General features: G+C 35.6%; 2 protein-coding genes, 1 long non-coding RNA gene and 1 pseudogene across 5 annotated transcripts; 2 read left to right on the top strand and 2 right to left on the bottom strand.

The window, feature by feature from the left end:
• Positions 1-6,791: 6,791 nt before the first annotated feature.
• Positions 6,792-9,783, bottom strand: LOC104892612 (uncharacterized). Its single transcript, XR_008967567.1, has 3 exons — positions 8,970-9,783; positions 8,209-8,261; positions 6,792-7,070 (listed from the first exon to the last, which is right to left on the bottom strand). It is a non-coding gene; the product is annotated as an uncharacterized LOC104892612 (long non-coding RNA).
• A 1,865-nt stretch (positions 9,784-11,648) lies between these two features.
• On the top strand, positions 11,649-12,763 carry LOC125493582 (uncharacterized). The gene is made up of 4 exons (XM_048637047.1): positions 11,649-11,901; positions 11,992-12,172; positions 12,330-12,576; positions 12,734-12,763. Exons 1-4 carry the CDS (start codon positions 11,649-11,651, stop codon positions 12,761-12,763), a joined length of 711 nt encoding a protein of 236 aa, XP_048493004.1.
• Positions 12,764-55,546: 42,783 nt separating this feature from the next.
• LOC125493338 (long chain acyl-CoA synthetase 9, chloroplastic-like) lies at positions 55,547-63,159 on the top strand. 3 transcript variants are annotated; one of them, XR_007269881.2, is made up of 8 exons: positions 55,547-55,682; positions 55,844-55,961; positions 56,358-56,489; positions 56,570-56,704; positions 56,773-56,979; positions 57,580-57,641; positions 58,085-58,701; positions 63,011-63,159. XR_007269881.2 is itself a non-coding variant. In XM_048636596.2 (7 exons), the coding sequence occupies exons 1-7, from the start codon at positions 55,612-55,614 to the stop codon at positions 58,134-58,136; spliced, it is 777 nt and encodes a 258-aa protein (XP_048492553.1). In that variant the 5' UTR covers positions 55,570-55,611; the 3' UTR covers positions 58,137-61,241. The 3 variants fall into 3 exon arrangements, 2 of the variants coding, with proteins under 2 accessions (XP_048492553.1, XP_048492555.1); XM_048636596.2 differs by lacking the exon at positions 63,011-63,159 and having other exon boundaries at positions 55,570-55,682; positions 58,085-61,241; XM_048636598.2 differs by lacking the exons at positions 57,580-57,641; positions 63,011-63,159 and having other exon boundaries at positions 55,570-55,682; positions 58,085-58,105.
• Positions 63,160-65,104: 1,945 nt separating this feature from the next.
• LOC104903554 (uncharacterized) lies at positions 65,105-68,449 on the bottom strand (annotated as a pseudogene).
• Between the last annotated feature and the right edge of the window lie 3,640 nt (positions 68,450-72,089).

Below are 72,089 nucleotides of genomic sequence, written 5' to 3'. Positions count from 1 at the left end.
ATATTATTTTAAGAAGTTGAGTTGTGGAAATTGAGGGCTATTGGAAGATAGGAATTATGTTCAACTATTAAGCAATTAACGGTTACGCTTAGTAGAATGGACTTTAGAATTTCATTTAGAGTATGAGGTTAGATATATCAAGTAAATTTTATTGAGAGGATTATAATAAGAACAATTTGGGGTCTTAGATACTAACATATGGTATATTATAAGATTTGGAGTCATATTAAGACAAATGAGAAGAGCTGGAAAATTCAGAAATACACCAAGTGGAATGGAACCACATTAATCAAACCAAATGGGTCTAACAAGTCTGAATTAATACACCCTACCTTCCTCACATATACCTCACATCCTACATAAGTTTCATCACCAAAACAAACAAATTTCTTGCCCAAAACCTTTCTCTCTCCCTCTTCCAACTCGCCAGTTCTGGCGGTAAGAACCAGAGTTGGTTCTCAGCTTCATTTCTTGGATTTTTGCTTCTTAACCTATGCATGCAAAGCCTGATTATTATTCACTACATATAGGAGCATATTGGGAAGCAAAAAGATCACCATTTCGTGGCCAAGAAGTTCAAGAAAAAGAACATCTTCTTCAATCAAGGAAACAGTAAGTATAGTGAATGTTTAGGTTGAATTAAGGTACTTCCTTGAGGTATTTTTATGAAATTGGTGTGAATGTTCTTTTATGTCTTAGGATCAAAAAGAATCAAGAATCAAGTCTTGAGGAGAAGGAGAAGTCGGATTATTGCTTTTAGAAGTGAAGGTACACATAAAACAGCTCTATTTGGAAACCTAGTTTATACAAAAATTTGGTAAAATTATTGAGAACGATTTTAAGGAGGATTTTCTTGATTTTAGGCGATTAACATCTACTGAATGTTAGTATTTGATAAGGATTAATCATTGAATATTCAAAAATCAAGTGGAAAAGCATGTTCTTTCACTTCATTATAACTAGTTATGTGATTTTTGTTGTTTTTCATGAACTTTTATGTGGTTTGGAATTGAATTGTTTTGGAATGAAGTTGGTTGATGGAACAGTAGGTTAAGTGATTGTTAAGAGGTTGCATGTGTAGGTATCATGATTTTAAGAAATCCTTAATTGATAGTTGATTTTTACACTAAAAAGGTGACTAAACTACCCTAGTTTTCCATGTTTTTATGAAGTTATGTTTAGCAAATGATAAGTGGAAGTTTTTAAGGATTATCACAAAAGTTTTTATCACTAATCTACTGTATTTTAGAATTAGAACTTGTTTAATAATCTTTTCTTACTTAATGACATACCAAAGTAGAAGAATTTCACATTAAAAACTGCATTTTAGACACAAATGTACTTTAGTTTTGCGTGAGAGGTTGTTTAAATAAATTTCTTTATAAGTGAGGAGATTTCCAGTAGGTTTAAGGTTGAACTCCACTTATTAAGTTCATGTTCAATGAGATTCAAGCTAAGTACATTTTCGCTTCCGAAAAACATCCTTTTTACTTCACTTAACTTAAGTTCTTTACACAAGGGATTAGATGAGCAACTCTTGATTTTGATATGATATATTGCACCTCAAATTATCACTTAACTACTGTCATAACCATCTTCAACCATTCTTATTGAAGTAATTAACAATTTTCTTTCAATCACTGAACATTGGTGATTTGTTTCGAAATTGTGATAAATGGTTTTGAACTCTTTTTGCGTATAGAAGAGGAATGTGTGTATATGTGTAAGGACATGTCCTATTAAAGCTTGCAAGCGAGTAAAAAGTAGGAGTTTAACTCCGAATTGTGTGGAGGTTTGCACTTAGGCGCACCTCAATGTGTGAACTCTTTTTCTTACGCATAACTAGAAAACCGTTTTGACTTGGTGTGTGTGTTGAGAAGTTTGTGATGATCTTTTAAACATTAAATTGTGAATTTCATGTTGAGATGGTGTTTTTAATTAAACCATGGATTTTGCAAAGTGGATTTGGATTGTGAATACATTATATGCTCAGCCACCATGATTATCTTTGGGTTATATGTGTACCAGCGTAAGCTGATTTTTCTTTCTTCTTTTGTTCTATGAACCTGTCCTGGTGGGGCAGATTTTTTGCAGGAACTAGCAAACTAAGGTAAACTGAGGAAGAGCGAATATGAAGTCGTGTCCCAACTATCCTAGCAGATGCAAGCTTGAACATGATCACCTTTTGAGATTTACTTCTGTTTATGAATATGTTTAAACTTATGATTAAAATCTTATTTTGGGTTTGTAATAAACTAAATTAATTTTCATGTGTGATGAATGTTTGATTTAAGTGTAGCTCGTAGAGTCAATCCAGCCATATTAATGGGTTGACTCCAGCAGGTGACAGCCTCCGTAACGTTTGATTATGTTGTTGCTTCCACTATTGCTAGAAAGTATAGTTTTTAATCAATATTTAACATAAGCTAGGACGGGGGCTGTTACAGTTGTGGTTTTTAACCGCAACAATATTGGAACATATTGTTGCGGTTTTTAACCGCAGCAATAGTGGAACATATTGCTGCGGTTTTTGGGTAAAATCGCAGAAACATAAGTATTTTATATCAGAATAATACAGCATATCGCTGCGGTTGTTGCCCAAACTGCAGCAATAGGTCCTGATACATGTAAAACAAAAATTTCACATTTTTTGCATTTTGCACTAAAATTTGACAGATTAAAATAACACCACAAACCCATCCACTATCCATCAAATTTGTAGACGAACATAAAATAGAATGACATATGAATCTCATTAAATAAAAAAGCTAGTTAAATAAATGATACAAAAGATCAAAAAGTAAAATGAAAAAGCAAAAATAAAAAAACGAGAGTTACAACTAAATAACTAATTACAAAAAATATAATGAAAACAAAAAATGTATGAAAAAATAAGAAACTGAAAAATCACCCAAAACTCGAAGAACTCGCGACCTATTACGAAGGACCAACGCCAAGAACATGAGTGTTGACGAAGAGGACCGGAGCCACGAGCCAAAGAACACCTATTGCAAAGCAAGAACCGGATTTCGACGAAGGACGAACCGGATTTCGACGAAGGGATCTGGAGAGATAGAGGAGGAAGGCAGGATTTATGGTTTTTGAGTTTCAGTGGAACGAACGAACGACCGACGAAGAAGTTGGACGAACAAACAAACAGCCGATGAAGAGGTTGGACGAAAGAACAAACGAGTGACAAAGAGGTTGGATGGACGAACGAACGATCGACGAAGAGGTTGGACGAACGAACGAATGGAGGGATAGAGAAGGACGCGTCGGTGTTAACGACTGACAAAGGACCGATGATATGAGAAAATATAGGAGAGATGAGAGGTTGAGAGGAGGATAACGGTGTGTGTGTGAGGTTTAGAGGATGAGAGAATAAAAGTGAAAAAAATCGTAACTGATACACGCATCTTTTATACTTTTTTTTTTAAATATTGTTCAATGATATTGATGTTGTTCATGGCAAGAACTGCGGCAATATATTAAAATATTATTTTAATATATTGTTGCGGTTTTTGACAAAAAGTCCAGCAACATGTCTGGTCAAATAGTCAAGTTTTTTTCAAAAAATTTCATGTTGAAACCATATTGATGCGGTTTTCGACCGAAACTGCAGCAATATAGTTATTTTATATTTTTTCTTTTCTTTTTACGTAATATATTGTGGCGTCTGGGTAAAATCGCAGCAATATCACCGCAGCAATAAACAATTATTCTACTAGTGTCCTTTTTTCACTTTCCTCATCTGCCTCATTCTCTGGATTTGACGCTACTCTTTGCAGATGAACCAAAAACTCTCTCTCTTCCCGCCTTTCTCTCCTCCCACCTGTTTGTCCCTTTTCAAGGCCGGCGTCATCTCCTTGCTCTTCACAAGAGAAACCGAACAACCATTATCCATGGCAGATTTGAAGTTATGACCTTTAATATCACGACAACTACTCTAGCATTGCGGATGAGGAGCAGGATCTTAAACACAGTATTGGAGACAAAGGGGAAGCAACCAACAACATTTATTCAATAAATTAAAGACAAAGAAGATGCAACAACAATTCATATGTGAAATGCAAAAATTAATAAATAAATTAAAAAATTTTAAACTTCAGCTCAAGAATATTTTTTAATTTTTTTTTCAATTGTTTAGGGAATTCCTTGAGTGGATGGAATGATAAAGGAAAAATAATTAGGCGATCGATTATGGCGAGGGATTAGGTGTTTGACCGATCGAGTATGGTAAAGAATTATATGTTTAATCAATTGATTATGGGGAAGAATTAGGTATGAATGAATTATTCGAAGATCGTCAGTGCCGTCGTCTATAGACGGCTGAGCGATGATGGAGGAAGTAATGAGGGGTGGCTAGGTGGGGTGGGTGAGGTAATGTCGACATGTGGTAGGTCAACTGGTGTAGGTGATTGTTGATGAAGGAGGAGAGAAAAAATAAAGGACGGGCGGTGTGGGGGGAGGAGGGGGTTAGATGTGTGGTTAAGACCTTAGATGGCAGAAAGAGAGTGTGATGATTTTTCAAAAATGACATAAAATATACTAATAATTACAGTAACATGGATCCTAGGTTAAAATATACTAATAATTACAGGAACAAAAGCCAATAATCAGTAGTTGTTACAGGAGAATACAAACTTAATGAAAACACTGGAAAAGCCAATTATTAGCTAAACTTGCATTTTACTTAACTTACTCTACCTAGCCTGATATTATATAAGCTTATTGAAATGCGCAACTTGTAAGCGCTTCTCTCTTCTCTCCCCTCTCTCCTCTCTACTTTCACCTATCCTCCATTGTTGATTTTTAAAGGGGCTTCCATCGGTTTTTGCCGTTGGAAAGCCCCCACTTTTGTTTTTAGGTTTCCAATAACGATTTCTCCCTCGAAAGAAAGGGTTTTCGATCTCCTTCGTAAGAAAAGGTTTTTCGATCTCCTTCGAAAGACAAGGTTTTTCGACCTCCTTCGAAAGACAGGGTTTTTCTCCTCTTTTAGAGGGGGAATTTCTACAGGTTACAATCCGGGATACTAGATCTAATGGATTGCCGTGAAATTATTTTGTTGGTGAAGAATTATGCGGGATCACAAAGGTTATCAATTTTCGAATACGGTCAGATGAATCCGACGGAAATCATCCTCACGACTACAAGGGATCGTTAGATTGCTCTCCAACAAGGCTGTATTTTCCAGCGATATAAGCGGGAGATGTTCCACATTGCAAGATTTGTTTGACGATCGTAGTTTTTATGAAGGAAATTTTGTTTGATTCAACTTATGTATTTGTTTGATTCGATTGCTTATGTAGATGTCGTATGACTTTTTATTAATGAATTAATTTTACTATTCAAAAAAAAGGTTACAATTTAGGGTTTTAATGATGAATTTCATGTAAAGAAATACAAATGACATTATATTGCCTAAAATTGATATAAAAGTGAATAATAATATTATTATTTGTCGTATAAATTATATTAGTTTATGTACTAATGATAATGTAAATAAAGAATTGAAAACTGATAATGTAATAGGGGAAATTTTATTTCAAAATGACATAAAAGTGAGTATTAATGATATCATTCCTCTCATAATTTTATAGGATATTAGTTTGTGTAATAAATATAAGGTATTGTTGATAGTGATTGGATTAATCACTATTCAGGAGTTGTGATCAAATACCTTGAAGCTAGCGTGTCTGATCACACTCCTCTTCTATTTGATATTGGGGGATATCAAAGCCAAAGAGGTAAGGATTTTAGTTTTATGAATTTTCTTGCAGATCAGGAAGGATTTATTGAAGTGGTTCAGGAAGCCTGGAATTCTACTTCTAGTGCTTATAAAATGAAAGTATCTAGCTTAAACTGAAAGCTGTCTAGCCAGCTCTGAAAAGCTTCCATTCTAAAAGCTTTTCTAAGGCTCACTTCAAAGTGGAAGAATTAAGAAAGAAGCTGGCTACTATGCAAGCTTTGCCTGAGATGGAATATGCAGCTGACACACAACAGGAGGAAAAATTGATCCTAGATCAGCTTAGGAAGTGGTCTGGAATTGAAGAGAGCATCTTGCATCAGAAAGCCAGGATTAATTGGCTTACCTTGGGGGATTCCAATTCCAAATTTTTCTTTACTGCAGTGAAGGTGAGAAATGCAAGAAATAAGATTGCAGTGCTTCATAATAATCAAGGTGAGCTGCTGACTGATCCTTCTAAGATTCAGGAGGAAATTACAAGATTTTATAAAAATCTCCTTGGTTCAAGATCTGAGCAATTGAAGGCTATTGACCTAAGGGTTGTGAGAGAGGGCCCTAGATTGAAACCTGAAGAATCACTACTAGATTAAGAGTGTTTTCTCAACGCTTTTCCTCAATATTCTAGACGGAAAAATGCGTTGAGAAATTGATTCTCAACGCTTTGTAAAAGCGTCGAGATTTTAGGCGTGGAGAATTCTCGACGCTATCTTGCGTTGAGATTCTCAACGCAGAGACGTGTCCAGTATGACTTGTGACGCTTTTTTGTGTTGGGTTTCTCAACGCTTTTCTGCGTCTTGAAATGTGCGTGACTCTGTTTTGTGTTGGGTTTCTCAACGCTTTTTTGCGTCGCGCAAAATGCTCTAGTCACATTCTAGCGTCAAGATTATTTTACCTCCACAAATAAATTTTTAGAGCCAAAATAACTCTTAACACGAAAAAGTGTCGAGATTTTAGCCTACAAAAAACATCTAATAATAATAACCATTATTTAATTGGATATGGATCAAATATAATATATTATAAGCGATTTTCCAATAAAAAATACTTAAGTAGAAATGACCAATAATATATATATATAATAATATTAATATCTGTCTTAATTAACTAATGATTAAATACACACTAAAATATTTTGTTTGATCACAAATAAGTCAATTAAATAATGTCTACTATCAACTTCTTAAAACCTTACAAAAAAAAAAAAAACATAACAAAAGAAATATATCTTTTACAAGACCTTTTCAAATCATTAATAGCTTTACGAGTTGTACATGTACTAATTTAATGGATCCTTGGCTTCTTTTCCTTCACCATCATCTTGATCCTTGAAAAAAAACAAAGAATGACATAATAAGTAATCTTATATAATGTGATATATTATAGTGATGGTCAATTATAAAAGATGTAAAAAAGTTAGTTGATGACAAAAGAAAAGAATAGGTAACTAGTAAGCAACTTGATTTTGATAATATACTCCATGATAACAAGTTACAATAACTGAAATAGTATATATATTTTGCTCTTAATTTCTCCATATCTATCTCTACCTCTTTTTTAAGTTAATAGAAAGTGTGAAATAAAAAAGAGAGAAGAGTGATACACAAAATTATTCTGGAGGATACTATAGATAATATTAAAAGTTTCTCAGTATCAATTGACCTGTAGATACGGTGGATTCAAAAACTAGTCATGTTTATTTGCTTAAATCTTCTCCAACAACAACAACAACAACGACTTGCTCAGGGCTTTCTTGCCTGTCCGGCGTAAAGCCTTTGGGTCCAATTCTAGTCCAACAAGAAATAAAAAGATTCACTTAAAGGTTTGATGATATTCTAGTCCAACAAGGAGTGCACTGTGAAATTCAAACAGCATATCACAAAGCAATCAGCTTTCTTATGATATCGATGAATTTTGCTCAGGTAAACTTTAGCTATACAAGGGACCGATGAATTAAAGATTGCATTTAGAGGTGGTAAACAAGTAGTTCTCCTTGGGATTAGTTCAAATCAAGTGAGTTCCTATTGTATTCGATTTCATGTCTACTGACTTAACTCGAGGTGGGGTCATATATTAATATATTGTCAATCAACTTATTATGATAAGTTCATTAATAGTACTCATCAATTTTCGGATAGTTATGATTTGTATAAAATCTGAGACACGTAACATCAGGATACAGTTTAGGCTTGGGAGTTGGGACGGTCATCAGATAATCAGGCATGACTGTATGAGTGAGGTTTCGCAGGCCATATAGTGATTGGTGTATAAGGATGAGGATTCAGATCAGTTCTAAATCCTAAAGGGGTATCTTAAGTCTGGGTTCGGACAGTTCAACCTCAAATAACTGATGAGTTCTGACTTTCTGAGAGTTATGCTCGAGCTACAAGAATCTTATTCATGCACTGGTATAGCAGAGGGAACACACACTAGTGACAAGAGAACAAAAGAGGAGTGACACTCACTGTTAAACGAGCAACTTCACCGACTTGCATTCCCAGCACACCTTCATCCCATCCTAGAAAAAGATTACAGAAAACATCAATAACTAGGTTTATGTCTTATTAAGGATAATATAACACAAAATCATGCAGAAGATAACACGGCAATCTATCCCATAAAACACATTAGCTTTGGAGCAGGAATCATCAAACAGTTTAGATTTAAGCATAAATCACAAACTTCGGCAACAACATATCTTGAGTGCAGATCCAAGCAATACAATGGAAGAGGTAAAAAAATCAGAATAGTTTAACAGTTTAGATTCACTTAAAGGTTGATGAAAGCTGCAAACCATATTAAACCATATTAAAGGTCTCACTGTCAGTTGAAGATTACACTATAAAAGATGAAAGATCCAAAAATCCCCTCCCCCATGGAAAAAGGAGACCAGCAGAGACCCCCAGATTAAGTGTTGCACGATAAAATTCCAATGGCAGTGCATAACGGAAATCACACTCCTATTGAGAATATTAATAGCAGATAGCTGAGTTAGTTATATAGAACAGACCTGAATAAAATCAACTTAAAATGGCCCCAGTTCATAATTCACGTAGACCAATCACATCTGTCAAAGAGCTGATGGACCAGAAACAAATTAAACAAGTTTCAATATTCAATAGCCTATATCTTATTATGACATATTGCACAGTTGGGTCTTGGGGATACAAAGAGCTTAGCAAGAGAGACAAATTCCTTACAATTTAAGATCAGCCCCAAGCCCTACCTTGAATAATAAATTGCAGGACAAGGTCCAGGACATCTACAGCATTGCATGTGAAGTTTTCCCCAAGCTAATCAATATGAAGCTTCAATATGATAGCGTATGTACATTAACTCATTAAGATCAATCATGGCTTTTTAAATCAAGTCGTTAATATCAAAAATAAAGGGGGTGTCTTTAAATCCCTAAATCGTGTACAGTTCATATTGACTAGCTTGGGGAAAACAATACCATGCTACTGGACACTTCATTTCTGCAGAGAAGAAAGTAGAAAAAGTTAAGGAGTCTATTGATTTATCTCCCAAAAGCTCTGAAAGGCAGTAGATTATCAAGGTTGGTTGTTACAAAACAGTGGTAATATTGAAGTTGAAGGTTCTATGCAAGTTTCCGAAGTTAAGGAAAGTTTTGTTGCTGACAATTGTGTTGAGAAACTACTCTATTTCTAGTAGTGTTGGTAATAGTTTCATCCACTGCACATCAGATCTGTTGTATACATGTAACATTAAAAGAACAGATGGCCAAAGATAGTGAAGAAAAACATATATAATTTGAATCATGCATTGGCAGATAAAAATTGGTAGCATGAAGACAATAGCAATGGTAAGTGATGAGACAACGAATTAAAAAACATCATAAATGGAAAAAAATTGGCAGATCAAGTATTATCTCTTGGAAAAACTAGGTGCATCAAACAAAAACTATTGGCAATACCTTGAAACTTTTAGCTGCACGCTGCTAGCATTAGCTCTAAAATTGCATATCATGCAATCCCATTAGCTTAGTGCCACAATAACACAATGGAGAAACTTATCAGAAATAACATGTCATCATTCTTGTTGTATAAGATAGACGTGTTTCAAACATATGGAAGACCTCCTTTTAAATTCAGAATAATTGGATGACCTTCTTACTATTAGTAGTACCCTAAGGAGTCCAATCGTCCATGCTTCAATGTGAACCAAATCATTGAATCAGGTTCAAATTTCAGGTGGACATGATGTGCAATAATTGTGGTACCCCTTTCACGGCAGATGCGGATGGTTCTGGCTATCATAGCCTACTATCCAAATCCCTATGATTTCAAAAATATTGCAAGGCAGACACAATGTGGTGATGCAGCCGAGATTCATTACCCTGAGTACTAGATTTCCAATTATGCCGAGACTTGTTCCTAGATCAAGAATTACCACAAGTGGCAATAGCCTAGGAGTTCTATCTCAACCTTTGCCTGAAGGCTTGGCCTTGCTTACTTATGATTATTGGGGTTCTCTTTCAGCTCAATCTACTTGACTACTGCCTTTTGGTAGTTAATTTATAAATCCAAACTCAAAGCCATCAACCAAACTTATAAAGGAAGCCTTTTAAGTACACACTTACATATACCCCATTATTAAATATTTTCACCTCTTTCGTTAACTATCTCACCCTTAGTTAACTTATTCCCTCCTACCCCCCTCCCTCTGCCCTCTCCATCTGTACCCCTATTGGTCCAACTAACATAATCCCCACTCACCAATTTACTTTAACCACCAGTACTAAAGCAACTAAAACCACTACCCTCTCGCTAAGACAAAGATCCAGCCTACCGAAACTATATAACAATTCTTTGAAAATTGATGATACACCAAATACACATACATAAATGCAACAATTAGAGCATAAGAAGCAGTAGAGATGATGAAATTAGAAGGGGGAAAAAAGAAGTTGATCACTCAACTTTTTAGGAATGGTGTCAAATTTAGTGGTATCAAATGCCGAGCAGTTAAGCTTCTCCACTCCAATACCTATGCAACCATTTTTTATCAAGAAATGCACTATTATTCATAAAAAAAAATGGAAAAAATGAAAATAAAGAGAAAGGATGACCAGAAGTACCTTGTTTGTTCTAAACTCTGATGTATCTTTTGATACGTTGCTAATCTTTTCCAATACCTTCACCTTCTTGTCAAACCTAAAAATCACAATCAAAACAATCAGATGATATGGAAACAGGAGTTTAAAATTCAGATCAAAACGAAAAACCTTAGAAATCGAAGATGCGCCATTAATGTAAATTGAAGAGATTAAAAGAGGAGATAAAGGAACCATTTGGTTCATAAGGCCTAAGGCGGCTGTTGTTTTGTGTGGCTGCTTCAAATCTTTCAAACCTAGATTCGCAAAAAACTTTATAGTGTAAGATCTGAACAACTCAGATTAAAATTGCATAAACAATTTTAGATGAGACCTGAATAAATTAAATAATAAAATCCTAAAAAATTTAAAACTTAAGTAGATTATCATAAAAGCTGAAATTTGAGAACTTAATAAATATCCCTTCAGATTGCTCAATCGCAGCTTCTTTTATTTTTCTTCGCCATTGATAATAAACTTCGAGATAGATTTAGTGAGAAGATGAGAAATGATAAATCGGAGAGGGGAAAGTTGAAAGGAGCAGGACGGTTAGGGTTTAGCAAAGCAATTTTTCTCTGTTAAAAGTGAGTAGATTCGACCCACATTGAAAAAAACCGAACACGTGCCTGTCATGTGGTTTCTCAACGCGATTTTGAGTTGGGTTCAAGAAAGGACACAATAAAGTGTCGAAAAAAATAAGGAAACTGATTTCTCCATTTAACGCTATCCCATAGTGTCGAGGATATTGTGTCGAGAAAACACTATATTTGTTGTAGTGGATGTTGTCTTCTAATGCAAGAAGTTATTACTACAGATATTGATACTGCTCTTGCATCCATAGATGATGCAAAGGCCGCTGGATTGGATGAATTCAATGCAATTTTCTTCAAGAAAACTTGGCATTTAATTAAGCATGATATATATGATGTTGTGTTAGAGTTCTTTGATCAAGCCTACATTCATAAGCCAGTCAATTGTATTACTATTACTCTGATTCCTAAATTGGATAATGCTTTGTATGCAAAAGGTTACAGGCCTATTGCCTGTTACTCTATTATTTACAAGCTGATTTCTAAAATCTTAACATATAGGCTTTAGAAGGTTATTACCACATTTGTGAGTTGCTCTCAAACAGGGTTTATCCCAGGCAGGCAGATTGTAGATAATATCTTATTGGCAACTGAGCTCATAAGAGGGTATAATAGGAGTCATATGTCTCCTAGATGTGTCATCAAGGTTGACACCAAGAAAGCCTATGATTTAGTACAATGGGTGTTTTTGGAGAGTATGCTTAAGGAGTTAGGGTTCCCTGAAAGGTTTACTCACTGGATTATAGCTTGTGTCAAGTCTGTCTCTTATTCTATACTATTGAATGGGAATCCTGACAAGCCTTTTTGATGCTATGAAAGGCTTAAGACAAGAGGATCTATTATTCCTTTTTCTTTTTGCTTTGAGTATGGAACACTTAAGTAGATGTTTGAGTGATATGAGTAAGAATCCAGACTTGAACTATCATCCCAAGTGTGAAAGGATTAGCCTCACTCATCTAATGTTTGCTGATGATCTGCTCATGTTTGCTAGAGCAGATCATAGTTCAATAGAGAAGATTGTGGCTGCTTTCCACAAATTCTCAAGGGCTTCAGGCCTTGAAGCTAGCAATGAGAAAAGTTGTATCTACTTCTCAGGGGTCCATCAGGATGTTGCTACTCAGCTTGCTGAAGTGATTCATATGCTTATAGGTCTACTTCCTTTCAAATACTTAGGAGTGCCTTTGGCTGCAAAAAAAACTTTCTTTCTCCCAGTGTAAACCACTGATAGACAGAAATTACTTCTAGGGCTCAAGGATGGATGGTGCATCTGTTGTCCTATGCTTGTAGGTTGCAATTGATGAAAACAATACTGGGTAGCATGCAGAATTATTGGGGTTAAATGTTTCCTCTTCCAAAGAAGCTGATTAAAGCTGTGGAGGCCATCTATAGAAAGTTCTTATGGACTGGTGGGATGGAAGCAAAAAAAGCTCCAGTTGCTTGGTCCTTCATCCAACATCCTAAGACTGCAGGGGGATTAAATGTAATCAACATGGTGTTATGGAATAAAGCTGCCTTATTGAAGAATCTTTGGGCTTTATCTTTTAAGAAAGATAAGTTGTGGGTTCGTTGGGTGCATGCATACTATGTCAAAAGAGGTAATATTGATACAGTTACTGTTAGCAGTAACACCTCTTGGCTATTGAGGAAAATTCTGGTGTCTAGGGAGCTACTGGTGGGTATTGGTGGGTTGGAGGAAGTGAGCAACACTCAGGAATTCAGTATTAAAAAGGCTTACAAACTCCTGCAAGAGTCTTTTGATAGAGTCGGATGGAAAAGACTCATCTATAATAATAAAGCTACTCCTAAAAGTAAATTCATCCTATGGATGGCTTTACTAAATAGACTGACAACTACAGATAGAACCAGCAAGTGGAAAAGGGATTGTAGTACTATGTGTAAGCTGTGTGGTGTAAAAGAAGAAAGTGTGCAACACTTATTTTTTGAATGTGAGTATAGTATGACTATTTGGAGTGCAGTGCTGCAGTACATTGAGTTAGCTCCTATTAATACTGCAGCTGGTGAACTGAGAAGAGCTATCCAAAAGGCTAGGAGTAAGAGAAGCAAGGACAAGCTGTTTGTGATGTTATATACTGAAAGCTTATATGCCATTTGGATTCAGCGCAATAGCAAGTGTTTTAAGGACACTATGCTAAGTCCCATGCTATTATCAAGGAAGTAATTTTTAAAGTAGCTTGAAACTGTGATGAGATTGATAGATCTAGGTTTCTATTGGCCTAGTTGGTTGTGAGTTGTGGTGGTCTGGGGCTGTTTATTGCTCCTTTCACCTTTAGGTTGTACCCCATTTTTTTTGGTTATCAATAACAATTTTGAATCGCCAAAAAAAAAATTAAATATAAGGTACATAAAAAGTTGGAAAATGATAAATAAACCGGAGAAAATTATACAAGTTTGTTAAAAAATGACATCAAAATAAGTAATAGATGCCATTAACGGCCATTTGACATCTATCAATAGGTTTCTGTTGGCCTAGTTGGTTGTGAGTTGTGGTGGTTTGGGGCAGTTTGTTGCTCCTTTCACCTTTAGGTTGTACCTCATTTTTTTTTTATTATCAATAACAATTTTGAATTGCCAAAAAAAAATTAAATAAATAAATATAAGGTACATAAAAAGTTGAAAAATGATAAATAAACAGGAGAAAATGATACAAGTTTGTTAAAAAATGACATCAAAATAAGTAATAGATGCCATTAACGGTCATTTGACATCTATCAAACAAAACAATGATTCATTTACAAAATTAGCATGCAACAGTTAATAAACATGCTGGAATATGATCACATCAATAATTAATACTATGACAATCTAACTTAAAAGGTCACACTAAAAACTTGACAAAAACATGCTAGTACTAGAGTCAAATACATAAACACAATATGGGGTTTGTTTTATGAAAATGGTCCTTATTAATTCGCCTTTTCTCTCTCCTCCGGCCTCCAGTCTCTTTCGTCCTTCCTCCCCTGCCACCATTCTTCCTCCCCTACTCTGCCTCTCCCCTACCACCCCCCTCTTCTTCCTCCACCTCTGCCACATAAAGAGTGCCACACCGAACACACACATTGTGATTGGGTAGTTGGAGAATGTAGTTGTGTTAGTTTTAGAAGGTTTAGGAGTGATGTGTTGGTTGTTGTCTCTTAAATGCCTACTTTTGTGAATTTTGAAGAGTAAAGGTTGTTCTAAGTAGTCCCACTTTTTTCGGGATGCTCGAGAAACAATACTAGCAAGTATATATGGTCATGGGCTGTATTGAGGTAGGTCCAGCCAGACCTAGACCCAAACTCGCCCCAGACCCACAGGGTCTACAAAATCTAGGCCCTTACCCAAATCCAATAGGTATGACGGGTAAAAAACATATACAAAATGGATCTCACACTTATTAAAAGTATTCGTTTTTTTAACTCGCGTTTCTTGTACCCCTGTTTTTTTATTATTAAAATGATAAAATACCATAATACTAGTTTAATTTTTCTGCAAAACATTTCATATAATAACATTCACAACAAGTTGAGGGCCGATCGGTACTGGATAAAATGGGAAGTTTAAGGCTCGAGCCCTTGACTTAATGGATGTTTGAAATAATTAATATTCATAGGGTGTATATATATGTTGACTATATATACCATTCAAGTCCCTTGAACTTAATCACGTTATGCTCGTCCATTGTTTTTAAGTAATATGTTTTCGATGTAAATAGTGAAAACCTACTTTCAGCAAATCCATTGACGAGGTAATGCAATTTATAGTTTTCCACAGCTTGCTAAGTTTTGGAAGAGTTGTGCCGGCCAAGGCAAGAAATCCCTGGACTAGCCGAAGGTGGAACATGATTGGATTTCCTCCAAGGTTTGGGAGGGTAGAGGAAGTGGTTGACCTATAACACTAAAGACACTGCGCTAGACTCTGGATCTTCTAGAACAGTCTGACTTTGGAAAACATATCTCTTTTATCACATAATTATACTTGAGATTAATGTTGGCTTCTCTGTCAGTTGCGTCGGGTCCGAGGAAGAAAAAAGATAAGGGGAAGAGTTTTTTCTACTAATATTCAAACCCTTATATGATTCCCCGCCGATTGTCAGCTTGTTCGGCTAACCTTATATGCTTCTAGTCACCTAAAACAGGGAAACTGCATGGGCCATATCAAACTCCCCTCCTTCCCCCTTGGAGAAAGGAAAGGAAAAGTTTATATACTGCTGGTTGCTAGTGAGAGAAAACCTCTCATCTCCGTTCTTTGCCACCCTGTGATCGCTACAATCCTTTAAAGAGAGTTAACAAACGAAAAAAATATGGAACTAGTTTTCCGGTAGCTTTTACTAAAGATTCAAGATGAAATTTCCTAACCACGAAAACTGGTGGATCAGACCCATTAGTCACCACAGCCTTTGATGGACAATTCCGAGGAACAAGAAAAAACCATTTAATCTAAGTAGCGACATGCTCCCACGATATTGTACGTAATGTTGTGGAAGAAAGAGAAAAGCTAAAAAAAAATTCGACTTAGAGGTTCTATGTAATAGTTCATAGTATTTTTCGCCAAATGCAGCCTTTTATAATAGCGAGTTTGTTAATTACAGCATTTTCATTTCAAACTCTCCAATTACAGCCTTTTAAATTGAATGTACATTTGAGTTGCAGCCCAATTTGGAATTGGGGCCAAAAATGACGTCATGGTTAACCCTCCAACGGGAAATTTTTCCCAACCTCTTGAAAAAACCCTCGATTTTTCTCACTCTCTCCTCTGACTTTCAGTTGCTTTAAGTTAATTTCCCTCGTTTTTTCTCTCTGTTTCTTCTCTCAACCATTAGCACATTTGAGATTGTTTTTCTCTCTCCTCTCCTTCAATTCAGTGCATTTTTATTTGATTTGGAGTGTTGTGCATCATAAGACAAGGTCAGTACAACTTAATTCTTGGTTTTTCCCCAATTTTTTGGGTTGGGGATTTTTGAGGAATTTTTATTTCAAAATTTTTGGGTGAAACAATTAGGGTGTTGATCTCAAAAATTAGGGCTTTGGTAAGAGGTGTAATTGTGGGTTGTACATTTCAAAAACGAGAGCTTGGACTAAGGACAATCCAAGGCGAAGGTTTTATGCATGCCCAAATTTTGATGCTGACACCAACACAAGGGGATGCAAGTACTTTAAGTAGGTTGATAAGGAAGACCCAACAGATTGGCAGAGAGATGTAATATTAGGGCTAATGGAAGACAGTAGACAACTAAGCAATGAAGTTGAGGTGCTGAAGAGGAAGCTGATGGAATCAGTTGTACTTGGAAAGAAGGACACAGAAAAAATTATGTTGAAGTTGAAGAGGACAAGGATTAGTTCAGGACTGAAATGTGAGGTTTGGGTAATATGTGCACTTTTGGCCATATTGTTGTTTTGGTACTTCATCTTAACTTGAGATGTAATGAGAGAATTGTTAGTGTTATGATTTCTAAGAGCTTCCAATGCTCATTATCTAAGTGTTTTAGCAATATGTAAGGTTTTATCTAAGGTTGTAGTAAGTGGATTAGTAATGTAATTAATGAAATGGGAATGAAATAACATTTTGTGTTTGTTCAACCACATTTCACTTGCATTCAAAGTTGTTCCAAACTCCAAAAAAATGATTGTTCTCCAAACTAAGAAATGCAACATAACATTGTTCTAAATAAACACTATTACACAAATTTGTTCAAAAGCAACACAACATTGTCTAAGTATTGGAAGACTATCTATTCTTGCAACACCCCGTATTTTTTATACATGTTTAGTAATTAGTTGCATTAATTTATTTTAGGAAAATAATTTCAGATTTCTTTTATTAAAAATATTTTTTTTACTGGCTTTGACTTTATCTTTGAAGTGGTCAAAAATAAAATTCCTAGATTTACTAGGTTTACTATCCAATACATATCACTGTATCATTAATATAAGGAGAGAGAGAGAAAAAAAAAAAGAAGTAAAAAGCAAAACAAAAGGAGGAAAAGTAAAGTCCATCTCCTTCTCCTCTAATCTACATGCAGCATCCTATTTCTTAAAAAAAATAAAAAATTCAATACTCCATCAAAGCTACTACTTTTCTCTATCAATCATCATCAAACTTCAACTCTTGTCCGTCGGCTTCAATATCTCTTGGTTTTGGTGGGTGTTTCGAAGAAGAAAATTTTTGGGTTATTGGACATGCGGTTTTCGGATCAAGAGGTCGAGATTGTTGGGTCCCTTATAGTGTAATTTCACTCTTATTACTTTCCCTAATCAAGTAAGTTATAACCTTAAGTTTTATTTTCGTATTTGGTGATTTAATTTCAGAATTTGGGGTTTTATAAATTAGAGTTCATAACAAAATCGAATTGGGGGAAATCCCTACTATGCAAAATTGGTATAATTGGTTTGTGTTTCATGTTTAATTCGACTTAGTTAATGTATTCATTCGACGTCCGTTTATGTGCTATTTGATTCTGGTGCCTCGCATTCTTTTGTGTCTGAGCTTCTTGTGAAAAAGTTAAGGTTAGAGAACTCTGGAACTTGTGATGTAGACATCTCTATTCCTTCTGGTGTGATCATAACTTGTAATAACTTGTATCCAGATGTCCCTATTATGTGTGATAGTACCACCCTAGTAGCGGATTTGATAGCTTTTCCTTTGCATGATTTGATGTAATTTAGGATGGATTGCTTAGTAGGCATAAAGCCAAGATAGATTGTGAGAAACAAAAGGTGTCTGTAGTTGGTCCTATTGGAGTCCATGAGTTTTATAGAGGGTCCTTATTGAAAATCATTTCTGCTTTGACTCTAAAATCCTATTTGAGGAAGGGTTGTCCTATGTACTTGTGCCATGTCAACGACACTAGTAAGGAAGAGCCACGTGTTGAGGATGTTCGTATTGCTAGTGAGTTTGTAGATGTTTTTCCTGATGATATTCCTGGCATGCCTCCGAGACGTGATGTTGAGTTCAGTGTTGACTTGATGCCTGGAACTGGACCTATTTCTAAGCCTCCTTATAGAATGGCGTCTGCTGAAATGAAAGAACTTAAGGCTCAGTTAGAAGAGTTGCTTGCTACATTCTGCCTAGTGTATCTCCATGGGGTGCACATGTTTTGTTTGTGAAGAAGAAGGATGGGAGTCTTCGTCTATGCATTGATTACAGAGAGCTCAACAATGTTACTGTGAAAAACAAGTACCCTTGCCACGAATAGATGATTTGTTTGATCATTGGTGGTGCTGGATTTTCTCGAAGATTGATCTGAATCTGGATACATCAACTTCGTATTGCAGAGAATGATATTCCTAAGACGCTTTCATAACTCGCTATGGGCACTATGAGTTTACTGTTATCCCTTTGGGTTGACTTGCTCCAGCAGTGTTCATGGACTTGATAATCGAGTCTTCAGGCCGTACCTGATAAGTTTGTGGTGGTGTTCATAGATGATATACTGATTTACTCAAAGGATCTAGAGCATGAAGACATCTTCGCACTGTTCTGCAGGTCTTGAGGGAGAATAAGTTGTATGCTAAGTTCTCCAAGTGCGAATTTAGCCTGGAGAAAGTTGCTTTTCTGGGTCATATCATTTCTAGGGAGGGTGTCTCAGTTGATCCATCGAAGATCCAAGCTGTTTCAGAGTGGCCTACTCCAAAGAGTGTGACTGAGATTCGCATTTTCCTTGGCTTGGCGGGTTATTATAGGAGGTTTGTGAAGGACTTCTCAAAAATAGCTCGACCATTGACTGCATTAATGAGGAAGGATACTAGGTATCATTGGGATGATGATTATGAGAAGGCATTCCAGATTTTGAAGGAGCGTCTCACCACAGCTCCTGTGTTGACCTTACCTGATGGTAACCTTGAGTACGAAGTGTTCACAGATGCTTCGAAGAATGGTCTTGGTTGTGTGCTTATGCTGGATAAAAAGGTTGTTGCTTACGCTTCTAGGCAACTAAAGAACCATGAGTTGAATTATCCGACGCATGATCTAGAATTGGCAGCAGTTGTTTTTGCACTTAAGATCTGGCGTCATTATCTTCTTGGCACATCATTCAAGATATTTTCAGACCACAAGAGTCTGAAATACATCTTCACTCATAGAGAGCTAAACATGAGGCAGAGGAGATGGTTAGAGCTGATCAAGGATTATGATATGGAGATTCAATACCATGAGGGTAAGGCCAATGTTGTTGCAGATGCACTTAGTAGGAAATCCTCTCACTGTTTGCAGACCACGCGTTCGAGGAATCGTCTTCGTGAGGAGTTTCAGAATCTTGATGTGGAGATAGTGCAATTGGGAGCTCAGCTTAACTCTCTTATGATTCAGTCCACTTTGTATGATGAGATCAAGAAAGCTCAAGTACATGATCAATTTGTAAAGGACAAGCAAGCTAATGAGCCTATCAGTTTCACGGTGGCTGAGGATGGTAGCGTGAGATTGAAGGGGAGATGGTGTGTTCCTAATGTTCCTGAGTTGAAGGAAAAGATCTTAGAAGAAACTCATTCAGCATAATATTCCGTGCATCCTGGAGGGGATAAGATGTACAAGGATCTTAAGCAGACTTTTTGGTGGTCGCATATGAAGACGGATGTTGCTAAGTATGTCTCGAGATGCTTGACTTGTCAGAAGGTCAAGAGTGAGCACAAGAGGCCTCAGGGGATGATTCAGCCTTTAGAGGTTCCTACATGGAAATGGGATTCGATCTTAATGGATTTCATTTGTGGACTTCCGAGAACACCAAAGGGGAATAATATGATTTTGGTTATTGTGGATCGTCTTACCAAGTCTGCTCATTTCGTTCCCATGAAGGATACTTGGAAGCATGAACGATTAGCTACTGCTTATAGAGAGCACGTGATTAGGCTTCATGGTGTTCCGAGTGATATTGTTTCGGACAGAGATTGCAGATTCTTGTCTAACTTTTGGCAGAAGCTTCAGGAAGCTTTGGGGACTAAGTTGAAGATGAGCACAGCTTTTCATCCTGCTACAGATGGTCAGACGGAGCGTACTATTCAAACATTGGAAGATATGCATCTAATTGGTTTTTATTTTGTTATAAGATAAAAAAAGAAGATGGTTAGAAGTCTGAGGGCTTGTGCCTTAGAGTTCTAGGGATCTTGGGAGGATAAGCTTGATTTGATTGAGTTCTCATATAATAATAGCTATCATTTTACCATTCAGATGGCACCATTTGAAGCTTTGTATGGCAGGCGTTGTCGTACTCCTTTGTGTTGGAGTGATATTGGTGAGTCGGTTGTGATTGGTCCAGAGATGATTCAGGAGATTGTTGAGCAGGTCAAGATCATCCAGCAGAAAATGAAGGCGGCGCAAGATAGACAGACGAGCTATGGTGATAAGCATCGTCGCCATGAGGAGTTTCAGGTGGGAGAGAAGGTGTTTCTTAGGGTCTCTCCTATGAAAGGAGTTATGAGATTTGGGAATAAGGGCAAGTTGAGCCCTAAGTTCATTGGTCCGTATGAGATTCTGGAGAGAATAGGAGAGGTGGCTTATAGACTGGCATTGCCGCCAGACGTTGATCGTGCGCATAACGTGTTCCATATTTCTCAGTTACGGCGATACATTAGTGACCCTTCGCATGTGCTACAACTAGAGTCTCTCCAGTTAGATGATAACATGACTTATGAGGAGTTTCCAGTTCAGATTCTAGATCACAAAGTCCGAAAGACTCGTAAAGGTGAGACAAAGATTGTGAAGGTGTTGTGGTCAAACCACAACTCGGAGGAGTCTACTTGAGAAGCTGAGGATGTGATGCGTCTTGAGTATCCCCATCTCTTCACCCAGGTAAATTTTTAGTTACGAGGACGTAACTCCTTTTTAAGGGGGGTAGAATTCATAATAATTACGTGCATTAGTGTTGGAAGTTGTTATGGTAACATGAGATTGAAATTTTTCTGATAAAGCTTTACTTTGATGTGTTTCACTCCCTATTTGTTATATTACGATGATTCCTATGATAAAGTTCGTGAGCTGTTTCAGAAACAAGAGTATAAGTTTAATCATTTGAGTAATACTCACTACAAGAATGAATGGCAATTGCGACCAACTTTTACGACCGTGCGGAAATACGGTCGTAAAAAGGTACCAATTACGTCGAGTTTTGAAAGCCGTCGTAGATATTAAGGTTATTTTGCGACGAGTCTTAAATTTGGTGGTAAACGTTAAATCCTGGTCGTAAAAAGTATGAAATTGTGCGAAAAAACTTGAGCGGGAGCTTTCCCGGTTTCATAATTCTTTTACGTCCATATAATTAGTAACTACAACGGAAGCAACGGTTGCAAAAGACTATTAAGGTCAAAAAATATCATTAGTTTATCAATCCCCAAAAATTAAAAAAAACCCTACGACACTGTTGCATTGCGGTTCTTCTGAGCTTCTTCACTCGCGAACTCCTCTGTTCGTCCCAATTCCTCCAATTGGTGATCGTTTGTTCAGATTATCTGGTAAGTTTCTCCATCCTTCATGCTATAAAGCCAAAATCAGATGTTCTCTTTTGTTTTTGTTCGCCTGAATTGACGGTCTTCATGTTTTTATTGTTCTCGAATTGGATTCCTCCCCTTGGCGAGAAGAACGAGCGTTTCTTGGACTGGATTCAGGGCATCAGTTTCAGGGGAATTAGGTATTATTCTTCCAGTTTCAAGGCATAATTTTGATTTAAATATTTTCATAATCTTGGCTGGTATTATGTTGTTTTAAGATTTTATTAGAATTTGGCTGGTATTATGTACGTTTGGTTTTATTAGAATTTCATTAAACGAGCATAATGTTAATCATAATGTTAAATCTTAAACTGGAAGAACGTACAATTGTCGAATTTGGCTGGTTTTATGTTCGTTTGGTTTGATTTTATTAGAATTTGAGTATGATTAATATAACGCAAGATGATAATATGTTAAATCATTTACTCTTCCTCGGTTACTGATTTTGATGAATCTGTTAAATCATCAAGAGTAATCAGCAGCTTCTGTTAAATGATTACCTTTTAACAGATTATCAAGATTCTTCTGTGATCATTTCCAAGCTTATGTTTTACTCTTCTTCTGGTACCGATTCACGCCAGCCTTTGTTAGAGCCTTCTTAGTTTCTGCGATTATTTTACTTTCTCCAAGAGCAATGCGTATAGCAACATCATTTTAATTTCTATTACAAGATTCTTTAATGATGGAACCTAAGCTATTAAATTGTGGGAGTGAAATGGGATCTGTGATAGCTAATAATCATGATCATGGGACTAGGGGAATTTAGTTGTAGAATTAGTTAGTTGTAAAATGTAAACTAATAATTTGGTAAACCGAGATTGTCCTGCTCATTGTCCAGCTCGTAGAGTGATGCACTATTCTGAATTTTATATGACATATATATGGTAAGTCAGGGATATTTTAAAAGGGAAGGTGTTTACAAAAGCTACTAAATTATATTTCCATTTGTGTTGTGTCTCTTTTCTAGTTGGCAATATTTAATATCTTATATACCAAGCTATACTACTAATGAGAGGCAATACTTATGTGCTTGTTGTCTTTTACTTTCCTTTCTGCTTTAACTTGGTCATGCAGGTACAAAAGTGCATAAAGAAATAACCCACCTGATATAAGTATATTATATAAGTATATTCTTGGGGTTTCTAGGTTCTAACTGACATGTTATTCGAGGTTAATTATTTGCTAACACTTGGATTTGGATTTTGTCGTAGGTAGTATACCAACAATTAGGGGTTGTGTCGTGATCTTTCGTGTTGTCTCCTCTTTTGCGTGTTTGACAACAATCTTGCACACTACACATAGTCCTGACATATTGGGAAGGTAAATTATTAGATTCTTTTTAATATTCATGCTTCGTTTATAATTTTAAACCATAGATATTCTCCATTTATGAAATTAGATACTTTATCATCTTATTATAAAAAAACGTTACATGTGTTTGTTCAGAATACAATGGCACCTTGTAAGGAGTGGATGAAACTTTCCCGAAATGATCGTTTGAATGTTGCATATGAAATAGGTGTTGAAAACTTTTTAAAATATGCATTTGAAAAGTCGGGAGAAATAGAAAAGATTAAATGTCCTTGTGTAAAATGCTCGAATGCATCATTTCAATCTCTAAATATGGTCAAAGATCACTTATTAACTTATGGAATCATCGAGGGTTATACATTTTGGTATCACCATGGGGAAAGAGTTGGGGAGGATACCTTTGAATCACAATCTAGTGAAGAAGTAGGAGATGATGAGTTACTAGATGCTGATAACGAAAATGAGATGGATACAATACTTAGGGATTTTTTTCCTAATTGTAGTGGTTTTGCTGAAAATGACTCCTCTAGTGAATTACGGGTTGAAGATCCGAATGATGACGCTAAGAAATTCTTTAGATTGTTTGATGATATGCAAAAGCCATTATTTCAAGGTGCTAAGTCCTCAAGATTGTCAACAACAATTAACTTGCTTCATATTAAAACTCTTGGGAGGTGGAGTAATGACTCATTTACTATGTTATTGCAATACTTGAAAGATCATTTGTTACCAAAAGACTCAACTCTTCCTACTTCCTATTATGATGCAAAAGACCACTAAAGATTTGGGCTTTCATATAAAAAGATTGATGCTTGTGTTATAGATTGTATGTTGTTTTGGAAAGATGATGAACAATTAGAATATTGCAAAATTTGCAATGCTTCTAGGTGGAAGCAAGGTAAGAATAGTGGGGAAATTAGAATGAAGGAAAATGGTAAAAGAATACCTGAAAAGGTCCTCCGATATTTTCCGCTTAAGCCAAGACTTCAACGTTTGTTCATGTGCTCTAAGACAGCTCATCATATGAGATGGCATCATGAAAGGTCTGTCGAAGATGGGGTTATTGAGCACCCCGCAGATGGGAAAGCATGGAAACATTTTGATGAGAAAAATGAACCTTTTTCTTCTGAATCTCGTAATGTTAGGTTAGGGCTTATAAGTGATGGATTTAATCCCTTTTCTAATGTTGCAAAACCGTATAGTATTTGGCCTGTGATGCTAGTTCCATACAATTTGCCTCCTTCGATGTGTATGAAACCTTCTAGTATGCTATATCAATGCTTATACCTGGTCCAAAGGGTCCTGGCGATGCTATTGATGTATATTTGCAGCCTTTGATAGAAGAGCTTAAAGAGTTGTGGGAAGTTGGTGTTGAAACTTATGATGCATCAAAAAAAGAAAATTTTAAAATGCGTGCGGCTTTGCTGTCAACTATAAATGATTTTCCTGCTTATGGAATGTTATCTGGATGGAGTACTAAGGGGAAGAGAGCATGTCCTTGTTGTCATAAAGAAACTTCTGGGTTTAGTATTATTCGGAAACAATACTAATATGAGATTTATAATTGTATTTTTTATTGTGATCAACTATTATGAAGGGCCTTCAACTGAACTTATATTATATTCTTTATTTGGAAAGAGGGTGAGGGTCATGAGTAATATTTTTTCACAATTATTGATTATTTTTGGGATTTTGGTTAAGTTTGGTGCTTTGAGGTATACTTGACTGTAAAATGAGGATTTTTGGGGCTGCGGGAAAGGGGTGTGTGTGTGCAGGGGCTGTAAGAGGGGGTGGGTGTGCAGGGCTGTAAGAGGGGGTGGGTGTGCAGGGCTGTAGGAGGGGGGTGTGCAGGGTTGTAGAAGAGTGTGTGGCTGTAGGAGGGGGGTGTACAGGGCTGTAGGAGGGGGGTGTGTAGAAGGCGTGTGTGTGTATGCAGGGCTGTAGGAGGGGGTGGGTGTGCAGGGCTGTAGGAGGGGGGTGCAGGGTTGTAGAAGAGTGTGTGGCTGTAGGAGGGGGTATACAGGGTTGTATGAGGGGGGGTGTGCAGGGGCTGTAGAGGGAGTGTGTATGCAGGGCTGTAGGAGGGGGTGTGCAGGGTTGTAGGAGAGTGTGTGGCTGTAGGAGGGGGGTATACAGAGCTGTATGAGGGGGGGTGTGCAGGGGTTGTAGAGGGAGTGTGTATGCAGGGCTGTAGGAGGGGGTGGGTGTGCAGGGCTGTAGGAGGGGGGTGTGCAGGGTTGTAGGAGAGTGTGTGGCTGTAGGAGGGGGGTGGAGTTGTTCCATGCCACGTCCATCAAGCCGAAAGGCTTTCTGGTCCTGAACTCTCAATAACAGCATGACCACACACCAAACAGCCTTGGCCCTGCTACTATATGTTAGGCTTAGGCACCACTGTGCTACTAAATCATGTCACAGAAAGATTACAGAAGTTGAAGTTTTATATTTCTGAGAATGAATTCACTATCTTGAACCCATGCTTCTCTGGAAGAGGTCCATTTCCAGGGCGCACTGAAATTATAACTTCAAGACCTGAGACAAAAGTTAGAAACAAAAATATTGTCAACCAGGAGGAGCATGTGATGATACAAAATTTCGAACTGCAAACTACGAGAAGTTACCAGCTGCCTTTGCTGCCGTAGCTTCCTGATAGACATCTGTTACAAATAGTATCTCTGATGGGTCATCTACCCCCACCGACTGGGAGATCTCGACATAACTGTTCGTCTCTCTCTTGTTCCTGTAGTATAAGATATACCATAGTTCAATGACGGATGTGCTTCACGATAGATCCTTGGACCAATCAACTACAAGCCCCTTCTATCCAAATTCCAAGGGTGAATTCTCAATCCACTAGTCTTTTCTAAAACTCAATTACCCTTCTTTTTAGGTTAAATGTTCAACAAATATGATAACTTGGCATATTGGTCTGGGCTACACCTATAAAGGAGGAAAGTTGGACAGCTTACAAGCCTAAGTGGAAGTTGCATTCCAAAATACTAACCAAAATACAGTGAATTAGTCCCATGTTTCGGATAGATTATAAAAGCATCATGTCCTTTTACTTCTCTTGTCCTGCTATCATAGTAATTATAAATAAACTTTGTTCATTTACTGTCAGAATAGACTTTGTTCCGCAGAGTCTAGTGTAGGTTGCTTCTTTCACCTATATCCAAAATGCAAGAATCATAGAGTTTTTTAATTTTGTTTTGCTAATTGTTTATTCTATAGGAACTGCATTTTATTACTTATTATTGTAGCAGACATGTACATACAGAAATCGAAAAAGAGTAACTGCAGAACAGTGAACTTTGAGTTTCAGAAAACTAACCAAAATCATTGCTAAATAGTTTTCCAGATTACAACTACAATGACTACACCAAAAGTTTCATATTTACATAGTTTTCCAGATTACAACTACGCCACTAACCAAAAGTAATACATGGACAGGTTAAGTTTTCGTGAAAGTCATAATGACACTAGGTGGGAAGAAGAACATATTTCTGGCACCTGGAATACTTGGTAAAAACGTGGCAAAGGACTAAAAGCTACATTATTTTCGAGTGTGAATGCAAAACTCCCTTCTTCGTCCACTGTAGGTGAAACAATTACTTCCCCTAGGGTCACAAACCATGTACATGCTACTTCCTTACCTTCAAATTTAAATGTAACTAATGCAAGCCAAATGAACCAACGGCCTACTAATGAGGAAATGGAAAAGGAGCCTACTTCTTTTCCTTCAACTTTATCTCTTGATGAGGAGATAGACCATGATGATTTCTTACAAAGATCCATCAATAATGATGCAATTAGTAAGTTTCTTGATCAAAGCTCTTCACAAGATGCCTCGAGGATCCAGGAGGAAGGTATGAAATTAACTTTGAACATCAAATTGTTATAATTCAAGCTTTAATTCTTTATATCCCATTAATGATTTTTTGTTGCTTTATGGAAGTATCCACCCCTACGGTTAGGAAGAGAAATAGGAGACCGGATGCAAAGCCAAGGGGTGTTAACAAGTGCAAGAAAGTGGGAAATCTTAAAGAAGGTGAGAAATTAGAGGTGAATTTTTATAACAGTGGTCCAGTTGGAGACAATCATAAGGAAATGACAAGGCACATGGGCAAAATTGTTCGAGATCGCTTAATTTGTCCAGTTAGAGTGCATTCATGGAACGAGATAAATGATAGTGCAAAGGAGCATATGTGGCAATTAGTTGTGGTAATGCTAACTTTGACCTTTATATCGCATATACCGTAATTGCATACACAACTTTGTTTTCATTAATTTGTGTTCCAAATTTGTTCTTTTGCAGAACAAATTTGCAGGAAATGGCTTTGAGTTGGACCGTACAATAACCCTCTGCCATTTGAAAAGATTGTGGCAAAATTGGAGAGGGATCTTGATGCAGAATTCAATAATCAAAAAAGGTGGTGCGGAAAATGCATTAAAAGAAACGCCAAATGATCTAACAAAGGAGGATTGGGAGTGGTTGGTGAAAGAGCATTTTACAAGTTCCAATTTCAAAGTATGTCATTTTCTTAATGTTTAGCATTTTAGTATGTCATTTTTGTAATGATTAACAACTCTTTTCCTTAATAAAGGTTAATTACTAACATATACTTTGTGGTTGTAGAAAGTTAGTTCTAGAAATTCCGGAAACAGAGGACATTTAACAATGCCTCATCGCACTGGTAGCATGCCATTCAGACAAGTAATTTGGGATGATATGGTAAGATTTTTAATTTATAGTCTTTTCTTTATATAATGCTCCTTTGATGGTTTGATTATTTTATATGAAGGGAGGTAAAGAAGGGAAGGAACCGCCGCCAATATCAGCTGTTTTTAAGAGGACAAGGAAAAGGAAATCTGGAAATTTAGATGAAGACGAGGATGGCAAATATGTATGTAATATTTTCACAAATGTTCTAAAATGTTCAAAATAATGTTTATGTGAGCTTACAATAAACTTTTCTTTTTTGTGTTTTATTATTTTAGAATGAGATAGTTGAGTTGAGAAAGAGAATCCATCTCTATCACACTTTGAAGTTGTCGAAAAATGCTTTGGGGAACAAGATCGTGGTAGCGTTGTCTGCTTTGGTTTTGGTGTAACACCTAAAGATGTAAGAGGGTCTTTACCTAGTAGAGCTGAACTTATGGCACGTATCCAAGAGAAGGAACGAGAAAATGTTGATCTTAACAAAAAAATAGATGAAATAAAGGAGGACTACGGCAAAAAGATGAATGATATGGCCTCACAATTAAGCATGTTAATGGAAGCTCATATTCAACGAACTAGTGGTCAGGACCAAGCTATGCATAACGTTTCAGGTTACTCACTTTCTAACCTTTAAATTAAATGTTTCTGATTTGCTTCAACATATGGTTTGTGAAATATTACTGAGTGATACAAAATGTTTGCATCATTTCAAAGAAGGGTGTTGCTCTTGTGGGGATTATTGGTATTGTAAATAAGAGTAACTTGGCGACCCATTTGATTTTGTGGATTAGCTGACAATCTGAATATTTCCACAATGTGAAGTATTTGAGGCTATGGCAGTAAGTAATATTTGGATGGTCTTTACATTTAATTTGTATCTTTTTTTTTTCTTAAAAGTTGGTTGATAATTTAGAGTAAGTAATATATATATACATTCAGTGGGATTTTGGGGTTTATGGCAGTAGTGTTTGGTAAGAAATTGGTATTTTGTTGACATTTTGTAGTTACCTGACTTACCTATTTCTATCTAGACTTTGATCTGATTATTTGAATGGTCTCTCTTCTGCAATGTCGTAAGTATTTAATACCTTGATTCTTGTTTTTTGTAAAGTGGCTCTTCCTTTAAATATCTGGACTAATTTTTTTTCTCATTGTTAGTTACTTAGTTATACTTCTACTTTGTCTGTTGTGCGTTAAAAATTTATATATTGTATAATTTGTTACCTTTTATTTTAGGGGCTTAGTAGCGAGGTGACTCGTGATTGGACAAAACTAATAGTAGCAATGACACGTGGAGGAGATTACGTGAAGCTTGAGTTGGAATGATATGGACTAACATTGCGGGTTATGACATTTTCTACAATGTGGAAGAACTACAATAGTTATGATTTTTTTAGCTTGTGAAACTTTTGACAGATTCTCTAGATTTTTTTATCGTATTGAACCGTTAGCTAAGATTGTAGATACTTTTGTTATTAGTACTTGTGTTTGGACATCTATGTACTTATGAATTATGTTTTATCACGATATTCAGAGTGAGTGGTATATGATTTACAGGTAAATATAGTGAATGCAAAGCAAGAATGGTCGCAAAATGTAATAATTTGGTTCGGGAAAAAACGAAACAAATACGTTCGTAAAAAGGTGCTATAAAAATCATTTAATAAAAGAACAACGACAAGAATTATGGTCGTAAAATGTGTTGTAAGAAATGCATGAAAAAGAATTGCGACAAGAAATATGGTCGTTGTGGTGTAATGAAATAATTCCAAGAGTATAGTTGCGACCGGAAATTAGTCGTAGTTAGGTCAACAATGATTTCCAAAAAAGAAATTTACGACGAGAAAATCTGGTCGTAAAAAGAATAATTCGAATTTTCAGAAACTCAATTGCGACAGGTAATCTCGTCGTAGATACAAACGTTTTGCGACGAGTTTTTTACCTCGTCGTAAAATATCAATGACGACAGCCCAATAAACTGGTCGTAAATTTTTTGCGACGGAGCTTTTTGCGACCGCGGACGACGGTACGGAAATCTCGTCGTAAAAGGCTTTTGCGATGAGAAACTGTTCATTAGCAACCGTATTTCCCGTGGTTGATGAGGGTTATTCTTGTAGTGACTTTACATTTCGGGACGAAACTTATTTTAAGGGAGGTAGATTGTAACACCCCGTATTTTTTATACCTGTTTAGTAATTAATTAGTTGCATTAATTTATTTTAGGAAAATAATTTCAGATTTCTTTTATTAAAAATATTTTTTTTACTAGCTTTGACTTTATCTTTGAAGTGGTTAAAAACAAATTCCTAGATTTACTAGGTTTACTATCCAATACATATCACTGTATTATTAATATAAGGAGAGAGAGAGAGAAAAAAAAAGAAGTAAAAAGCAAAACAAAAGGAGGAAAAGTAAAGTCCATCTCCTTCTCCTCTAATCTACGTGCATCATCCTATTTCTTAAAAAAAAAAAACAAATTCAATACTCCATCAAAGCTACTACTTTTCTCTATCAATCATCATCAAACTTCAAGCAACTCTTGTTCGTCGGCTTCAATATCTCTTGGTTTTGGTGGGTGTTTCGAAGAAGAAAATTTTTGGGTTGTTGGACTTGCGGTTTTCGGATCAAGAGGTCGAGATTGTTAGGTCCCTTATAGTGTAATTTCACTCTTATTACTTCCCCTAATCACGTAAGTTATAATCTTAAGTTTTTTTTCGTATTTTGGTGATTTAATTTCAGAATTTGGGGGTTTTATAAATTAGGGTTCATAACAAAATCGAATTGGGGGAAATCCCTACTATGCGAAATTGGTATAATTGGTTTGTGTTTCATGTTTAATTCGACTTAGTTAATGTATTTTCGAATTGGGATTTTGTCGATTTAGGGTTCTTGAGATAAATTAAATTGGGGGAAATTTTGTTATATGAAATTTGAGTATTCAGTTCATGTTTGATGTTTAATTGTATCTAGGTATCATATTTTCGACTTTGGCTTGTGCAATTATTATTAAGTTGGATCGATGATAGTTGACTAGTTTTAAGTATTAGTCCAACACCGTGAGATTTCATAAGAGCCGAGCATAAATGTCCTTAGTAGCATAAAATAAAGATTAATCATATCATCAATCTTTCCACTCGTATTTGCAATATGCTGTGAAATGGCATTATAGCATACTGTAGAGATATATATACTTATGCAGCTTGCGAGTGTTAAAAAAAAAAGAGAGCACATCATGAGCAAATAATTTTAATTAATGATTGTTAGAAGTATCTTAATTTCCCACATGGTTGCTATGTGTGTTGTAGTTGTTAGTGGTTGCCAGATTGTCTTCGTAGTATTCTAATTTTTGTTAAGATCATAGTTTCTAGTTTGTTGTGATTGTTGCCGAAATGAATGTGGTATAGTTGTAAATAATATTGACGTCAGGCTGTGTGTAAGTTTTAACTAAACATATCCATAGTCAAGTAAATTATAGTCAAGTGACTTATTCTATATTATTATATTATAGATTGCGGGTTCGTAGAGGAACCTTTTTGACTCAATATTGAGATTCATTAATTGTGATTGCTGATAAGGTAAGATTTCTTACTGTGCTTGTACAGATGAGATAAGAAATTGTTTTATAATGTTTGGAAATTTATTTTTACAATGAGATTGTTTTATGAAGTTTATACATTGAGATTTATATTGTTCTCAATATTTATATTGAAAGAGTTTATGACATTATTTATGAGACTTATATTAAAAGGAGGAAGTTCCTCTATGTTATCAAGTTGAGATTTTGAAAGGAGGAAGTTCCTCACCCTTACGAGGGTTTATAGAGTTTTATTGTGGGGTTGCCGGTAAGCGGTATTCTCCGAGTTTGGAAGTATGTTGAGTTAACAGTGTCTCAACAATATATTTTAGTAGTTGAGAGTATGTTGGTGAATACTCTTGCCATTTGTCTTCCTTCTTGGTACGTTATCAAGTTAGGGGTATGCATACTAGGGACTTTGGTGTTTACCTTGTCTAGTGAGCCTAGCTAGCTCATTGGATTTTTATTACTTCCTACTCACAGATTACGAAAGGTTATATTTGAAAGTCTTACAGAATAGTTCAGAAAGAAAGAAAGATTGTATTTGAGGTTATTAGAAAGTTAATTTTATATATATATATATATATATATATATATAATATATATAAATATATATATATATATATATATATATATATATAATCTGTATAACTTTTAAATGAATTTGCAAGATATTCCTATATATCTTACCTGCACATTGAATAGTTTTGTTTTATTACAGTATTAAATCTTGCTCAGCCTTTGGCTGATATTACAGTGTTTAATGTGCAGGGACTTGAAGATAGTTAGCTCCAGTTGGGTTAAAGAGTGCGTTGGATCCCTTTTGATTTAATAGGACTTTTAAAAAGAATTCCGCTGTTATTTATTTATAAGATTTATGTTCTGGTTTGTAATAATTATTTTACATTCTATTCAGTTGGTCTGTAATAATTAGATAAAACTTTTTGTTATTGTTTTAGTTAGAACCATTAGCCTTGCGATTATTATTAATAATTATCGCGGCATAGCACCTTCGGATTTCCGAGTTTATTTTTATTAAGTTGATTTTAGAAGTATTGGAAATTCAGGGTTGTTACAATTCTGACATCATGTGACTTGGACTATGTGGTGGCCTAGAAGAACTTGCTGTGGTTAGCTGAGAAGCTTGTGAACCCACCATATCCAACTTTGTAGCCTGTGAAGCTTGTGCAGCATCTCTGGCAGCAGCTCTAGCAGCCTTGTAACAAACAAAAAACAAAAATTAACACTCTTCTTAAGCATTACATGACTAGGATGAGAGAAGGTTAGTACCTTGTTTTGTTCTCTTTTTTCTCTTCTGTGCTTACACCAAAGATCAGTGGAGGGGGGCTTCCCTGTATTTGGGCCTTCATCAGCAACAGGGGAAACATATGGTTGGTTGTTGCAGCTTCTTCTGTTGTGACCCATGTGCTTGCAATTGCTGCACATGTTCTTCTTCCTTTTTACTCTACCTGCTTTCTCAACAAGCATATCCTCCATTGCTTGCTTTCCTTTCTTCTGAGCAGCCTCTTGTAGTTCTGATGCTCCAATTTTCCTTTTCTTCAATGATGGCCTACCAGGCATTCTTTATAAGGTGGAGGAGAGGTTGAGGGTAAGGTGTTTTCACCCATTGCTTAGGCCTAGGGATAGGTGGGACAACAGGGGCATAAGTCTTCTCATACATCTCTTTTGAATACCAGTGAGAAACAAAGTCTTCAGGGTTAAGCCTCATGTATATAATGCAAGCATATGCATGATGACATGGTATACCTGATAGATCCCAACTAAAACAACTGCATGTTTTTTCCCCCAAATCAACAATGAACCTGTCATCATTGTTCTGCACCTCAAAAAGGGTCTCACTACTTTTGGTTAGTAAACAAAATCTCCTTTGTTTCTCAGCCCACTCAAACTGCTTTGCAACATAGGGCATGAACCTGCCCTCAATGGCATGGATTCCATCCCTCTTTGTGCAGTTTCTTTGCATCACATATTTCCTCATCCATTCCATGTGGGTTAAGATAGGTTTATCCCTAGCTGGCTTCAATACATTATTGAAGCTTTCACACATGTTATTTAACAGCATTTTTGACTTAGGGATAGGACTAAAAGCATACCTAGCCCAACACTCAGGTGGAATGGCATTAGCCCAATTGAATGCAGCCTCAGACAACCCTTTAAGATAAGTCATTTGTATATTAAACTCAAATTGTGCACACAACAACAAAATATCAGTGTGAGACTAAACACAAAATATTTGCATATTATAAGGTCATACCTTTGTTGTTGTTGTGGCACAACTCCATAATGCATCCTTAAATGCTTGACCATAAAATTTTTCTTTGAAATTGCACCATATATGCCTCCAACAATACCTACAGCAGCTTTTGGCACAACATTAGCAAAAGCTTCTAAGAAACCCTGTAGTAATAGGCATTGAAAAGTAAATAGGGTTAGATCATGACATTATGGTTAACTAAGCAATGATAGTTGGTGGATTGAGACACTTACTTTTTTTCCTATCAGACATAAAAGTCCACCCCTCTCCATCAACTGTACCAAGTGAAAAGGCAAGCAAATCAATGAACCAAGTCTGTGTGTCTGTCTTCTCCACATCCACTATAGCCCACGCTAATGGATATATGTTATTGTTTCCATCAGATCCAACAGCAACTAAGCAAATGCCAGGGTAAGCTCCAGTGAGATGGTAGCCATCTAAACCTATAATAGGTCTACAACCAGCCTTGAATCCATCAATATGGGGTTCAGGCAAATAAACATCCTCTGAAACACTGGAGGAGGTCGTTCAATGGACTCAGTGCAGCAAATAGCCATGCTTCCTTGACAATGCTGCCTTATGGAATTCACATAATCCCATACCAGTTTATGATACCCACATTGAACACCCAAATCTTGCATAATAGCTGACCCAAATCCCTTAACAAGATGCCACCCAGGATCTGCTCTCCACCTCTCCAAGTACTTCTCTGCTAAAAACTCAGTTGTCACCTTCCTATTCCAGTTTTGAAAGGTGCAATTATGCTTCAGTCTAATGCTTCTAATAGACATAGTCTCCTCTCCCTTCAATCTCCTTACAATAATCTTAAACCTACACACAGTTTTCCCACAAACACAACCAACCCTCTTTGATCTTTTGCTATTCCAGGGGCATTGACATTGTTGACACAGTAGGCAGTCAACCTACTATTGTTGTTATGGATGAAGTAGTAGTCATAGTGGCCCTCAATAGCATGTTGTCTCAATGCTTTCCTAAGTATCCTCACTGATGCAAACCTAAGCCCGGGTTTTAGATTAATAGGATTACTAAAATCTACACTAGGGTTGAAAATGAGATCTCTTTCTTCATCAGATCCACATAAACTCCCATTATCATCAGATTCAAGCTGAAGCTCATCTTCAATTCTAAACCCACCTTCTAGATCTACAGTTAACCTATCTCCACTCCTTCTAGTTTGCCTCTCAGCTTCACCCTCAGCTGCTTCCCTCTCTGTTCCACCCTCAGTTGCTTGCCTCTCATATTCCCCCTCTCTAGCTTGCCTAGTTTTTGGTTTTACACCTAAACTTGAATGAACTCCTTGCAAAATCCCATCACCTACTCCAGCTGCAAATAGATCCTCCTGCACAATATTATTAAAGTCCCCCTCCTGAACTAGGACATCAGACGCATACCCATCATGTTTCTCATTCAGTTGTGGCTCACCTTCACCATCACCACCTTCATTATCACCTTCACATCTTCCTCATCAGAAACACTTTCTGTTTCTTTTTCTTAGCACCCTTTGGTTCCTAGGACTCTTCCCAACGACTGTTTTGCCTTTGGTTTTGTTTTTTTTTGGCTTGTACTTGGCTTTTAGGACTTTGCTTAGATTCTACTCCTCTGAGAAATCACTCTTGCCAATAATCACAGCCTCTCCTGACTTCTAGTTTTCCTCTTCTCTGGACTACCAACTGCAGGTGGGTTAGGATTTTTTCTCTTTAAGGGTAGCTTTTCAGGTCTAGTGACAGGGGTCTTTATGTTTTTATTGGCTGGGAAGGGGAGCTATCTCTAGGGTTGCTTTTGCTATTTATTATGTTAACATATGGTTGGTATTTGAGGTGATAGGGGGCTAAGGGTTTTAGCTGTGAGGGGTCAACAAACATTGGATTCGCATTTCCATCATCAAACACTGCATATAAAGTCGGATACCCAGCCTTATCTATGGTCCTAAGTATGTCATCAATGTCACTTTCAGAACACAAAACCTTCCGGCCAGTGAGTAGATTCTTCCCAAACTTTCTATACCACATCTTAAAGCTACCAGTGAATTTTAATTTGTCCCTCACAATCTGTTTCACATAGTTTATGGTGAAACTCCTCACAGGAATTTGACCATCCAAATACAATGACCCCCCAACCCAATTAACCATTAAGTTTTATTCTCAAAATTCCCCATACAACAGCCTAATTCCAATTTCAGGAGGGAGGGGTTTAATGCCAAAATCCCTGTTCAATTTTAAATTAAATAAAGTTAAAAATAAAAACTTTGCAACCATAAACTTAATTAACAATGTCTTCTGTTAGTTTAGGTTTTACATTAAAATATATCTAAGTAATCACAGGAATCAAAGTGAATAAACAACAATTATTTACACCATTAAAGAATTGCGAATGGAAAAGATAAAGTAAAACTTACTTATGGCATATCATGGGTCCAAATTTCGAAGTAGAAGATGCTTGTGTGGAGCTTCCCGCAAAATTTTCAGTCATTGCCATGTATTTTCGAAAATGCCAGCACGGAGAGGAGAGAGGAGAGAGAAGAGATGAGAGAGGAGAGAGAAAATGGTGGTCCTGGAGAGAGAGGAGAGACAAAGAGGAGAAAGAGGAGAGATAGCAACTGAAGGTCAGAGGAGTGAGAAGGAAAAATCGAGGGTTTTTCAAAAGGTTGGAAAAAATTTCCCGTTTGAGGGTTAACCATGACGTCATTATTGGCCCCAATTCCAAATTGGGCTGCAACTTAAATGTACATTCAATTTAAAAGGCTGCAATTGGAGAGTTTGAAATGAAAAGGCTGCAATTAACAAACTCGCCATTATAAAAGGCTGCATTTGGCGAAAAATAGTTCATATATTAAGCATGTTTTAATTAAAGTGATTATGTTTATTACTTTAACTAGGTTTTAATAGAAAAATAAGAAAAATATTATTACTTGAGAACTATTATTTTAAATCATTGTGGGTTTATGGAGATAAATAATTTGAGTGAAAAAAAAATGAATGAAAAAAAAAAAGAAAAAAAACATCTTGCGTGGCATATGTAGAAAATGCCACAACCTTGCTTTGTTGTCAAAACCTCAATTTCCTTCAACAACATAAATGAAACCCAAACCCTAAACCCCAACTCATTTTCTCTCACTCACTCACTCATCGTGCTTCTCCTCCTTCCACTGTTGATCGTCTTTTTCTACCACCTTTGTCGGTGCTGCCATCGTTGTTCTTGCGCCTGTTTCTTCAATGGTGTTGTCGAATTTTCTCTCTCCTCTATTCTATTATTGATTATTGCTACTCCTCTATTGTTTTCTCTCTTCTCTGTTTCGTGGATGTTGCTGCCACGAATTTTGTTGGTGTTGCTGCTTCTTCGATGAAGCTTCAGCTTCCCCATTCATTTTAATCGCCGGCAACACATCCTTGCTGCCTTGTTGTTTGATGTTGGGGTCTCTTCTTCTTGTTTGTTTCATGTTTCAAAAGGAATTGATTCTAATTTTTAGAGCTATAAATCAAGCCCTCATTTTACTCATGTTCAATTCATATAGTTCAAGCTCTAATGTTATGGTTGTTATTGGCGAATTTTCAAATAAAATCCAGTTTTATATCTTGTTATTGATTGCCACAATAACTTGAGTTAATGACTTGTCAAACTTAAAGATTGAATCTTTTCTCTTTTTCTAACGGATTGAAATTTAGAAAATGTATTGATGCTTCTTAAGTTAAGTTACTAAATCTGATTTTTATAAACTATGTTGTTTGATAATAAAAACTAAAATCAAAATGGGGATAATTAGAGTTGGAGATTGATGTTGTGGGTTGGATTAGTAGAATGGATATTGGTTATAGTTCTTTTTGAGTTAGTGTATAGAGTGCTAGATTAATTGGTATGTGTATAAAAATGGAAAATGAATAGGATGTAGGAATGAGTTTAGATTATAAGAGTGAGGTAGATTACTTCTCATGTATTAAATTTTGGAATATTTATCTAATTCGTATTGTTATTTTTTTTTTTTAGGGGAAATTCGTATTGTTATTGGTAATGTGACTATGGATATGAATTTGTGGCGTTCAAGCTATATTGGGGATTAAGGATTATTCTTAAAGATGAATCGGTGTTATTTTTTGAAAGTTATACGCATGTCCATCCACTCTTAAACTAAAAAAGTCATGTTCGTATGATTGTATGAGATATTATGAGTTATGGTTGTGTTTAAATGGCATAAGCAGTTATTAACTCTATTTTCTTTCAGAACAATTTTGCAATGGACTTCTATATGTTTTGTACATTATTGTTCTATATGAATAAATAATAAAGTGTATCTATAAGTATTTGAGCTACGATCTTCATTTATATAGGTTGGTCTTATAAAAAGATTTCTGATTTGAGAAGTTAGCAAGTTCTTATCACTACATGGTTTATGATTTGGATTATCATTTGAACTATAATTCTATTTGGATGATATCAAAGGGTGTTTGAATTATGTCTTACTAAGTTTATTAAGATGTCTATTAAATAAATTATGATATTAGTGAAAATACATTGAAATTATAAAAGTGTGAATAAAATTATAATGGTGATTATACATTTATGAGCTTTGAGAACTATGGGGTTTGAATTATGAGAAAACATGGATTTTATCGAGTTATGAATCAAATTCATTTAGTCTGATGGGGAAGAAACTGTAGCTACAATGATGAGCACATCGTGGATGTGTGTGATATTTTGATGTTTTAATGATAGGACATGTCCTGAGAAATAAGTCTTGTAAGCACTATAAATATTTTTAGGAAGAGACGTCTTCATGAGTTTAGAGGTGGAGGCATACTCCCCTCTATTCGTATTGTCTTCCTCGGATAGTTGTAAGTTGTTTATTGCACAACTTATAGACTAGTTTTTATCTACAAGTTCGTATGGAAACTTATCTTGTAAAATTAACAGTTTATACTATGGGTTTTCTTTCCAAGAAAATTATACTAATAGTTATGATACCAATGTAATGATGTTTTCTAGACTGTTGGATAGGTGTACGTTTCAATTCATTTGAAATTATAGTTAAGGAGTATATGTTTTAGTACCAAGAAAGGATATTTTTCCTAGTTGGGTAACAAAGTGGGGTGATCAATGGAGTATATGTTTTAAGTTTATATATATTTCAACTTTGAGAGAGCTAAGATTGGGTAATTGAGTTTTAATACACGTTTTCAAGCCCTATTAAGTATAGTAATCTATGATTGATAAAAAATGGATTACTTTGTTATTTGAAATCATGTAATATGGATATTATGAATTCAATTATCATGTAAAAGAATAATAAGCTACGCAACTGCGTTTTAAGCCACTAAAATGAATTTATGGTTGGACTGTGTGTATGCAGTTTTCCTGATTTTGTTCTTGGAACTTGTCCTGGTGGGAGAAGAGTTCATTGTTAGTGATCTTGCAGGTGTGTCTGAAGCTCAGAATGGATCAAAACGAAGAGTTGGATTGTGAAGTCATAATTAGATTAATGGTTCAGATGGTGTATTGAAAAGTATTCAAGTGTTTATTTGAGAATGAGATATTATATTGTTTTGGGAATCGAGTAAGGTATTATGTTATGTGTTTTTTGTTTTTGAAGATGATTTATTGTAGACCCATAACCCACAGGTCTAGAATCGTTTTGTGAATTATGGTTCCACTGCAAGATAATATAATTTGAGTTTTATTAAGTATTGATTGTGATTAAATGTTAAGTATGATTAGCTAACAGCTTGAAAGTACGGGTTGTTACAGATGGTATCATAACATGGTTGTTTCAGAGTGGCCGTGATCTTCATATCATGGCATATGAGTTATGATAGTTTATTGGTTTGCTTAAGAGTAAATATGTATGAATTAGCTTTGGGATGATGAGCCTGGAGAATTGAAGTTTGACTTACGATGTTGAGAAGATATTGAGATCTTTGAGCTACCTAGCGATAAATGTTAAGAATTTGAGGTTAAAGGTTCGAGAGTCATACGAGTAAGCATTCGGGGAATGATGTGAAATGGCTTTCGTTGAATTGGAATGTTGTTTAGAGTATGCATGTTGGTTTGGTTGTGGATAGATGTTTTTATACGATGAGATATTGAACATAAAAATTTAGTTATGTAAAGTTGCTATTTAATAGAAACTAGTATTCGATGTAGTGACATGTTTGAGAACTCAAAAGTGACTAGGTTTGGATCGATGAGAATTTTAATCTAAATTTAGTGATACGACGTAGCCAGTTTTGTAATGAATATGTTAATGTGAATTTTGATCTTCAAGGGTCTAGGGGAAAAAAGTTAAATAAGTAAACATAAAACCTTAGAGTTATAATGGAAATTTGAAGTGTATGAATGACTCGGAATCGGTTGTCTTAGTCGAGCCAAGAAAGGTATGGAGAATTTAGTTGTAAATTTGTGATCTTATCCGAATGAGAAAATATCTCATGTGATTTTAATCAATGTGTAATTTGTTATGAGATGTGAGTATTGAGAAGATAAAGTTAGAGATATGTATAATGTATTGGGCATCTAGGGCAAGAGTATTAAGGCTTTGGTCTATATATCAATGATGAATGGAATGATTTATTTCACGGGATATTGATAATGATTTGGAATTATTAAATTAGTGCGATTACTCAAACTAAGTATTTGAACTTAGAGAGTATAATTGATATTCTGGAGTAAGCTTTGAGTTATATTATGGAATGTAGGTAATAAAGAATTGAGATTTTCATGTTGATTATCATATTAAGCCAGTGATAGTGTGCTAATAAAGTTCCTCGTAATTGTCCGAAATTAATTTGGGTTATTCGTTAATATAAAAAACGAGGAATGGAAATTTAGAAATTGAAGGCTGAGTATTGGAATTGAAGTTTGAGAGAGTGAAAGTTGTAATTGCATTTTATCTTATAGTATAAGTGATGATTTTGGATAATTATATATGTTTTAGGAATTATTGAGAATTTAGATTCAAGATTAGTCATTATTTGTTTGAGAAGCAATTGATCTTTCGAGTTGTTGGAGTCAAGTTAAGAATTGATTTGGTTTTTTTAAAAATGTCTTACGTAATCTTACTTATTCGTCTGAAATGATCTAAAGTTTTACGTTTGCCTAATTTCGAGGACGAAATTTATTTTAAGGGTGGTAGATTGTAATAGTTCATATTTTAAGTATGTTTTAATTAAAGTGCTTATGTTTATTACTCAAACTAGGTTTTAATAGAAAAATAAGAAAAAGATTATTACTTGACAACTATTATTTTAAATCTTTGTACCAAGTAAGTGTTGGCCCAGTGGTGATGGGGACTGGCTTTGGTAGGACGGACCCGTGTTCGAATCCCCGCAACACCCTTGGTAGAAGAATGGAACCTAACCACCCCGAACTTGGCCTCGATCCGGACATAGCCCGAAGGGTGAACCGGGTACAAACACCAAAAAAAATATTTAAAATCTTTGTGGGTTTATGGAAATAAATAATTTGTGTGAAAAAAAATGAATAAAAAAAAAATGAAAAAACATCTTGCGTGACATATGTGGAAAATGCCATAACCTTGCTTTGTTGTCAAAACCTCAATTTCCTTCAACAACATAAATGGAACCCAAACCCCAACTCATTTTCTCTCATTCACTCACTCACCGTACTTCTCCGCCTTCCTCTGTTGACCGTCTTTTTCTACCACCACTATCAGTACCGCCGTCGCTGTTCTTTTGCCGGTTTCTTCAGTGGTGCGTCGAATTTTCTCTCTCTTCTATTATATTATTGATTATTGCTGCTCCTCTGTTGTTTTCTCTCTTCTCTGTCTCATGGATGTTGCTGCCATAAAATTCTGTTGGTGTTGCTGCTTCTTCGATGAAGATTCGGCTTCCCCATTCATTTTAATCGCCGGCAACACATCGCTGCTGCCTTGTCGTTTGATGTTGGGGGTCTCTTCTTCTTCGTTTGTTACATGTTTCAGAAGGAATTGATTCTAATTTTTAGAGGTATAAATCAAGCCCTCGTTTTACTCATGTTCAATTCATACAGTTCAAGCTATTATTAGCGAATTTTCAAATAAAATTCAGTTTTATATCTTGTTGTTGATTGCGAAAATAAGTTGAGTTAATGACTTGTCAAACTTAAAGATTGAATCTTTTCTCTTTTTCTAATGGATTGAAATTTATAATATGTATTGATGCTTCTTAAGTTAAGTTACTAAATCTGATTTTTATAAACTATGTTGTTTGATAATAATATCTAAAATTAAAATAGGGATAATTAGAGTTGGAGATTGATGTTGTGGGTTGGATTAGTAGAATGGATATTGGTTATAGTTCTTGTTAAGTTAGGGTATAGAGTGCAAGATTAATTGGTATGTGTACAAGAATGGCAAATGAATAGGATTTAGGAATGAGTTTAGATTATAAGAGTGAGTTAGATTAGTTCTCATGTATTAAATTTTGGAATGTTTATCTAATTCGTATTGTTATTGGTAATGTGACTATGGATATGAATTTGTTGAGTTCAAGCTATATTGGGGATTAAGGATTATTCTTGAAGATTCATCGGTGTTATTCTTTGAAACGTACACACTAAAAATATCTTGTTAGTATGATTTTATGAGATATTATGAGTTATGATTGTGTTTAAATGGCAGAAGCAGTTATTAACTCTATTTGCTTTCAAAACAATTTCGCAATGGACTTCTATATGTTTTGTACATTAATGGTCTATATGAATAAATTGTAACTATAAGTATTTGAGCTACGATCTTCATTTATATAGGTTGGTCTTATATAAAGATCTTCGATTTGAGAAGCTAGCAAGTTCTTATCACTATATGGTTTATGATTTGGATTATCATTTGAACTATAATTCTATTTGGATGATATCAAAGGATGTTTGACTTAGGTCTTACTAAGTTTATTAAGATCTCTGTTAAATGAATTATGATATTAGTGACAATATATTGAAATTATAAAAGTGTGAATAAAATTATAATGGTGATTATACATTTATGAGCTTTGAGAACGATGGGTTTTGAATTATGAGAAAACATGGATTTGTCAAGTTATGAATCAAATTGATTTTGTCTGGGAAGAAACTGTAGCAACAATGATGAGTACATCCTGAATGTGTGTGATATTTTGATATTTTAATGCTAGGACATGTCTTGAGAAATAAGTCTTGCAAGCAGTACAAATATTTTTAGGGAGAGACGTCTCCATGAGTTTAGAGGTGGAGGCATAGTCCCTTCTATTCGTATTTTCTTCCCCGGATAGTTGTAAGTCGTTTATTGCACAACTTATAGAGTAGTTATTATCTACAAGTTCGTATGGAAAATTATAAACAAAAGCTTTTGTCTTATAAAATTAACAGTTTACATTGTGGGTTTTCCTTCCAAGAAAATTATACTAAGAGTTATGATTCCAATGTAATGATGTTTTCTGCATTGTTGAAAAGGTGTTTCTATTCATTTCAAATTATAGTTATGGAGTATATGTTTTCGTACCAAGAAAGGATATTTTTCGTGGTTGGATAGCAAAGTGGGGTGACCTATGGAATAAAAGTTTTAAGTTTGATATATATTTCATTGTCGAGAGAGAGCTAAGATTCTGTTATTGAGTTTTAATACACGTTTTCAAGCCCTATTAAGTATAATATATGATTGATAAAAGATGGATTACTTTGTTATTTGAAATCATGTAATATGGATATTGTGAATTCAATTATCATGTAAAAGAATAATAAGCTACGCAACTGTGTTTTAAGCCACTAAAATGAATTTATGGTTGGACAGTGTGTACTCAGTTTTCCTGATTTTGTTCTTGGAACCTGTCCTGGTGGGGGCAGAGTTCATTGTTAGTGATCTTGCAGGTGTGTCTTAAGCTCAGAATGGATCAAAAGGAAGAGTTGGGTTGTGAAGTCATAATTAGATTAATGGTTCAGATGTTGTATTGAAAAGTATTCAAGTGTTTATTTGAGAATGAGATATTATATTGTTTTGGAAATCAAGTAAGGTATTATATTATGTGTTTTTTGGTTTTGAAGATGATTTGTTGTGGACCCATAACCCACAGGTACAGAAGCGTTTTATAAATTATGGTTCCACTGCAATATAATATAATTTGAGTTTTATTAAGCATTGATTGTGATTAAATGTTCAAGTATGATTAGCTAGCAGCTCGAAAGTGTGGGTTGTTGCATTCTACATTTCTCAGGTGCCAAATGTGATGTTGTAGAAATTTATCTTCTCAAGGTCAAAAGAGTAACCCCAACCCAAAGGTTAAAGTCGAAACAAGGGATCTACCTGTCAACATGTTGCGCTGAACTTGCAGAACTAGTCCAAGCGGAAGCTTCTGTAGCAAGGTTAACAAGCTAGAACTTAGAGTGCTAGAACTCATGTTTATCAGAAGATTTTTTTTAAAAAAGGACATCAAGTGTACCTCCGAGATATCTATTTTTTTCATTGTTCCCAGGGATTTTTTGGGTAATCTGCTCCCTGGGTTGGGCCAACCTACACCAATTGTTATGTCAATAGCAACATCGGGCTTGCCATATCTGATGGTATAACACCAATGTCTTCTTGGTAGTAGCAAAAAAAGGAATAGGACTGCTGCTCTGATGGATGTAAAATTTTGAAAGACTTTTTTCAAGGTACCTTTTTCGATCAAATCTAGAAGAATCTCGCTAAGTATTGGATCTGCTTTTCTCTTGTGCTCTTCGTTATATCATTATCTTGGTCTTAATACATGTTTCAACTCCGGCTTTTAATACATGTTTTAGTTCGCTAAGTTTGAAAAGTCCAAAGACCGTTGGCTTTTAGGACAAAGTGACTCAAACAAAGCAAAGTCAAGAGGTAAAAGCATAGTATTCTTCTGAATACGCATTTGCTTATGCGGTGACTCTTCAAGAAAAAAAAATTATCACAATCTTTGGCACGTTTTGTCACAAGGCTGATTTTTATTTTTGGGTCATAAGACGAGCTTCGAGCGAGCCGTGGAGAGCTTTTTGCGGGGAAACTGACAAGTACAGTTTGGGGAAAGGCGGGCCTCCTCGAGCTATTCAAACTTAGCAAATTGATGAAAGACCTAACATCGAGCAAACTAGGATAAAGCCGACCACCATTGGATCCTTAAAGCAACTTTCGGATTATCGAATCATAGATAGAGACTTAAACCCCTTCAGGGGCCTAAAACCAATCGATCTAACCAAGATAGGTTGACAAAGGTTGGAAGATTTGTTTTAGTTTTTCAAGTTATGGAAATTCAACGGAATAAAAAGAAGGGAAAGTTTCACAATTGGTATGTGAACAAATAATTAATCTAGAATGAGGATCTATACAACAATCTATCTTACGGATTTTAATAACTCGAGACATTTTTATTTTATTATGATCCAATATCGAATAATGAATAATTTTACGCTGCAAAAGTAGCAATTTATTTGAAACCCTAGGTCCGACCTACTGTGGTACTGGATTTTTTACTGTCTTAATTAACGGTCTAAATCTCACAAAAGCCTCTAATTGGACTATGAGTTTTAGAAAACTTTGAAGTCGTCACCCTATTAATATCTAAACGGGGACAAATTTATTTAATAAATTATTGTAAAATCAATTTTAAGAAATATCATGAGGCGATGACGACTTCATATGCATAAGATTTTTTGCAATTTGGCCTTTTATACCATGAGGTAGGGTTCGGGGTTTAGATTAAGAGGTGTGAACATCTGAAACAAGTCTCCTCTTTCATACTACAGAACGAACTCTTACTAAAATACGTTATTTTTCATTTAAAAGTAATCATGACTATTCAAAAGAAAGGAAATCACATAATTTGCACATATACACGTCAATCATTTATATTTTGATGACTCATATATCATTTGTACATGGTGTATTTGAGCACGTTGCACTATGTACCAATCATTGCGGGATTGCACTAGTGGAAAAAAGTTCTTTTGCTACTTGTCAAATGCTTTGGTTGTTTCACAAACGGAGCATTTGGTTAGTTCCTTTAATATTTTAATATAAAAGATTCACAAATGCTCCGTTTGACCGGAGCATTTATTATTCCTGCCACTTTTTTTTTTCCCTCGCTCCCCTCCTCTCCTCACTTCTAATTACTGCTTTCCCTCTTTTGATTTTTCTCTTGCTTCTCTTTCTCCCTTTCTCTCACTTACCCTCTCCACTCTCGATCTCTCTCATCTACCATGTGGAAGTCCCAAATCCTCTTGTAACACCCCCAAATTTCTCTCTTTTGGAAAACTTATTTTAATATAAAACCACTTGAGAAACTTGAGAGTATTACCGCCACGTGATAACGTTAAAGGCTTTTCCAAATTCTTGAAATAATAACGAATTATATACTGATACTAAAGACAAGTTTTGTAGGAAAACTATTTAAGAAAATACATATATATTATCAAAATGCTAAAATATAGTGAGAACAAAAGAGGTTTATAAAACCTTCCGTAAGCTTGACTTGAAAATATAATATTCAAACAACTTTTTCCTTTTGTTTGTAAAATACGTTTGCTTTCAAAATTTAATCAGCTTCACATAACTTATGAAGGTCTCACAATGAATATCATAAAAAATTACCCTTGATCCTACTTTATTACAAATCAAAATCAAATTAGTTCATCACTAATTACAAGCAAAACTTGTTAGTATATATAATAACACAACATATGCTTAAAAAAAAAAAAATAGCGTTCCTTACTTAGGTCCTCAAAACTAAAACTCCTCAAAATTCGTCTTCAAATTTTCTTAAAATACCATAATATATATTCTCTCAAAAATATACAGTACTCAACTAGGACTTGAGATGTAATAAACAATTTTCTTGAAAATTCATACAATCTTCATTAACTCCTTATATAATATAAACTCAATGCTTAAATCCATAATAAAAAATATGACTATTCTTTCCAAAATCCATTACCTTGATTGACTAGTTTCGTCCCTTTTTCTCTTTTATTAAGCTTCATATTTCTCCCAAAAGAATATATTTGTTCTGTTATTAGAGTCACTTATTCATTTCAATAAGTGGTATACCCAAACCTTATAATCACTCTGTCTTTCATATTGCCAAAACACCATTATACATTATTATTCAAGCAAAAGTTTAAGACTACTCCCAAAAACAATACTCCTCTTGACATTCAATGATCTCCAAAATCAACTTAGAATACATTTAGAGAATTCTAGTATCCTACTTCACCTTTTGAAAACAAAAATGATCTAAAGGAACCTGCTAAAGTTTCAAACATGGTCTTACTTCGTACTTTCTTTGCTTAACTATAACAACGATAACTCCTTTTAAAATATTTGCGATTCAGCATATAGGAAAAATTCCTTAATTAAATCCAGCTTCAAATATGGTACCTCGTATACCTATAAGGTCCTCATAATATTCCTTATTCTGTCACCTTTCAAAGGTTATCTCATATCATTGCTAAAATGGTGTTGACTATATCCAAAAAAATATATAACTTATCTAAATCTTAATAATTCCTCCAAGCTGGTATAAACCATTGACCTCCTACTTGTTTCCACAAATTATGAAATTTTCTTCCTTCTCATGTCACTAAACATTAAAGATCATCCAACTACATAAAACTTCAAAGACTATTTCACAATTCTAGCACATAATATAATGTATGCCTTCTTCACTCCTACTAAAAAAATAACTACTAATTTATTTCCTTCAAAGGAATAAACTAGAACAATATTCACCTTTAATGGATCTCAAATAGTCAACTTGGCTTACTTTGAACTCATAGGTTCTCCTAACACTTATAAATCAACAAAATAAACATATTAATGCTTTACACAATGTATATAAATCACTTTGCATGAATTAGATCACATGCATACTGTCATTAAGACATTAAAAAACCAAGTTCACTCATAGAAAATATACATGCCAAAAAAAAATATCGTAAGAGATAGTAATCTCAACTTGCAAGTAGCTTTCTTAATAACATGTCATGAAAGACAAAATAATAACTCAATTCTTATAATAAACAATAAACTCTTTCTTTTGCTTATGAAAAATACGAAGATTTTTCATATTAACTTGACAATAAGTCAAACTTCCTTAAAATATATTCAAAATAATCATATTACAAATAGAACAATAAACACTAAACAATTCTTAAAAAACAATACTTTATAAAAAAAATTCAGTTTTATAATTCGAATAAATATATATAGATTTATAAGATAAATACGGATTGATGTTGAAATAATAGTCAAATAAAAATAACATTTGAACTATAATTGTAAATGAATCAAAAATATTTGAAATTCCTATAAAAAAAATTGTCTGATATTCTTGAAAAATACATATATATATATATGACCAAAAGAGTTGTTTATTTGAGTACTAGGCTTAGTGTATGAATAATTAGTCGAGTGAGTTCCCAGGAAAGAGAGGTGCGGCACAAACGGCCAACTTAAGTACCAAGTCTTTCCTTAGCCAGAACTTTCCTCAGAAAAATAAATCCACATACTTATTCCGTTCTTCAAAATATAAATCAGAAAATTTTATACTTGAAAATATAAGTATTTGCTTAAAAAGAAAGAATTATTTTTTTTCACATAATATAAAATGTAAAAAAAATGCAAATAGAATGCGAAACTCTAGCTTATATGCCCTTCCTAGATCTACCCATACTCTCATGACTGTTTATTTTTTTCAAAAAGAACCTGGAAAACTGATACCACTTTGTAACACCCCCAAATTTCTCCTTTTGGAAAACTTATTTTAATATAAAACTCCTTGAGAAACTTGAGAGTATTACCGCCACGTGATAACGTTAAAGGCTTTAATACTAACTACTAACTGAACTTTAAACTAATGCAGCGGAAATAACTTAAATAACTTCTCTTTATTAATATAAACTTTATTGTACAACTATATAACAATAAATAAAGAAAATAAAATAACAACTCCTTGACTAATTATGATTCCTCACTAGCTCCCCATATAGAATAGCATCAATCAACTGTAAAATCTGCTCACCAAAAGGGTCATCACAGGGACAAAGCCATAAAACAAAACAAAAAACAGATGTTCAGTAAAAATACTGAGTACATGTATATGCGGAATATTAAACATTTATTTAATTAAACTTTGAAATATTTAATTTCAAAAAACTTTTGGATACTTGATAATACTTGAATAATATAAATATATAACCTTGATAAAAATCCTTTTCCTTGCCTAGGTACCTTGCCTAAAGTGTGCACACCCCCCAAGTTTAGTATTCCTTAATGAGTCTATTACGAGGGGAACTACCTTGTCCACATGACTTATACAAAAATACAAGGGTAAATAATATAATAGCTACCGTTCTTGCTAATAAATAACAAGCCGTGGCCTCTTTATAACTTGTGATCATAAAAGATCTATAACTAATAAAAATCCTTCGAAATAATCCTCCTTTAAAAGAATAATAATTCTTATATAAAACTTAGCCATATAAAGGCATAAATAAAATAACTTGCTCAAGGGTTAAACCTTTGAAAAATAATAATAGTTCAAAAACACTCCTGTTTAAATATGAATCTAAAGATCAAACTCCTTCTAAAATATTTGAATATAAATTCAAAGATCACACTTTATAAATATATTAAACGAAAGACATAATTCAAAGTTCATAAATAAAATCTATAAACATTCAACATGTTCATATAAAAGATGATGTTCATAAAAAACTCAAAAAACATGTATTTCAATAAAATATTTTCCTAAAAACATGATACTACACTTGCAAAACAATTATTAAAGATCTACAAATACACGCACCTTGAATAATTAATAACTATAGGGAGAAGAAAAGGTAGGCTAGAGGGAGAGAGAGTTTAAACTTGAGAAAAGAGATTTATTTCTCAAATTTGGTGTGAAGAATATGATGGGTGAGACCCCTATTTATACTAGTTGGTAATAGATAGAATAGGAATAGAACAAAAGATAGATTTTTGAGAAAAGATAATTCTTTAGCTAGGATAAACTATCTTTTATGATAAATAGCTAGAATAGAGGAATATTCACAAGATAAATAGTCTAGATGCTTAATTAACCAAAAGATAAAGAAACAAAGTAATTAAAAGATAAAACAAACAAATTTAACCAAAAGATAAGACAACCACAATAACCAATTTGGATGCAACTCAATGACGTGAGTTTGCACCGAATTTGGTTAGTTGAGATTCTTTTATTTTTTTTTATTTTTTATTTTTCTTTTTATAAACCTTTTTGTAAATTCTTTTTGAAATGATTTTTAAAATATTTTTAGTTTTATTTTGAACAAACTACTTGAATATAAAACTTAGGAAGGTTAGGCCCAAAATTCATTTGGGCTAAAATTTATTTTAAATACCCAAAACTTTTTTTTATAAAAGCCTTTCTAATAAATAATAAGCCTTTTTCGTAAATAAAACCTTTTTAAAAACTAAAAATTTTATAAGAATATAAACAATAAATTACTAAAAAAATACGGAGTATTACAGACTACCCCCCTTAAAAGAAGTTTCGTCCTTGAAACTTGAAACAAGAAATCAAGAAATAAAGCATGAAATTCACATATACCACAAAATTTTGTATCAAAGTAAGTTGGCTCACTTGATAACTCATAAAATAAGTCAAAATTAGGTCAAAAATAGCATTTTAAGTTAAAAGCGCGAAACTCTATCGCATTCTACCCCCTTTAAAAGGAATTATGCCCCCGTAACTCGCTAAGACTTAAAACTTGACTTAAAATTATTTAACAACTTTATAATACAAAAACAATACAAAAATCGTTGTTGGAAATGTAGTAGTAAAATCACTTGAGAGACAACACTTTCAAAAATAACTTTTAAACTTTAAAAAGAATAGCCTCTATTTTAAGGTATTAATAATATAAATAAATGCCTTCAATAATAAATTAACATAATAGAGAAGGTTTTTGAATAAGTACAAAAGGGTACAGTTTGTGACAAACTAAAAGTTTTCTAAAACTTGAGTAGGAAAATTTTCCAAATTATTGAAATAATAACGAATTAATACTGATACTAAAGACAAGTTTTGTAGGAAAACTATTTAAGAAAATACATATATATTATCAAAATGCTAAAATATAGTGAGAACAAAAGAGGTTTATAAAACCTTCCGTAAGCTTGACTTGAAAATATAATATTCTAACAACTTTTTCCTTTTGTTTGTAAAATACGTTTGCTTTCAAAATTTAATCAGCTTCACATAACTCATGAAGGTCTCACAATGAATATCATAAAAAATTACCCTTGATCCTACTTTATTACAAATCAAAATCAAATTAGTTCATCACTATTCACAAGCAAAACTTGTTAGTATATATAATAACACAACATATGCTTAAAGAAAAAAAAAATAGCCTTCCTTACTTAGGTCCTCAAAACTAAAACTCCTCAAAATTCGTCTTCAAATTTTCTTAAAATACCATAATATATATTCTCTCAAAAATATACAGTACTCAACTAGGACTTGAGATGGTAACTAAACAATCTTTCTTGAAAATTCATACAATCTTCATTAACTCCTTTATATAATATAAACTCAATGCTTAAATCCATAATACAAAAAATATGACTATTCTTTCCAAAATCCATTACCTTGATTGACTAGTTTCGTCCCTTTTTCTCTTTTATTAAGCTTCATATTTCTCCCAAAAGAATATATTTGTTCTTTATTAGAGTCACTTATTTCAATAAGTGATATACCAACCTTATAATCACTTCTTTCATATTGCCAAAACAACCATATACTATTATTCAAGCAAAAGTTTAAACTACTCCCAAAAATAATACTCCTCTTGACATTCAATAATCCTCAAAATCAACTTAGAATACATTTAGAGAATTCTAGTATCTTACTTCACCTTTGAAAACAAAAATGATCTAAAGGAACCTGCTAAAGTTTCAAATATGGTCTTACTTCGTACTTTCTTTGCTTAACTATAACAACGATAACTCCTTTTAAAATATTGCGATTCAGCATATAGGGAAAATTCTTAATTAAATCCAGCTTCAAATATGGTACCTCGTATACCTATAAGGTCCTCATAATATTCCTTATTCTGTCACCTTTCAAAGGTTATCTCTATATCATTGCTAAAATGGTGTTGACTATATCCATAAATAATATATAACTTATCTAAATCTTAATAATTCCTCCAAGCTGGTATAAACCATTGACCTCCTACTTGTTTCCACAAATTATAAAATTTTCCTTCCTTACTCATGTCGTTAAACATTAAAGATCATCCAACTACATAAAACTTCAAAGACTAGTTTCACAATCCTCAGCACATAATATAATGTATTGCTTCTTCACTCCTACTAAAAAAAATACTACTAAATTCTTTCCTTCAAAGGAATAAACTAGAACAATTTCACCTTTAATGGATCTCAAATAGTCAACTTGGCTTACTTTGAACTCAGGTTCTCCTAACACTTATAAATCACAAAAAAAACATATTATGCTTTACACAATGTATATAAATCACTTTGCATGAATTAGATCACATGCATACTATGTCATTTAAGACATTAAAAACCAAGTTCACTATAGAAAATATACATGCCAAAAAAAAAATATCGTAAGAGATAGTAATCTCCAACTTGCGAAGTAGCTTCTTAATAACATGTCATGAAAGACAAAATAATAACTCAATTCTTATATAAACAATAAACTCTTTCTTTTGCTTATGAAAAATACGAAGATTTTTCATATTAACTTGACAATAAGTCAAACTTCCTTAAATATATTCAAAATAATCATATTACAAATAGATATAAACACTAAACAATTCTTAAAAAACAATACTTTATAAAAAAATTCAGTTTATAATTCGAATATAATATATATAGATTTATAAGATAAATACGGATTGTGTATACATAATAGTCAAAATAAATATAACATTTGAATTATAATTTGAAATGAATCGAAAAATATTTGAAATTCCTATAAAAAAAATGTTTGATATTCTTGAAAAGTACATATATATGTATGTGACCAAAAGAGTTGTTTATTTGAGTACTAGGCTTAGTGTATGAATAATTAGTCGAGTGAGTTCCCAGGAAAGAGAGGTGCGGCACAAACGGCCAACTTAAGTACCAAGTCTTTCCTTAGCCAGAACTTTCCTCAGAAAAATAAATCCACATACTTATTCCGTTCTTCAAAATATAAATCAGAAAATATTTATACTTGAAAATATAAGTATTTGCTTAAAAGAAAGAAGTATTTTTTTTCACATAATATAAAATGTAAAAAAAATGCAAATAGAGTGCGAAACTCTAGCTTATATGCCCTTCCTAGATCTACCCATACTCTCATCGACTGTTTATTTATTTTCAAAAAGAACCTGGAAAACTGATACCACTTTGTAACACCCCCAAATTTCTCTCTTTTGGAAAACTTATTTTAATATAAAACCACTTGAGAAACTTGAGAGTATTACCGCCACGTGATAACGTTAAAGGCTTTAATACTAACTACTAACTGAACTTTAAACTAATGCAGCGGAAATAACTTAAATAACTTCCTTTATTAATATAAACTTTATTGTACAACTATATAACAATAAATAAAGAAAATAAAATAACAACTCCTTGACTAATTATGATTCCTCACTAGCTCCCCCATATAAGTATACATCAATCAACCTATAAATTCTGCTCACCAAAAGGGTCATCACAGGGACAAAGCCATAAAACAAAACAAAAGCGTGTCAGTAAAAATACTGACTACATGTATATGCGGAATATTAAACACTTTATTTAATTAAACTTTTGAAATATTTAATTTCAAAAAAACTTTATGGATACTTGATAATACTTGTATAATATAAAATATATAACCTTGATAAAAATCCTTTTTCCTTGCCTAGGTACCTTGCCTAAAGTGTGCACACCCCCAAGTTTAGTATTCCTTATGAGTCTATTACGAGGGGAACTACCTTGTCCACATGACTTATACAAAAAGTACATGGGTAAATAATATAATAGCTACCGTTCTTGCTAATAAATAACAAGCCGTGCCTCTTTATAATTGTGATCATAAAAGATCATATAACTAATAAAAATCCTTCGAAATAATCCTCCTTTAAAAGAATAATAATTCTTATAAAACTTAGCCATATAAAGGCGTAATAAAATAACTTGCTCAAGGGTTAAACCTTTAAAAATAATAATAGTTCAAAAACACTCCTTTAAATATTTAATCTAAAAGATCAAACTCCTTCTAAAATATTTGAATATAAATTCAAAGATCACACTTTATAAATATATTAAACGAAAGACATAATTCAAAGTTCATAAATAAAATCTATAAACATTCCAACATGCTCATATAAAAGAGATGTTGTTCATAATAAAACTCATAAAAACATGTATTTCAATCCAAGATATTTTCCTAAAAAACATGATACTACACTTACAAAACAATTATTAAAGATCTACAAATACACGCACCTTGAATAATTATAACTATTAGGGAGAAGAGAAAAGGTAGGCTAAGAGGGAGAGAGAGTTTAAACTTGAGAAAGAGATTTATTTCTCAAATTTGGTGTGAAGAATATGATGGGTAGAGACCCCTATTTATACTAGTTGGGTAAATAGGATAAGAATAGGAATTAAGAACTAAAAGATAGATTTTTGAGAAAAGATAATTACTTTAGCTAGGATAAACTATCTTTTATGATAGTATAGCTAGAATAGAGGAATATTCCACAAGATAAATAGTCTAGATGCTTAATTAACCAAAAGATAAAAGAAACAAAGTAATTAAAAGATAAAACAAACAAATTTAACCAAAAGATAAGACAACCACAATAACCAATTTGGATGCAACTCACTGACGTGAGTTTGCACCGAATTTGGTTAGTTGAGATTTTTTTATTTTTTTTTTTATTTTTTATTTTTCTTTTTATAAACCTTTTTGTAAATTCTTTTTGAAATGATTTTTAAAATATTTTTAGTTTTATTTTGAACAAACTACTTGAATATAAAACTTAGGAAGGTTAGGCCCAAAATTCATTTGGGCTAAAATTTATTTTCAATACCCAAAACTTTTTTTTATAAAAGCCTTTCTAATAAATAATAAGCCTTTTTCGTAAATAAAACCTTTTTAAAAACTAAAACTTTTATAAGAATATAAACAATAAATTACTAAAAAAATACGGAGTATTACACCTCTTTCCTTCTTCTTCGATCTTAATTGTTAAAACCCTCTCAATAATGAACTTCCCCAATTTCACTCTCTCTCCTATTAACCCTAATTTCTCCCTTCCAATTCGAACTTTGCTTCTCTCAGAAACCCTAGAATTTCTCAAATGGCATCGAAGGAGGTTTTTAATTTGCTGAACTTGTACCAAGATGACGACGACAACGACATGGAAGATGCCGAAAAGACCGAAAATGAAGATGAAGTTACATAATATGAGCCACAAAGAAGAGTAGAAGAATTACGAGGTGTGAACAAAAATGAATTGTGAGGTACAGATATCTCTCAACTTCCCTTATTGAGTTGATTTCATAATTTTTCAGCTTTCTAAACATTTCTGAACAACTACGTTCCTTGTGATGCTGGATCAATTAAGAATTTCAATAATTCACAGCAATTTGTGGGTTTGGGTTCTAATTTAGGGTTAGGGTTTGTGAAAATTCACCCAACAAATTGGGGAAATTCTGGGCATGCTTGTGCATCACCATTTTGGGGTGTGAGAGCAAGTGAAAAGAAGAGAGGAATTTGACTCAGCAAAAGACAGGTTTGAGTGTTGAAGAATGTGAAGCTGCAGTTGTTGCTGGGAATGCACCTTCTGCTCCTCCAGTTCCTCCGAGGCCGAAAGCGCCTGCTGGCACACCTGTTATCTCTCCCCTTGTGAGTTCTTCTTTGTCTCTGCCCCTCAATTTTGTTGCAGGATTCCCAAATTTATAGAATTGTTATTAAACTTGTGGTTGAACATAATACTATTATTGTAGTTTGTATCTTTATCATCTAGCCATTTGTGAGTGAGAATTTAACATTTTGGTCAAATTTAGTGCTCCAATAGGTCAAGGTTATGTGCTCACCGAGACTTGTGCTGGTGGAACATTTACAGAGTATGACGATACTTCCGTTGGTCGTGTTGGTCCTCCTCTTCCATGCTCATTCATAAAGGTGAGGACATTGTTGACTCTTTCTTATATATTCTACAAAAACTGTAAGCTTTTCTATGGGTTTACATTGATTACTGCACCTGTTCTTAAGTAGACTATCAACCTCTCCTTGCCATTTTGTTAGACAACAAATCCCCACCGCTGGCTTCTTTCTATGTACTTGCATTCCTTGTGATGTACTACTTTAACACCAAGGTTTATTTCAATCATGTCGCTTACACAACTACAGTAGTAAATGTCATAAATTAAACTACCTTGACTTGAGAACAAGGATTGGATATGGTGTTTCAATTCATGTCCTAGTGTAGCATCTATAATCTCTGTAATATGATATTGGTTAGTATTTTACATGTGATTATCTTGTCTATTTATTGAAGTATAACATCTTGTGTTACAGTTAATAGATTGGTCTGGAGGGGGGTATCTTCTAAGCGATAAACCAATGCCTAGGGGTGAAATTGTTATTGGTGGTCCTAATGTCACACTTGAATATTTCAAAAGTGAAGACAAAACCAACGAAGTGTACAAGGTATGTTTTGACTTCTGTTGGTTAATTTTTGTGAAAAGAATGGTAGTACGCACTTTGGTTTTATCTTATTGTTTTGGAAGGTTGATGAGAACGGGATGAGGTGGTTCTACACTGACGACATAGGACAATTTCATGATGATGGTTGCCTTGAGATCGTCGACCGTAAAAAGGACATCGTTAAGCTTCAGCACGGGGAATATGTTTCCTTAGGAAAGGTAAGTTGTCATTGACAATGGCTCCTGACTCTTTCAGATCCAAAACCTGAGTAAATTTTCTCGTGCAGGTTGAGGCAGCTCTAATTACGAGTCCCTATGTTGAGAACATCATGTTGCATTGTGATCCTTTCCATAGCTATTGTGTTGCTCTTGTGGTAGCTTCGGAATCTGCTCTTCGAGATTGGGCTAGCAAGCAAGGAATTAGTTTCAATGATTTTCCTAACTTGTGCCAGAAAGAAGAAACTCTCAAAGAAGTGCTTGGGTCACTAGTAAAGGTTAGTTTGTGCAGAAGAGGAAGCTTTTTTGGATTAACACGCATCTAGCTTTATTTATATTAAGATTTTCAAAATTCTTCCTCTTCAAAAATTTTGCCTTGACTTTCATAATTCAAACCCTTTGTAACATGTACATTTGAAAAAAAAATCTGCTTGGTTTCATTTGGTGGGTATTTTTTTACCACTCAATGCATGATATGGCTCGTTTGGTAGACCTTAATAAATTGGTGGTAATGATAATAAATCTATGTTATTTTGCAAAAGAAAAAAAAAGAGACATGTGTATGCCACAGCAGGAGGAAGATACCTGACTTAGATACTGGCTTGTGTTCTTATCGCTCTCCTTGTGTATCTCAAACAAATATCATTATTTCTTTTCGCATGAAGTAATTCTTCATTTTAATATATAGTTCTGTCGTTTGAATTTTATAGACATTCTTTTCATCGTGTTAAAGGATCTTCTCTCTAGGCGCCGGGATTTGAGGTTGATTGTCGTGAGATGCAACTGATTTGGACTAATCTGAACTAAACTTATTAGTGAACTATTGGATTAATCAATGAAAATTTAATGAGTTACTCATACTTAATTCTGATTTGCAGCATGTCTTCAAGATGGAGCAAGAAGAAATAAACTGGAGCTACATAGAATTTGTCGATAACCCGTATGTTGCATTTTTTTGGTTATGCATGGTATCAAGATCTACTTAATGGCTAAGATCCATATACATGTCTCCACCACCTGGTTCAATTTTAGCTAATTGTTAGACAAATATATTATTGGACTATGTAAGATTTAGCTTAGAAGCTTTGTGATTAATCCTTAAATTATAGTCCAGTAAGGCACTAAGTATGTGATATTGCCTTTTCTAATTATTTTGAATTTTGCCTTGTTTGGGGAATTGCACAAGAGTAATTTCAAATGTTGTAGTTTAATGGTTGTTATTTCCATGAATCTGGAAATTTGATGATCAGTTGTATATGTAGGTATTATTGAACTGGTTTGGTTTTGAATGGCTGTTATTTCCATGAATCTGGAAATTTGATGATCAATTTATTTATTGGACTGAGGTCGACCTTACTTTGGGAAACCGTGTCCCTTGGATAGGTTTAAGGCTATGTGCTTGTTAATTTCTCTAATCACTCGACACGACACATGATGGATCGGCATATTGCTATTACAGGTACTTTTCATTGGATTACATTTCCCTGTACTTGTATCAACATCCATGTACATGAGTTTTGTTTTTGATTTGCTTGCATTTGCTAGAAATCATCATTACCAGCATATATCATGACGTTTTTGTAGTAACTGCATCTTATGTTATTTCTTCATTTTGTCAATCAAACCTTCTGCATCGTGTATGGAGCATGAAACTGTTATATATGTTGTGTTCTTTTATAATCCTTTAATGCAGACACATTGAGATTCTTCTTATAAATATGCTAATATCATCATTCATAAGAATACTTTTTCTTTGCAGTTGTTTTAAACAGAGTTCTGAGTTTCTGACAGATAAAAATCATTCTTATGGTAAACTCTGCTAGATAAGGGGGTTAACTTTGGTGTGATGATAGATGATGATAATGTCAACTCTTTATGATGATCCCAATGTATATTCCTACCGAATCATAAATATTGGAGAATGATTGGCCTTTCAAACAAGCTTTTACTATTGCCAAATGCCAATTGATGCACTAACCTTACCATCATTCATATTTTCGGTAAGTCTCCTCTTTTAGAAACTATGAACTTATCTTTCATGATCTGTAACTTTTACATGTTTGGTTTATGGTAGTATAGACTAAAAACAATAATGCAATTTCTACGTTACGTTCCAACTGCACACTCAGAATGAACTAGTGTGAGAGTCACATACAGATACAGTATGATCATGGCACACTTTGTATATTTCCACCTATTAAGTGGTTGGGCTTGCAATCTCATTCTCCTTCCCTTGTGAAATATTTTCTGATATAAAAAACTATGTTGCATTGTAATTTTACCAAGGCAACATAGGATTTATGGATGACATACGATAGTTCCTTCAGATACTACATGCAGTGACAGCAAATTTGATTTCGTCCTATACCTGGATAATCAGCTATAACGGTTATGATCAAACTTTACAGGGATTGTACTTTATAGTGTGTTTATTAGATGATCAAAGACAAGCCATTTTACTTTTGTGAAATAGTTTGGCCCTATATTTATAGCAGATTTGGATGTCTGCAATATCCATATCTAGATTCTGAGCTACGTAGCACATCCATCTTTCTGTTGTATGATCATGCATACGAAGAAAAGCCTAGTTACCTGAAAGTGATGTACATTTTTGCGTCTTTAGCCCCTTCTGAAGAAAAGGAATAAGATATTGTGAATTTGACATGTTCTTGATTTGTTCTTCTTGATTTTTATTTCAAACGTTTACTGCAGCTATCTGGTATTATAGTGTTCTCTAAAGTTCTGTCCTTTTTTCCCGCGGGAGGGGGGAGGGGAGGGGGTTGTTGTTCCACTAGACACTATTATAACAATTACAGCTGGACTGGGCTTGACTTATAACTGCTTTTGGCCAACTGATTTTCGCTCTTTTTACTCTCGAGCTAGGCATTTTGCACGCTTTGGTCAGCTGCATGCTCCTTTATTTAATGGGAAAGATTTGATGCCAGATTTGCTTCTCTGTTAGAATCTCATCATGGTGAATATTTATTTATGGTTGTTCCTTTTTATCTTTCTGAAATCTAATAGTTTATACTATATGATATTACTTTCTTTACGAGGGTTCAGGTTTTCTAACTTTCCATCGTTACTCTTGTTTCGGGGTGTTCCTTTATTTATGGCATTTGCCTTGTTTAGGGTTATTGTTCCTTATACTCATGGTTATTCCTGTCTTAATGGCATTTGCTTTGTTGGGGGTTGTTTCTTTTTTAGTCATCATTAGTCCCCTATTTTGCGATGTTTGCCATCTGTTCAGAGTAGTGGTTGCTGCTACTGCTAGCACGTATGATGCTGGCTGTGGCAGTAGCAAGCTTAATTTTTTTTGTTACTCAAAAATTACAAATGCTTCAGTTGTTTATGAAAACCGGAGCATTTGTAGCATCAAATGCTTCAGTTTTATTTAATAACCGGAGCATTTGTTGAGTTTTACCCATAACAAAAAGCTCAAATGCTCTGGTTTTATGTACAACCGGAGCATTTGTAAAATGCTCAAATGCTCGTATGACGTCTGCTACGCGTCAAATACGGAGCATTTGTGGGCATTTTAACCGGAGCATTTGATGATTTTTCCACTAGTGAATTGGAATCCACTCATGGATAAAAATGATTATAGTTCGATCTTATGTCTCACCTTAAATGATCAATTCCATTGGGGATGAAAAGTAAAGGAAGGAAAATAGTTTACGAATAACTCACTTTTAGAATTAGATAAATGTATGAGGTAATCACTCCAATTAGTGATTAAAACGAGATTAAGATAATCACCTTAATTAGTGATTAAAACAAAGCTCAAAATGATCACTTTAATCGGCGATTAAAATGAACGTTAAGAGAAGATAACCACCCTAATTAATGATTAAATGAAAGGTTAAGGTAATCACCCTAATTAATGATTAAAATAAAGGAATAAAATAATCATCCTAATTAGTGATTATTTAAGATTTAAGATAATTACTCTAATTAGTGATTCCATGAATATGCTTAGATTTAAGATAACGGCTATAATTAATGATTAAATATGTAGGAAGCAATCACCTTAATTAGTGATTAAATTGAGAATTGAAATAATCACTTTAATTAGTGGTTGAATATGAAGGAAGCAATCACCTTAATTAGGGAATAAAGTGAGAATTTAAATAATCACCTTAATTAGTGATTGAATGAAGATTTAAAGTAATCATCTTGATTAGTGATAAACTTAGGATTCTTAAAGAGTTCTTAAAATAATTTTCTTCATAAATGAAGGATTTTGGATGGATGAAAAATAATCTCTTGAAGATTTAAGTCATTTTTAGCAAAGTGATCAATTTGAGATGGGATTTGGAGATTCTGTTTGGCTAGTTGGAATTTGGCATTTAAAGTGAGACACATAAAATGACCTAAAATCAATAAGGAGATCATAGTTACCTTTCTAATTATGTCAAATTATACACAAATCGAATCAAATTAAAAGTGTGCCCTAAAAAAACGAAATAAAACGAGAAAAAATAAACTTAAAAAACAAGGAAATACAATTGTAGTAATGAAGAAATCGTATTTTGAAGGATTAGATTTCGAAAAAACTAAAAAACGAGAAAAAAAGAGGGAGCGTACCTTAATGTTGACTAGATTTCAAAAACCACCATTAAAGGATTAATTGAGAGCAGTGAAACCGGTGAAAGCGAGTAGGAGGAGAGAGAAACAACTAATGTAAATCGGAGACAAATTGTTGTTCGTTGGCGAGAAACACCGCGACAATGAGAGAACTCCGCTACAACCACCACGAAATTGTTGTTCGTTGTTCGCTGTTCGTAGTACACGAGCGGCGCGACGGTTTTGTTGCTTTTAGCGTTTGAGGGTGAGGGTGAGAGAGAGAGGCGCGTCGGTATTGTTGCTTTTAGGGTTTGAGGGTGAAAGAGAGAGGCGTGATAGTTTTATTGCTTTTAGGGTTTGAGGGTGAGAGAGAGAGGCGCGATAGTTTTATTGCTATTACGGCTTAAGGGTGAGAAAGAGAGGCGCGATAGTTTTATTGCTTTTAGGGTTTGAGGGTGAGAGAGAGACACAAGAGGAATTTAAAAGGTGAGTGGGTTTTTGGGCTGATCTGCGTCGGATGAGCCAAGGGGTCCGACGCAAATTAGCCTTTTGCAACGCACATTAGTTAAGTGCGACGCAGATAGGGCTTCAAATTTTGTCACTAGATGAAGTGATGTGTGTCGGATGGGCCTAAGGGTCCGACGCACATGAGCTATATGCGTCGCACATCAATAGGGTACGACGCATATAGTTCATATCTGGTGCTTACGCAACGATGTTTTGCGTCGCACTCTTCATAGCATACGAGGCAAATTATCATTAGTACTGAATAGACGATTTGCGTCCCCTGATTTACGTCGCACAGACACGGAAACGATGCACAATTGGGATTTGCGTCGCATGTAGGAGGAGTGCGACGCACAACATGGCCCATTTGCGTCGCACCTGCTTTACATGCGTTGCAAAAGCCAAATGTGCGTCGGATACCCTGACTCATGCGACGCAAATCAAGTACCTAATTTGCATCGCACCTATTGAGTGTGCGACGCACATAGGCCATGAGGTCAGGCCCACTACCTACCCTTCTTATTTGATAAACCCTAACGCGGTAACGCCTCACACGGACTCTCTCTCTCAATTATTCTCAGCACCTCTCTCTCTCTCTCTCTATCTCTCTCTCTCTCTCTTTCTCTCTCTCCTCAACCGCTTCTCTCAAAACTCTCATAATTCTCAAACTCTCTCTACCCTTTTTCAGATCTGAAATTCTCAAACTCTCAAAATCTCCGCCGCTTGGACTCCGCCGCTGAAATTCTCAAATTCTCCTCTCAAATTCGCTGAAATTCTCATCATATTGAACTCTGCCGCTTCAAACTCTCAAATTCTCCTCTCAAATTCACATTCCTTCTCAAATTCACATTCCTTTCTCAGCGAACGGTTTCAAGCGAACTAAACGGACGATTCTATTTTCTATTTTCCGGCGACCTATGCGAATCACACTAAACGACGATCTGATTTTCTAGTTTCCGGCGAATCACACTAAGTCTCTCGCTTTGACAGGTTCGAAGTTGTTTCAATGTTTAAATCTGATATGTTTTTTCATTTTTAGATCTGATTTTCTTTTAGTTTTCAAATCTGAAATTTGATTTTCATATTCAGATCTGAAAAACTAAAATTTAGTTCATGCAAATGAAAATTAAAACTCGAATCCTTTCGTTATTTTTATTTTTATATCTATTTTTTTGTTTACTTTTTGGCATTTTTAGGGTTTATTTTCTGATTTAGAATTTACTCTATAATTTTCAGATCTGGAATTGGTTCTTCTCGAAGTCGTCTCCCTCGAATACAACCAACCGTTGCAATGTTCTTTTTAGTCGCACCTATTTAATTTTTTTATAATGTAATTTGTTTTATATATATTGTATTGTTTTTTTTTAATTTCGTATTTTGTTGTATATTAGATCTGATTTTTTAATTTTTGATATTTTTAGATTTTTCGTTTAGATTTTGTTGTATAATTTTTCGTTTAGATTTTTGATTTTTTACAATGCAATGTTCACTTGTTCAATTATCATCCTTTGTTGTATGTTAGATCTGGTTTTTTTGATATGAGATTTGTCTGGTTTAATTATCATCATTTTGTTGTATGTTAGATCTGGTTTTTTGATGAGATTTGGCTCGTTTCTTTTTCCTCCTATGCAGTACTAAAGCATTCATGCTTTGGTACTGCGTTTTTTCACATAATGTCATTTGCGTCGCACATGGCTCAAGGTGCGACGCAGATGACTGATTTGCGTCGCACCCCCTGCTATGTGCGACACAAATTCCACTTATACCCTTTTATAAACTGCCTGTAGTTTGTATGGGCTGGAATGACCAATTTGCGCCGCACCTTATATGCGGTGCGACGCAAATAGCTAATATATCTGCGTCGTTCAGCATACGACGCAGATCATGTCTGTGCTATTTGCGTCGAGGCCTTTGGCGTCGGACCCATGTCGGACCCAAATAGGCGCCTCACATCCGACGCAAATCGCCTTTTCTGTACTAGTGTATGTTTTTGCGTCGTTTTGCCTTTCATGCGACGCAAATGGAACGGTGCCAGTAGTCAGACATACTTCCGTCCGAGTGCTACTAGCAATAGTTGCATACCAGGATCTTGAACTTGAGCAATTAGATGTGAAAACAGCTTTCCTACATGGGGAGTTGGAAGAGGAGATTTATATGACTCAACCAGATGAGTTCCAAGTTCCTGGAAAAGAAGACTATGTTTACAGGTTGAAGAAGTCCTTGTATGGACTAAAGCAGTCTTTTAGGCAGTGGTATAAGCGGTTTGACAGTTATATGATTGAGCTAGGCTACAACAGGAGTCTGTATGACTGTTGTGTGTATCACAACAAGCTGAGTGATGGGTCACTAATTTATCTTGTCCCGTATGTAGATGATATGCTCATAGCTGCAAAGACCAAGTCTGATACTTAGAGGTTGAAGGGTCTTCTTTGAGATGAAGGACTTGGGTGCTGCGAAAAAGATTTTGGGGATTGAGATCTAAACGGAAAGACGTCAGAGGAAGATTTTCTTGTCATAGAAAGGCTATATTCAGAAGATATTGTTAAGGTTTGGCATCACATCAACTAAGTCTATAGATACTCCAAGTGCTTCCAATAATCATTTGTCTTTTGCTTTTGCACCCAAGACCGCTGAGGAAAAGGAGTACATGGGTTCCTTATGCTAGTGTAGTATGGAGTTTGATGTATGTTATGGTTTGCATTAAGTCGGATCTTGCACATGCAGTTAGTGTAGTTAGTAGGTTCATGGATGACCCTGGTAAGGAGCACTAGCAGGCAGTCAAGAGGATTTTTCGTTACCTTAGAGGTGCTTCTGATATTGGTCGTATTTATTGGAATGATACTCAGTGTTTAGTCACTGGTTATTCCGATTTGACTATGCTGGAGATATTGACGATATGAGGTCAATGACTAGTTATGTGTTTACTCTTGGTGGTTCTGTCATTAGTTGGAAGGAAACTTTTCAGGTTACGGTTACTTTGTCTACTAGTGAAGCATATTTAACCTAATATCGTTTATTTGATGATGTTCGCATATATATTTGTAACTTGGTTTTTCCACATACACATCAATAAAATATTGTCTCTCTCTCTACCCGTGGACGTAGTCAAATTTGGTGAACCACATAAATCTGTTATCTGCTTTATTGTTTTTACATTCAATTATTTGTTTCTTCCGCACGTCTGTCATAACACAACAATCACTCGCCTATCTAACCGTTATCAGCACGTGCATCGTGAATTCCATGCTTTGCCCGGTAAAGATGCAGTGGCCAAAATAGCAAATATGACCAAAATAGAAGTTCACACAATACCCTGTGCAAAAGAGATCCTTAACTGCAGAGATTTGATATGCATGCTGCAGATTATAGATTTTGTTCTTTCCATATTCTTCCAGTAATCCAGAGCTATAGCTCTTTCTTGTCACCGCCGGAGAAGGAAAGTGCTAATTTACGCTGAATGATGAGGCCATCATGACTGTCTCTAACTTTTCTATGGCTATCACAAATGCTTTGTGGGGTCCCCTCCCATGTCAGTTTTCTCCCACATCCACCCACTACTAAGTTGTAACTATATTTTCGAGCATCAGTTTCATCTCCCATGAATCGAAGAAACGCCATATAAATTGGAGTCATGCCAAGCTGAAATGCTTCAAAATGCAAGCAGAAATACTGGCCAAAACAATGAAAAACCTGAAAGGAAAAAAAGGAAGAAAGTGCCCAAATCAGAACTCCACACAATGGTCAACTTGCATGTACAATAATAACCTAACTAGTTTTATATTTTCTGAACCTAATACTTCGTAAAACACTTTCATTAGAAACATTTGCAAATACGGAGACTCCAGTGATTCTTATACCCAATGGCCAAACAACACCAAATGCATGATATCATACTAAATCAGAGTCCTTCCTCCATAGCAAAACAAAAACAAACGGGTATTATTTGTGAGGTATCAAATATTCATTTGTTACATTTTTTTGTTACGACGGAAAAATATGGTTCTATGGCCCTCTCACTTCGTGCCAAAATGAGTGTAGGTTTTTCCCAAGCTTGAACTTTAGTTGACATACCAAAAGTCCTCCAAAATTTGAACCCTACTTTCTTCAAGATGTGTTCAACATTAAAAATATTATTTTTGAAGAAATTTAGGAGATCTTCAATTTGTGACAAATGGGCAAGCATCTATTCTAGGGAAATTGCATAACCTATGACAGGCCCGTCTCGAACTATATAGAGGTCCTGTGCGATCTCATATTTGAAGAATTCAATAATGTAGTAGCTCATCCATACTTCATATAATCATATTATGAAAAAAAATAGTCCAAATAAGTAGATAATTTTTTTTCTTTTTACTACTTGAACTTTCTCTATTTTGGGGCCCTCTCAATTAAGGGGCCCTGTTCCATGGAACATGTTGAACATGCTAAAAGCCGCCCCTGACCTATGACAACTCACAGTAGCAGCATATACATTGAGCACGAAATACCAAGAGTACTTTAGGTATTTGCCGCACTTCAAGTTAAACCAAGACCATAAGGAATTGTCTAAGAGCAGCCAAATATGAAGTTGTATACGATCCTTGTATATAGGAATAACTGGAAATATGACTTTGACAAAAGGAGTATTGCAACTCAATTTTATATATTCTCCCAAAAACATCATGCTGCTGCTCCTGAGGCCCCTAAATCTTCTCAAAATGCAACCAATACCAATACCAGTCGAACATAAATGTGATAAGTACTTACTGTTAACATCCATGTGGCGTTGTCAACTTCAAGGGGATTAGCTTTAACATAGCGATGATTGAATGTTCAACCAGTGTGCATGTCCACTTTATGATCATCTCTCAAGTGGGAAATCAGGCAAGGGATATCGCCAACAACAGAGCATTCACAACCAGCATATGGGCAGCCAAATGGTCTAAAGTTACAATAGGCTTCATGCTTAACTTTACTGTAGTAAGGAGAGATCTCAGAGCCAAGTGAGCTATATTTGCAAGGAAGTTCAAGCGATTCAGCCACTTTCTCTAATGCCAAACACCTGATTTCCTGCTAACTTTATTCTTCCCTAATTACAAGTTCAAAATGTGTATGTTTTGTCTCTCTTTCTAGAGTTATCAAGAAGCCCAAGTTCTGAAAAATCAACAAAATGCACAAGGTATCTCTTCAAAACCTAGAATCCTATGTTCATTCATACCAAATTCATCAACACTCAACCTAAAAATAAAAATAAAAGGGGAAAATCTCACATTTCAGCAAAATCCCCAAACAACCCATATTCAAACCATAATTTGACTTTGTTTTCAATCAATGAACCAAAAAATGATTGCACAAATTACATTCAAATATCAAAAGGACAATAAGAACCCATGAAAATTTCAAACATATAAACAATATAAAATGAAAGCACACGAAGAGAAAGAAAGAGCCTGATGAATAGGAGGGCACATGGTATTAGCACAAACTGACTTTGAAGAATTATTATGATTGTGATTATTATGATTATGGTTTTGAATATGATTTTGTGGGCAATTCACCTCTGCTTCATCGTACTTGGTCACGCCAATTGATCAATCAAGCATCATCAGATTATCTCCTCAATTTCAATTTTGATCTCCAATTAATCACCATTCACCAACGAACTAACAAGAGCACAACACAAATATATATATATATATTAAAACAAAAATAAACATTATAGAGTATACTATAATATTTATATTTATATTCATAATCGAAACCTGCTATTACAATTAGGATGAAAGCAAGGAAAATTGGGAGTGGTAGATATATCTACTTGACAAAACTCAAATAGAGTACTAGCCTAGCCGAATCAAAAATTGAGATGACTATTTAAGCCATACTCATACTATTAACATTTGTATATTATACGAGTACTATACTATAAAGTATATGCAATTACTTTCCTATAATAGGAGTATTCAATAGAGTTGGTATATTATATTATAGGAGTACTACTTATTATATACTTGCCTACTTGGTATATTCAATCTCTCTCTGTTCAATCATCAATCATAGCATAGCACGGGATTACTTGTTCTGATTCTTTTCAATGGCTTCTGCTTCGGCGCCCAACGCTTCATCTTCAGGATCCGAATAATCAAAACCCTCCTCATCATCTGCCTCAATAAGGTCACTCGAATCTGAACGATATTGGGGGTTCAGCTCGTCGAAGAGATGGTTGATGTCGCCGGTGAGTTGCTCAGCAGTGAGCTCGGAGGCAAATAATATTCTCCTACGGCAGCCGACCTCTTCACGATGACGCTTAATGGCATCAACGGACGTTGGAGAGGTGCTCTCATGCACCCAAACCTTAATATCGTTCGGAATGTCGACGGCTTTGAAAAGAACAGAATATTCTGAGTAGTTGGTAACGGTGACGGTAGGAAACGCCACAATACAACGCTCTACCGCTTCTCTCTCATGATATATATCCAGCAAGGGCAACAACCTCTGATTACGTTGATCATGCTCGAGCAATTGATCATTCTCACGAATGAGGAGATTGATGTAGTCACGGAGGGTTTGTGTGCTCGGGTCAGGTGGCGGCAGTTGGTTTATGATTAGTGGTGGGTATTGTGGTTGTGGTTCCGGTGGTGGTGGTGGAACAACGTTATCGTCATTGTTGTTGTTATTGTTGTTGATGAAAGCCATGTTTGATAGTGACAAAAATGGGTTTGGTTATATATATAGGGGGTACTGTGGGAGTTTTGAAATTCGAGGGAATATTGAGTGAGGGAAGAGTGTTGAAATTCGAGGGAATTTTGAGCGAGGGAGGGAGTTTTGAAATTCGAGGGAAAGAGTTTTGAAATTCGAGGGAATTTTGAGCGAGGGGGGGAGTTTTGAAATTCGAGGGAGGGAGTTTTGAAATTCGGGGGAGGGAGGTTTTGAGCGAGGGAGGGAGTTTAGAAATATCCTGTACCTAATAACATGGCATGTTGGAAAAAAAATTATTTTCATTTTTTTAAGAAATATCTTCTACCCATGTTGGAAAATAATTTATCTTTTTTTTTCTAGGAAATATTTTTCCTATATTTTTCTTTATTTTAAATATATGGCATGTTTGAAATATTTTTTAAAATATTACATTAATTGGTTTAGAAATTATATTGTATCTAATAACATGACATATATACCACTAGTCTTATATGCACGCGATGCGTGCGTAAATATTTAGAAAGTTCAATTAATTGTATAGTTACATTTAATCTCCTGAAATAATACAATCATGGAGAAAAAGTTGTGCCATCACATTAGGAATTTTCAGAAAAATAATTGTTTCTGTCTAGAAATTAAGGTTAATGATCTGTGCTGAACAGGTCCTTAAGTCCGAGCAGGGCTGCTTATCAGTTCACCGGAAACCTGCAAAACACAGAAAAACTAACCCGGGGGTTGTTCCCGGGATCGCCCCTCCGACGCTCAAGTCAGTTGATGATTGAGGTAGAGAGAGAGTCTAGAGTGAGAAACTCAAGTTAGTTAGGTGAGAATTCAATACCTTTGCATTGATGGGACAAGAGGTATTTATAGTGGTGAGAATTTCCATAAAGTGGTGTGCTGGACATGACAGCTCACTTGGGGATTGGTGATACTTTTTCAAAGGGTGATTCTGGTGGGACCCACGATCCTTAGGTGGCGGTGCCATGTGGCATGATTTCCTTGGAAGGATTTAATGGGCCCAAACATTTAGCCCCACGCCAGGAAGGGGCAGAAGAGCCGTCCGACCGGGTGAAGCCTCTTGGTGGCGTAGAGTTCTCTCATCTGACCGACCTCAGAAAGGAAAAGCCAGAGGGAGACCAGGTCGGACATGCGCCGACCAGGTCTGTGATCCGTAGGTCCAATTGGGCCGACCTCCATGAAGGGGGACCAGGAGGAGACCAGGTCGGGAAGGCGCCGACCAGGTCTGTGATCCGCAGGTTCAGTTAGGCCGACCTCCATGAAGGGGATCAGGAGGAGACCAGTCGGGAAGGCGCCGACCAGGTCGATGATCCGCTGGTTTAGTTAGGCCGACCTCCATGAAGGGGAATCAAAAGGAAACCAGGTCGGGAAGGCGCCGACCAGGTGCTCTTAGCCCCAAGCGGTTCGTATGCTGAAAAGACTTGCTTGAGATGAGGCGAGTTTCTGCATTGACCGACCAGGTCTCGAAGGAGGCGACTGGCTCGACTGTGAGGTTAATGGGCCCTTCACTTGACCGACCAGGTCCCTGGAGAGGGAACCGGCTCGGACAGGGGCCAAGAAGCCCTTTGTTCGACCGACCGGGTCCAGACAGGTGGGCGCGGCTCGGACAGGGGCTAACGAGCCCTGGAGAGGCCGACCAGGTACCCTCTAGTACCTAGTTCTACCGACCCGAGTAAAGGGAGTTGTAGAGACCTGGTCGGACAACGGGTAAGGTAGCCCCATGTGACCGACCGGGTTCTAGATGACGGGCGCAGCTCGGACAAGGGCTACTGAGCCTTGGGTGCCGACCAGGTGCCCCCTAGTATCGTAGTATTGGCCATGTAAAGGGAGTTGGAGACCTGGTCGACAATGGTAGGTAGCCCCATGTGACCACCGGGTTCTAGATTGACGGGCGCTGCTCGGACAGGGGCTAACATGCCCTGGAGAGGCCGACCGGGTGCTCCCTAGCACTTAGCAAATTTGGCTAAGTAAAGGGGGCGAGCAGAGACCTGGTCGGGCAAAGGGTGATGGAGCCCCAACTTGACCGACCGGGTTCTAGATTGACGGGCGCTGCTCGGACAGGGGCTAACATGCCCTGGAGAGGCCGACCGGGTGCTCCCTAGCACTTAGCAAATTGGCTAAGTAAAGGGGCGAGCAGAGACCTGGTCGGGCAAAGGGTGATGGAGCCCCAACTTGACCGACCGGGTTCTGGATTGACGGGCGCTGCTCGGACAGGGGCTAACATGCCCTGGAGAGGCCGACCGGGTGGTCCCTAGCACTTAGTAGATTTGGCTGAGTGGAGTTAGGGAGTCTTCTTGTCCGACTGACATATCCGAGGATAATGCCTGTTAGGATCGAGCGGGTGGCCTTGAGCTGGAGACCTGCGGTTTGCCACATGGCGTCTCTCAGCTGGGTAGTTGAGCTGGATGGGACTTTCTGGAAATTTTGACGTCTCATCTTCCATTGGCCATGTGGAGGCATTTGATAGGTTTGTGGAGGGACGCGTCCCGAGGCACGCCTATATATTTGTACGGAGAGGAGAGAGAAATCATTTGTGCAAAATCTCCCAAAAATTCTTCACTTTCTCTTTCTAAAAGCTCTCGCTTCTTCTAAGTTTCTGCAATTTCTTCCGGTTTTCCATCGTCCGACCAGGTACGCTCTTGCTTTTTTAGTTTTATTTCGCTTTTTCTTTTCAATAACCTCGGCCGACTCCCTTGTCAATACAATAATGGGAGAATCGTTCGAATCGGTGACACCTCCGACTTCACCTCCCTATAATCGGTTCGAGGAGGTGAGGGGGATGGGAATAACGTTGGTGTCGACCTTAATAAGTTGTCCCGACCCCTCGGCCGTTCCCGACGCGCGGTTCTGCTTCCGAGCCCCTCATCGTCACTAGAGGAAGAGGCGAGGGCGCTGTTCCCTTCCCTGGGAAGTGTCCTGGCCTTTTCTTCTAAAGCCAGTTACTTAGATAAATACCTTGCTGATGGTGTAGTGAGGGTGACGATGTCGGACAGCGAAGAAGTGTCAACCTCCGGCCGACCGGAGTTTCCGGATCCAGATCCGAAAGGGGGACCGGGGTCTAAGTTTCCGCTCCCCTCCTGATGAAGGCCCTTCTTGATGATCCGAGGGGGCAGGCTGCAAGGTTTCACATAAGGGACCCTTATATGTTAGTCCGACCGGAAGCCTTTCATACGGTTCTTACTCCTCCCTCGGGCTGCACCGCGGTCTATTATAAGTCTATGGAGATGGGGCTCCGATTTCCTTTGACTCCCTTTGTGAAGGATCTTCTCAACGCCTACAATTTGTGCATAAGTCAAATCTCTCCGAATTCCTGGGGAGGAATCATCGCTGTTCAGACCTTATGCGCTATGCTGAGCGTCCGACCAACTATCAGACTATGGCGCAATATGTTCAAGTTGGTCGAGATGTCGGCCGGAGACAACGGTCCAGGTTGGTGGTATTTTCAAGCCCGACAGGGTTACAAGGTGGTGCTCGACCTGCCTACGTCTCAAAAAGGCTTTAGGAGGGAGTTCGCCTTCGTATTCTTTGGAGGGGACTGGGGAATCCCCACAGTCCGACCGGATGTCGAGCCCAACCACGAGCTTAACTTCAGGGTTCCTGAGATGTCTGAGGAAGAAGC

The sequence above is a fragment of the Beta vulgaris genome, chromosome 9, assembly GCF_026745355.1.
Source record: "Beta vulgaris subsp. vulgaris cultivar EL10 chromosome 9, EL10.2, whole genome shotgun sequence".
NCBI classification, from domain to species: Eukaryota; Viridiplantae; Streptophyta; class Magnoliopsida; order Caryophyllales; family Amaranthaceae; genus Beta; species Beta vulgaris.
Note: the sequence above shows the minus strand (reverse complement) of the source record. Positions and strands in the feature narration are given on the sequence as shown.

What these genes read in the sequence shown, in the direction of transcription:
- LOC125493338 (XM_048636596.2), top strand. Translation starts at nt 55,612, where the DNA reads ATGCACCTTCTGCTCCTCCAGTTCCTCCGAGGCCGAAAGCGCCTGCTG. An exon ending in TTCCATGCTCATTCATAAAG is followed by an intron (nt 55,962 to 56,357) that starts GTGAGGACATTG and finishes CTTGTGTTACAG; the next exon opens with TTAATAGATTGGTCTGGAGG. An exon ending in AATATGTTTCCTTAGGAAAG is followed by an intron (nt 56,705 to 56,772) that starts GTAAGTTGTCAT and finishes TTTCTCGTGCAG; the next exon opens with GTTGAGGCAGCTCTAATTAC.
- LOC125493582 (XM_048637047.1), top strand. Translation starts at nt 11,649, where the DNA reads ATGCAAGAAGTTATTACTACAGATATTGATACTGCTCTTGCATCCATA. An exon ending in GAGTTAGGGTTCCCTGAAAG is followed by an intron (nt 12,173 to 12,329) that starts GTTTACTCACTG and finishes ACACTTAAGTAG; the next exon opens with ATGTTTGAGTGATATGAGTA. An exon ending in TTGCTACTCAGCTTGCTGAA is followed by an intron (nt 12,577 to 12,733) that starts GTGATTCATATG and finishes CTATGCTTGTAG; the next exon opens with GTTGCAATTGATGAAAACAA.